Source organism: Phaseolus vulgaris, chromosome 4 (genome assembly GCF_051622355.1).
Source record: "Phaseolus vulgaris cultivar YP4 chromosome 4, ASM5162235v1, whole genome shotgun sequence".
Taxonomy (NCBI): domain Eukaryota; kingdom Viridiplantae; phylum Streptophyta; class Magnoliopsida; order Fabales; family Fabaceae; genus Phaseolus; species Phaseolus vulgaris.
This window is the reverse complement of record NC_143501.1, coordinates 36,994,200-37,066,288: the sequence shown is the minus strand read 5'-3', so window position 1 is coordinate 37,066,288 and position 72,089 is coordinate 36,994,200. Positions and strand designations below refer to the sequence as shown.

Below are 72,089 nucleotides of genomic sequence, written 5' to 3'. Positions count from 1 at the left end.
GGAAATAGTGGCTCATCATCCTCTTTTTTTAGCCATCCCTAGAACTCTTAGAGTAGAATCTCTTGAGTCACTTTTGGAAGACCTTGTGGGGCAAGCTTGGAACTAAGCTTTTATTTTCTACCACTTGCCACCCACAAACTGATGGTCAAACCGAGGTGGTGAATAGAACTTTGGGACAATTATTGAGATGCTTTATTTCGGGGAATCCTAGAGTGTGGGAGAATTTACTACCCCATGTTGAGTTTGCATATAACCGAGTAGTAAATTCTACCACCTCTCATAATCCTTTTGAGGTAGTCTATGGGTTTAATCCCCTAACACCTCTTGATCTTCTTCCTATTCCCCTTCTTGGAGATGTCTTGTGCAAAGATGGGGATGAAAAGGCTTCTTTTGTGAAAACTTTGCATAAAGACATCAAGAAGAGAATTGAGAAGAAGGTTGGCAAGTATGCTGAACTTGCCAATAAAAGGAGAAAAGCATTGTTGTTTGATGAGGGCGATTGGGTTTGGCTTCACTTGAGGAAGGATCGTTTTCCTACTCAAAGGAAGTCCAAACTAATGCCTCGAGGGGATGGACCTTTCCAAGTCCTCAAGAGGATTAATGACAATGCTTATGAGTTAGATATGCCTGATACATTCTTAGGTAGTCATACTTTTAATGTCAGCGATCTAACTCCTTTTTTTGTAGGTCTCCAGAATTCGTGGTCGAATTCTCTCCAACTCGGGGAGTATGATGGAGATCAAGCTCAAGAGGACATGGAGGCCAATCAACAAGATCAAGAAGAGGTAGAGGCACAAATGGAGGACGCCCATGGAGGTCAAAGCCCACCTCAAAGGATTACAAGAAGCATGTTCAAAGCTTTAGGAGCTAGAGGACATTTATTTTCTCTTTTTGTAATTTCTTTAGTTGAAGGTGCTTAGAGGGAAACATTAGAAACCTCTTTTGTTATAGCATCTTTTAGGCTTTAGTTAGGAGCTTTAGGAGGGGGGGTGTATTAGTAGATAGGTGTAGGAGTAGAATAGGAGGTGCCAAAGTGAAGGAAGAGGTCACACCTTCCTCATGCTTTGCAAATAGGCGCCGGTTCTAGAATGTTTTAGGAGGGAATTTTGAAATTGTTTAGCTTGCATTTTCAGCACCTTAGGCTATAAATAGAGGTGCTCTCTTTGTAAAATTCAGATTGGAATTAATCTAAGAAAACTTTACTCAAATTTTGAGTGAACTTTGGAGAGCTTTTGGAGCCTTCTTCTCTAGTCTTATCTTGATGGATCAATGGAGTCCTCAAGTGGCGGCATCACTCTCATCTAGGAGCATTCCACACTTCTAGTGGCGAGATCATCCATCATTCTTCCATCTTCATGAGCACTCTCTTCTCCTTCCTTCCTTCTCTTTCAATTGTTCATGTTGTCTTGTGTTCTTGAGTTGTTTGGTTCGGCTTTTCTGTTTTTCCAGCACCTATGTTCTGTTCTTGCCTTTTAATTTCACTTTTCTTTGGTTCAAATGTTTGCTTATTCAATTCTGTTCGGTTCCTTTTAATTTTACCTCTCTTTGTTGATTCAATTTGACAATATGTGGAGCATCCAAATGAGTTTGGGATTTGGTACTAGTTTTTGGTGGGTTCTTGTCTTAGAACAATGATCCAACTCTAAGAAAAGTGCCTCTATAATGTCCAGCTCAAGGTGATTCCTAAGAATGTCAATAATCATTCTCTATATGGCTAGTGGAATCACATCAGAGGTGGAGGAGGGTTTGGTGTGATTTTTGAACGAGTCATCGTGGAAGCTGCAAGAAGACGAAAAGGTATAAGAGTACGTAAACAAAAAGACTCGACAGAAGAGCAGAAGAGGCAAGAACAAGAGGGGCTCGCAGAGAAAGTTCATAAACCCTAAACGAAGAAAAAAGAAAACATCCACAACGTATGCTCCAGACAGGTAATGGATGATGCAAACCGATCAAAATGTAACAAATATCAGTAGAAGTGATAAAAAAAGTTACCTTTAGATGATCAGAAGAATGTTCAGAAAGGTGGAGGTTGAGGAAATCGGAGCGTTCGCTGGAGCGTTTCGAGAGTTCGAAGAAAGGTAGAAGATAATGAAACAATGAAATGGCGCGAAGTGTTTAAGAGATTCGAAGGGTTTCGAACGTTGAGGGAGGCGCAAACGACAGTGAATAATGGTCGTTGATGAGTCCACGTGGCGAGTGATTGAAGAAGTTGGTGAAATGTCAAGTCAGTGAACAGTATGAGCGCCAACGCACAAAGCCACGTAGGCCGCCGGGTTTAAACCTCTTTAGTCTTCTCGCTGAACAAGTCGCAGCTCGAGACTGGTGGGCTTGTGTACCGGCCAGGTCATCGGGTGTGATGACGTGTCTGGCACGTGACCACGTGAGGCGGGTTTAGCAAAGCACGTGGCTAAAGAAGGGCGAGTGGTTCAGAAGCTAGTGTAGTCGCCGTTTGTGGAAGCGGCGTGCTACAACGTACATGATCGGTTGTCGCCGAGATCGTATAACGTCGACGTGTTGACGATGGGAGATCAGGTGGTCTGACGCTGCCGAGAGAAGCACGTCGCCAGATCTCCCAGTAAGCTTAGTTGAAGCTGATGAAGGCTCATAAGTGTAAGTTCAAGTGTACAATTCCAGTGAGGCGATTGTTGCGCCAGCATAGGGCGTGAAGGGCGTGTGGGTTGAAAGGGACAGCTTGCCTATCAGTGACAGGATTCCCAGAGTGGACATTCGTTGGTGACAAGGTCTCCTCAGCCCAAGAACATTCATAGCGCAGTGATAAGGAGGGTGCCATTAACAACAGGCGATATCACAGAGATGGTGCATTGTGCTGCACCCGATACTCAGCTGGTCAGGTGGTGTTCTAAGGCACATTGCGTGTTAGCTTGCTCCATGAGTAGATGACTTAGCTGCGCGGCTGGTTACTACAGAGAAATAACGTTCAAGTTGCCCCAACCCAAATGACGACACGTGTAGGGTTGGATGCTATCTGTTAATCCAACCCAGAAGATGACACGTGTAGGGTTGGGTGCAATAGAGAAGTGACGCTCGAGTTATCCTAGCTCAGATGATGACACGTGTAGGGCTGGGCGTTACCTGCTATCCCAGCCCAGATGGCGACACGTGCAGGGCTGGATGCAAGCCACGCGCCCAAAAGCATAACAGCCTGGAGAGAGAAGAAGCCTAGCTATAAAGGTAAACTTAACAGAATCTGCAGAGGTACGTTTTTCATTACGGCTCATTCTGCTAGGGTTGTGTGCCTTTAGTACGGTTCTACAAAGCATATTTTCTCTGAGTTTTGGGTGTTCTTGTTACTAACTTGAGCGTAGGAGCGCCACCGGCCGCAGAGGCGCCACCTTGTGTTTTCAGGTTCTCTGAAGAAGCTTTTGTGGTGTGGACTTGAAGGGCACGTGGAGTCAAGCTGGTGAGGAGGTTCGTGACGAGGCAACGCTTTGGCGCTAAGTCAATCGGCAGGATCATGATCCATGGCTACGTCTGAACTTAGATTCTGGATGTTCAAGGTCACCTTGTTGAACCTCTCCATGAACAACCTGAGTGATTCCCCTTTCTCCTGTCGAGTGTTGACAAGGGCTATGGAAGATAAATGGTGCAGTCGGCTCGTGGCGAATTGTGTCCCGAACTTGGACACCAGGGTCTTGAAACAGTCAATGAAATACGAGGGGAGTCTTGTGAACTAGCTTAGTGCTCCTCCCTTCAGCGAGGTTGGGAACACTCGACACAGGATTGCACTGTCTGAGGTATACAAACTCATGTGAGTAGTGTATACGTTCATGTGTTCAATGGGATAGGTAGTCCCCGTCGTAGAGATCTAGGTTCAAGCCCTTCCACATGAGTGGCAGTTCTGCCCCCACACGTAGTTAGTGAATGGGTGTCTCCAAAAGATATCCAGGGTGCCTAAGGTGGGAAATGACTTGTTTAGGTATGACTCATCCTCGGCTTCCTGGGTGTGAGAAGGTTTTGGTTCGAAAGGAGTCATAAAGGATTTCTCTACGACATTGTTCGGGCCATCAGATGAAGCCCTCACTGCCAGCTTCTTCCTCATTTCTTCCTTTTTCTTCCGGAGAGTGAGAATCTTCTCCTCATTCTTGTTATTCATCTTAGCCATCTCCCTCTGCAGAGACATCAATAGCGTCATCTGCTCAGCATCTGGCATCCTCTCGTTCACCATGCTTCTAGTTGGCACCATCTACTTCCATCCTCCTTCAGATTTTCTCAGTCTCATGGTGGGTGCGAATTGTTCTCGAATGAGGTTGGAGCCAAGAGAACAATTGCCTTCCTTCTCGGTCGGTCGGTCTACTCTTCCCTCCCTCTTCTTGAAATGGTCTTCATGCTCTCTTTTAGTTGTTTTACTCCTCATCTCCATGAACTCCAAGCTCAGATGGTACCTGCAAAAGGCACTTCGACATTCAAGTGAGACTTCGGTGTTCGGCACTCGGTGCTATTAGTACTAAATGATGACGTACCTGATTCTTGGAATTCGTGCCTATTTATATGAATATCATGGACCCTTTGTTGTTGGGTCGAATTAAAAATGGTAGCGTGGGTTGAACCTATTAGCTGTCGTTTTGCTGTCAAATTAATATAATTCTAAATTAATATAAAAACTGTTTTTAGAATTTTAACCGATTGAAATTGCGTTTTAATCGGCTGTTTATACCAACAGCTGAAACAGAATTAACACAAACAGTTATAAGGAGTTAGAGATAGAGAGATTTACACAACAGTTTTATACTGGTTCACTCAACAATGAGCTATATCTAGTTCTCAGAATAACCTCTGAGTTCCACTAGTAATCAAATTCATATTACACACACACATCACAAAGAGGTGACCTTGAAAACCACAAGACCCACTCACCCTCTTTGCAACACCACACACCTCAAGTCAGAACACCCTCTGACTTTGCAGGATTTCACTCATTTTACAGTTGTAATGAAAGAACAATTACAAGAACCTTGAAAGGGATAGAAAACACCTGAGATTATATAAAACAGGAATCCCTATGATCAAATCTTGTACCAGTGCAAAGCTTTAACAACAATCTTGCAATTCTTTTGAAAACTTCTTTCAAAAACAAATCTCAATCTCTATTTCAAACTTTGTAAAACTTGTTATTTTGTTTTGAAAGAAAGGCTATATTTATAGCACTTGGAATCTAGTCGTTCAAGGCAACATTAATGAGCTAAAACCGTTTTGATCACATTCAAAACAGTTAAAATAGGTTTTCAAAAAACTGTTATGAAAACATACAATTAACTCGTTGAAACCACGATTTAACTGGTTGAATTGGTTAGGCAGTTCCATAACCAAGTCAAAAACAGTTTCAAAACATTTAAGCCAGCTAAGTGACAAACAACCGAATATATCGATAATTCAACCAGTTGTTTTCCCTTTGCTTGGAAAAACACTTTGTTTCTTTAAAACAAATTGGTTAAGCTTTGTGCAAGGATTAAGAATTGATCTTAACATAGATTCTAAACATCCTAATCTAAACCCAAACAAAAAGCAGCACAACTTCAAGCTTTATCTTGGATTTGAAACATCAAGGTTCCCATGCTCAACACAATTTACCCTCCCTTTTGTTTCAAGTCACTTATTCTAACAATATAATCATATTTGTATGTGTTAAATGTATCTAAAAATACCGCATACTTTGTAATGCATTTGATTGATTTGCAATTATATGGTGCCTACTTGCAGACAATATAGTATTTCCATGTATTAGATGGTCTAAGTTAGATAGTCTAGGCGGTAAAAGCGATAGATGATTAAATATCATTTTCTTTTAAAACCAAACTTTTTTGGCTTCTATATCCTCATCGCAGGATCGGTTTGATGGGTTTGGCGCTTGGGTGTTTGGTTTACTTTTGTTTGCTATTAAAGATTGTAGTTGTTGGATTTTTGTGTCTTATTTTGAGAACGTGATTCTTTGGAGGGTTGATGTATTTGTATATTGATGTGCTCTTGTATCTTCTTATCGTATGTTAATGTGGCTGATGTGTTATAATGTCTGTTGGATTCTCAACTGGTTGGACGATAAGAAGCTTGAGTTGGAATTTTTTGTATAAGGGTTGGAGCATCCCTGAAGTACCTCATTTTATTTTATTTATTTATTGCTGATAAAAAAAAATGACCACAAATCTTGTTGTACATTTGATTTCAATTTCCTTAATAGTTTATTTATATTAATGAATATAGGTTGATTTTATGAATACCATATTATGTTGATTGAATATTTGATTGAAAATTATTTGAGGATGTGATTATTTACATTCTTAAGGGTTTTAGTTTCTCTCATTTTAGAAAGAAAAAATGAGTTGTAATCTTTTCAATGTTACCATTGCTCAGTTACTTATTTTTAACCCTTTCCTATAACCTAATATGGAACATTACTATGATCTACAACAACTTGATGAAAGAGGGTTTGGAATTTAGTGTGGATCTTGAACGTTGTATTCGAGGTTTCCTTCTTGAATCACAAACCATCTATCCAAAATTGGTCAGGATATTCTGGAACCATGTCAGGTTAGTAAAGAAGTGTCCATCAATACAGTTAGTATCTCTAATGCAACCCTGGGAAAGGGTTCCTAAGCTATATGATAACTTCTTAATAAATGGATTGAATTGGATATTTATAAATCAATCATCATTGCATAGAAGTTTAAATTAAATTTTCAATAAATTAAAATACATTAATGATTTTATTTGTATCAAATTCATTAAAATATAAAATAACTTTTACCCATTTTAACTAATGCCATCACATAAGTATGATAGCACAAACATTGAAAAGTATTAGTATATAATGACCCTCAAAATTTAAATGACCATGGAAAAAAAAACTACCGTGATTTAACCAAGAAATAGAACCCTTATAAACTAAAATAATTCAAATCCAATTTAAAAATAGTTAAAATTCAAATTATGCCTTTCCACTTTAATAATTTTGTATGCAAAACAAAGGGTGAATAGAAAATAGAAAATGTCTAAAAAGGATCCAACTCATATATGTTCATATACCATTAAGGTTTATTAATATCACTTTTAAATCATTTTTACAATTTCAAATTTTCATATTTAAAATAGAATAAAGCAATTACGAATTTTTGATGTTTTGAAGAAAAGAAGTTTCCTTTTTCATTGGTCAATATTTATATATATATATATATATATATATATATATTGTACATTTACACTAAAATAATTTACTATAACAAACTCATTTCCGAGTACTTTTAATTTTATTATTTTTCAAATCTTAAGTTAGAATTCTCTCACTATTTTTTAATATTTTTTATATATATTTTGTACATTTACACTAAAATAATTTACTATAACAAACTCATTTTAGAGTACTTTTAATTTTATTATTTTTCAAATCTCAAGTTAGAATTCTCTCACTATTTTTTAATATCTTTCAAATATTAACCTTGAATTCTCTCACTATTTTTTAAGGACAACTTTGATGGTTTATTTTTTTATAAAAAATCGTTTAACCTAAAAGTTCCAAGTTTGTGTTAGTTACCTTTCTTTTCACAAGTCTTGTGATAAGTCCGTTGATTGGAATATAATTATTTCCCTCGATTTATTCCACAACTACCAAATTTTTGTGTTCATACCATAAAACCGACAACATTTCATTTAGCAGCAACTTTTGTGGATGTTATGCAATTTAGTGTTTACACTGTAAAATCAAATTACAAAATAAAAATCAATTTTTATTCAAGTTTTACTACTAATTATTTAGATTCTAAATTTGACAGCAAAAATCTTAGTTGCTAATTAGACACCAATTTAAAAACTATTTACAATAATAGAAACTAATTTAAAAATTAAAATTTGTTTATCTCTAAAATAGTATCTAATTTAGTCATTATAAAAATTAATTATTTTTTATTTCTAAAAATTGGTTTCTATTTCTTGTAGCGTTATTTAATGTATCAGATAAATTAAGTTATATTACTTTATGTAATAAAATATTGTAATTAAAAAAATTAATCTACAAATCTTGCATGCATCATCGAAATGCATAATAATTATAATACGAGCATAAAAAACAATTAAAGAAGTTATCTGTAAAATAATTTTGATGAATTGCATAATACTTATAACAAGAGCATAAAAAACTATTAAAGAAAAACTGTTTTTAAAAATATTAGCTAAGTTTCTATATTAAAACTAATATCTATAAAATTAATTAATACTTCATAACTAAGGTTGTTAGAGAATTAAATTGTTATTTACCCTATTAAAAATGTCAGAGTGTTATAAATTATAATTCTAAATTTAAACTTTTAAATATTATAAACACCTTCTTTGAAATATATAAAAAAAAAATTTCAAAGATTCTAGACTTTTTTAAAGATTAAATTTGTTATTGCAAATAAATAATTATAGTGATTAACATCTTTTTAATCATTTTGGTAATATTTGTATGCTAGACCGATATTTAATTTTGCAGTAATGAATTTGCTAGTAATATGAGATGAGAATACTATGAACAAGAGAAAACTCGTGACATAAGCTTTCACAACTAAAATACATAATATTCTTGTGGAAATTTCCTCAATATTTAGTAATGTGAAAGAAAAATAATTTTTACGAATTTAGAAAAAAAATTCACTGAAATTAGAAAAATTTCCAATAGTATTTATTTTTATATAATATTTCATGTCTAAATAAAAATAAATAACATTATTTTTTTTATTCAAGTACCCAATTAAATTGTATTAATTTGGATTCTTCTATTTCGTTAAGAAAAATTAACCAGATACTCACAAATAAAGATATTGCAAATAGTAAAATTTGTTCAAAAGAATTGCATTGTGAAATGCCTTTTCAGAGCAATTTCTTAATTTTGTATCTTTCCAATATTAACTTTCAATTCTTTCATTATTTGTAAGGAGGAATTTGATGGTTTATTTTTTGATATAATCTTGTCGTTTAAAATGAAAATTGAGAAGTCTTCGAAGTCAATTGATTGAAATAGAATTATTGCCCTAAAAATAGTTTCCCATGATTTATTCCACAACTATCAAATCTGTGTTCTTACTATAAAGGTTTATTGACTATGATGAGGTTATTTTTTTTGCTTTTTACCAAAATGGTGTCCGTTTAAAAAAAATTATAAATTTAGGCAAGTCGTGCCTAATTGGGACGACTTCATATGCATAAGTCGTACCAATTAGGCACGACTTTTGCCATGTCATACTAAAGTCATGCCAACTTGGCACGACTTCTGTCCCGTCATACTGAAGTCGTACCAACTTGGCACGACTTCTGCCCTGTCATAATTTTTTATTTTTTTTTAATTTTATTGTTTATATATTGGGTAGTAAGTTATGTAATTTTAAAAATTAATTTTATATATAATTTTTTAAGAGTGTTAGTTTTAAAGAACAAAAAATTGGATAATTGTGTATGGATTATGTTAAAGAACAAATATTTTTACATATTTTTAAAATATTAAATATTAAATAAAATTAGACACATTTTTTTATTATCATATATAAAATTATATATAATAATGATTGATAGAAATTAAGTAATACGAAAAAATATTTTTACAGATTCTTAAAACATTAACCATATATAAAATTATATATAATAATGATTGATAGAAATTAAGTAATACGAAAAAATATTTTTATAGATTCTTAAAATATTAAATATTAAATAAAATTAGAGACAATTTTTTATTATCATATATAAAATTATATATAATAATGATCGATAGAAATTAAGTAATAAAAAAAATATTTTTATAGATTCTTAAAATATTAAATATTAAATAAAATTAGACACATTTTTTTATTATCATATAAAAAATTATATATAATAATGATTGATAAAAATTAAGTAATACGATTTATAATAATGATTGATAAAAATTAAGTAATACGAAAAAATATTTTTATAGATTCTTAAAATATTAAATATTAAATAAAATTAGACACATTATTTTATTATCATATATAAAATTATATATAATAATGATTGATAGAAATGAAGTAATACGAAAAAATATTTTTACAGATTCTTAAAACATTAAATATTAAATAAAATTAGACACACCTATTTTTATTATCATATATAAAATTATATATAATAATGATTGATAGAAATGAAGTAATACGAAAAAATATTTTTACAGATTCTTAAAACATTAAATATTAAATAAAATTAGACACACCTATTTTTATTATCATATAAAATTATATATAATAATGATTGATAGAAATTAACTAATACGAAAAAATAAATTATATATAATAATGATTGATAGAAATTAAATTATACACTCTGAAGTCTTTTGCCAAACCACCTTGTTGGGAACGAAGCCGGAGAAAGAAATCTTATCACCAACTACATATGAAATCTACTTGTGGACATTGTTTTGAAGAAATTCATCTTCCAGTTTAATATATAGACTTCTACACTGTAGAACCTACTTGTGGACACTGTAGCTGAGTTCGTAGTCTTCATAATATATACGGTAAGTTCCCAACCAGAAAATTATATTTATTTTATAGTTTAATTTATGAAAACTGTTATAAATTTTTTTTTCTACTTTTTACAATAATAATCAATTATTATAGAAATCTTGTTTGAAAGCATAATAATCTGTGAATAGTATATGACATGGCAGAAATCGTGTCAAGTTGGCACAACATCAGTACGACAGGGCAGAAGTCGTGCCAAGTTGGTACGACATCAGTACGACAGGGCAGAGGTCGTGCCAAGTTGGTACGACTTCAGTACGACAAGGCAGAAGTCGTGCCAAGTTGGTACGACTTCAGTATGACGGGGCAGAAGTCGTGCCAAGTTGGCATGACTTCAGTATGACGGGGCAGAAGTCGTGCCAAGTTGGCACGACTTCAGTATGACAGGGCAGAAGTCGTGCCAAGTTGGCACGACTTTAGTATGACATGGCAGAAGTCGTGCCGAATTGGTACGACTTCTGCATATGAAGTCGTCCCAATTAGGCACGAATTGCCTAAATTTATAATTTTTTTTAAACGGACACCATTTTGGTAAAAACCAAAAAAAAATAACCCCATCATGGTCAATAAAGCTACTATAAAAGCAACAACATTTCATTTGGCAGAATTTCATTGTGGATGCTAAGTAATTTATAGTTTATTTTATGCATAAGATTAAGTTATATTATTTTATGTGAATTGAATAAAATACTGATTAAAAAATTTAATCTATTCAAATGTATGTTAAATATAAAATTGAAATGTCATTATTTTTTTTATTATTTGAAGAGATAAAAATAAAATGAATTTCAAAAGTAATCATGTAGTGCACTAATGAGTGCCTTTCATTACCCTATATTTGTTGCCTTTTATTTACTTTATTTACTACTTTATGTTTGTATGAATCATATCGTATCAATCATAGTTGTAATAAGCAGAAAAATGACTCAAATAACAGTAAAAGTGCTAACGACACTAGTGCAAAAATGTAAAACAAATGCGGCTATTTTAAATTTACAAATGCGGTCATAGAACCGCATTTGATCAGCACGCATTCCTAAATCTGGCATTTACAAATGCGGTCATAGGACCGCATTCATAAATCACATTTACAAACGCGGTTACTTAAAATAACTGCATTTGTATATTATTCTGAATGAGGGATGAGGGTTAGGGGTTTAGGATTTATGAATGCGGTCTTGGTAAAAACTGCATTCATAAATCACATTTACAAATGCGGTCATTTACCAAGACCGCATTTGTAAATAGTGTTTTTTTTTAAAGTGCAGTTTGTATTATGCAGAAACCATATAATTTAATAACCTGCATAATGATCAAACCCAGCCAGACAAATACAGAAATATAGTAATCAATTGAAATCATCAAAATGTACATTTACAAGTGATCAAATTACATATAATAAAACCACTATTGTTTACCTATCCTATTGTTTACCTATGCAAAATTAATGAAATATGTGGACCAAGAATCTCTAACATATGAAATGCCTTCCTCATTCATTGTTGTTTCTTCTGTGAATAACTGCATTGCAAAGTTGACATAAATTAGTTTTTAGATATATATATATGTTCAAGAATTATAAAAATGATTTAACATATATAGTACCTCTTTCCAACCAGTTTTAACACCTAGTCTTATAATGGTAATCATCCATTGCATAATGTAATAGCCACACTCATAGCTTCCTCGTTGTTTATTACACTATAATTCAATAAAAAGTAATATGTTAGTATATTGATAAACAATGATAATAGAGAAAGAAAAAAATTACAAACCTTTATTCTTATGTAGTTCAAATTATTTGAACTGGATCGACCTTTTAGGATGTTATATCCACGCCATGAACTGGTTAATACAAAAAACCTCGTTAGTAGATGGTTAATTAGTAACATACAAAGTTAAGTTTATACTATACTTACGCATCAATGATATCCTTAAATTTTGTGGGAATCTTCTTGTGTAGGGAACAGAACCACACAGCAGTCTTATCAACCATTGATAAGACAAGTAACTGCCAATGATGCCTATATCATCAATGAAAAGAGTTAGTAAATATTCAAAACATGAAATAATAATAATTGATGACATATAATTAAACTTACTCATTAATATAAGGGCATAAATAAATTTTGGTCCAACGGGATTAAACTTGTATAAGGGCATAAATCCTTCTTGTGTTAGTGATGTATGCTTGAGTCTCATATGAGTTTGGTCCAACGGGATTAGTATATGTAGGATCTAAGAATCCATACATATTTTCCTTCCCCTCAGTGATACAGACTCTATGCAAAAACCTACAAGTTTTTAGTTAAAGCATAATCAATAATAATTTAACATAAAGTAAATTGAATAATAGGTAAAACTACTTACATCATAAAAAATTGAATTATACTTATATTGAGCTCCTGTTTCCCAGATATAAATTCTGATAAATCTGTGTAGTAAATCATTAGTGGCAGTTCAGTGTTTATTTGAAAAAATGTATTATCCCACGGAACTAGAAAAGGATCATTGCCAATCTGACTAGCAATGAGACGTAGGGAAGCTATAGGATCGTCAACTGGAACCTCACGCTTCTTTTCCGGACTTGGTGGCTGAAAAGCTTTCTACAAGATAAAGAACATTTGTATTAAATTATATGTAATATATAAATATAAATAAAAATAATATAATGAAACGAAATTATTACATGAGGTTCGAGCATAGATCGAATGAGCTCTCTGGGCCAGGCAACGAATGTCTGAAATGCATCGGCCACAGTGGTTACCTCATCTGAAGGTAGTGGAACACGAGCATCAGGAAATCGTACTTTTTCAACTGTTACCTTCGCCACATCAGGGGAGAGAGAAACGTTATGTAAGGTGGTGGTGTTTTTATAGACTTTTCCAAGTGCCACCACCCGAGGAAGTTTGCCGTCCACTACCAGTAGCTCACAATCCTCCGTCTGCGCATTGATATCATCCCCTGATGTTGGAGGAGCCGCACAACTCCCCTTTGTGCTCTTGGGAGTGGGACTAACAAGGGGTTCAATCGGCTCAGCACAAACTTGTTGCGATAGAAACTCTTGTCGCATTCGATCATTCTCCTTTTTCATCTCCAGCCACATCAAATCAATCTCCTTTCTCATCTCCTCCATTATTTCTTCACGTAACTTAGTCTTGAGTTGAGTTTCGTTCTTGGAGGAGGAGGATGGCTGTCGTTCTGAAACTCCAAAATATAGTTTAATTCTGACCCCTTGTCCAGCTGCACGAACACGACCAGAGTGTTCAGGTCGTCCAATTGCTTCAATCAGGATATCGTGACGACCTTCAGCAACAAATTTACCGTTGGATTCCAAGGAATCCTGCAAGAGTACACAAAAATCATATTTTCAATCATTAATATAATTAATGCTTTAAAAAAAATGTAAATAACAAAAATAACTTACAATTTTTTCGATTATAACCCCGGATTGCTCAGAACTTGGTGCACCCGACTTTTTTAATTCGGGCCCTCTTCCATTTTACATGGCAAAAAGGTGGTGATGGAGGAGAAGTGACCCTTGTTTCCACATTCTCAGACAACGTCCCCTGTTGAGATTTCTCCTTTTCCACCATCAGTGTTTGCTCAAGTTTTCGATACCCCGAACGAGACATAACGTGCGGGGTAAGATTCTTCAAAGCTATCTCTTGAGCTTTCTTCTGACGATCCTGTCATAATTGAAATAAACAAACTGAAGTAAATAAGATAAACTTATTAATGTTATATAAACAAAAAAAGTTACTTCACTTACCATCCAAGCCTCATTTTCACGGCTTTCTCTAAAAAGACGCCATGTCTCTTCATCAATATGTTGGTAAACATGGATTTTTGTCTTTAAGGCTGCCAAAAATGTATCTCGAAGTCAATCTTGACTTAAAGGTACAAAATTTGAGTCCGATATTTGATATAATGTTTGATCGAAGCAGTTCCACATCAGGAATTTCAAAGTTTGCCTGCAAAATAACATCAGCAAATTAAAATTAATCAATGAATATTAAAAAGCATTATATCAAAATGTAAAGCTTACCAGAACATCCTCCCAGATCATGTTCCGGTGGACCTCTGACACCTCATCCCATGAATTAATCAGAATGGAGAGCCTCTCACGAGAAACAACTCCAAGATAGCTCATAAACTCATCTGCCTTAGGACCAAAAGTCACTCCAGTGTTGACGTCAATGTCAACACGTGTCTTCTCACCAGCAGCACGTCTCAATGCGAGGCGCTTCAATCTAGTAGGTCCTCTGCTGCCTCGTCCGGATCGAGGTTTGATTGGGGTCTGATCGTCATTCATGTCTCTGTTAAAAAAATTAGGTAACAAACATTAGTTAATCTGCATCGAATTAAAATCTTATAAAAATAATACATAAAAATGTAAATAAAAAATGCTTATTTACAAGTTGCATGGAGGTTGAAAGTTCATATGTAAATTCCTTCATTGTGGTCTTTACGGGTTGCATGTACATCATCAACTACATCGTCATCTTTATTAATTATCTTTGGTGTGAATGAACAGGGGTCACCATTTTCAATATCATCTATGGTCTCCCCTTGTTTTTTTCCGTGTAAAACGACATACCAATGTTCTGACGTAGGATCTTTCACGTAGAAAACTTGAGATGCTTGTTGAACCATTATAAATGGCTCATCTCGATACCCTATCTTTCGAAAGTCCACTAGTGTGAATCCTGAATCATCAATTTTAACCCCACTTTTATTGTCAATCCATTTACACTTGAAAACTGGTACGAAAAACTTAGTGTAGTCAATCTCCCATATCTCTTCTATAAACCCATAGTATGCCATTGATCCAAGTACTGGATTTGTATCTTTCGAAGTCAAAAACTGCATTGACTCGGCTTCAAGAGTAACACCAGAATTTTGAACTGTACTCTTTTCATCCATGGACTTCGTGTAAAATATACAATTATTCACTTCGTACGCTGTACATGAGATGACATCAAACTTCAATCCAACAGCCAACCAGGTCAAGGTCTCTGATGCCGTTGAATCCTTGAACACCTCGTCTTTAAACCAAGGCATGAAAGTTCTATTATGTTCCATCAAGACCCATTTCTCTGCTTGTCTTGGGTTATTTGCCTTCACAATGGCTTTATGAGCTTCTATGTATGGTACAACTTCATCTGTGTTATTCAATATGTACAAATGTGCTTGCAATACTTCTGATCGAGATTTGCTTACGTAAACATTTACTTGTAGAACGCCTGTGGTGCCATGAATTAGCTGGAACACCTATTGGATTTGCTTTTGTCATGTACTCTGAACAAAATTCAATACTTTCTTCAGCTATGTACCTTTCAATCATTGAAGCCTCTGGATGATAATGATTTTTCACATAACCTTTCAAAATATTCATATACCGCTCAACAGGATACATCCATCTTAAGTACACTGGTCCACACAATCTAACCTCTCTTACCAGATGCACAACTAGATGAACCATGATGTCAAAAAAAGACGGAGGAAAATTGTATAAATTCCTCTACTCCCCTTTCGTACTCATCACTTATACGAACAGCATTAATCCAACCTCGATCCATTATATATTCTGGAATAGTTAGGATTTTCTAATAATTAGTATTTTATTCTATCTCACGATAATTCTATTCTAAAAGTAACAATAACTAACATAACATAAAACTTTTATTAAAATGTAATTAACAACTAACTAAATATATATAATATAAATTTAAGAAAATACAAATTATATAATACAAATTTATATACAATAATATATAAATTAATTGTTTCCGTAACTAATTTATTAAATTATATATAAATTATAATAAACAAAAATTCAAAATACACAGAAATATATAAATTATTAGTTATTAGTTATAAATTTCAAGTTGTATTAGTTATTAATTAAATATATATTATAATAAAAAAAATAAAAATTCAAAATATTAAATATAAATTCAAAATATTAAATAAATATTAAATACAAAACCAACCTTTCCATCGTGAAGAAGCTTGATGGTGATCGGAGTGGAAGACAAAGGTGAAGGCGGCGGTGGAAGCTGTGGCGGTGGCGGAGCAGGAAAACAACCGCGAACACCAATGGAATAGTAACCTAAGTGCCACAAACGAAGTAAGGAAACGAAAATGACAATGGCAACGAAGTGAATAATGAATGATGCGAAAACGAAAATGAAAACGAATGAGTGAAACTGAAACTTACAAAACACAGAGAGAAGAAACTGAACTGAGCGCAAAATGTTGAAACGAAGAGCGGAGAAGAGGAAAGTGAAAGTGAAAGTGAAACTAGTGACGCGCTTCAAATTTTTAGGGTAAAATTGTTTTACAAATGCGGTTGTAGGGTAAGACCCCATTTGTAAATCAATTCAAATGATTTACAAATGCGGTCATATTAAAGACCGCATTTGTAAATTATTTGAATTGATTTACAAATGCGGTCTTACCCTACAACCACATTTGTAAAACAATTTAATTTAAAAAATGTCACCGCGTTTTTTACAAATGCGTTTAAACGCAAAACCACACTAAATAAAGGTCGTTGTTTTACATTTCTGCACTAGCGAGTTGGTGTGTATATATATGTGGGTATTGGGAATGCTAAATTCAGAAGCCCTATCAGTATATTTCTAATATTCAGTCTCTCTCTCTCGTGATAATGAGGAATTTGAAAGTGATAATGTTTGTGGTGTTTGTAGTGTTGCAGGTTGTTCATGGAGAACACCAAATGAGATGCCTTCCAAAGGAGAGGGAAGCACTCCTCCAATTCAAGGCTGCCATTGTCGATCCCTACGGCATGCTCTCCTCTTGGTCCACTCCCCAATGTTGTCAGTGGGAGGGGATTCGCTGCAGCAACCTCACTGCCCATATTCTAGGCCTCCACCTTCCTGGACAGTATTATTTCGAATATCATGAAGAAGAAATCTCTGAACGTTATATCACCGGAGAGATCCACGAGTCATTGATGGAGTTGCGACAATTAGAGTATTTGAACCTCAGTTCTAATTCTTTTGAAGGCAGTCACATTTCTGAGTTTCTTGCTTCTCTCACAAAGTTGAAATACCTTGATCTCTCTTCATGTCAATTTATGGGAGAAGTTCCAACTCAGGTTGGCTCTCTTTCTCATTTGAAATACTTAAATCTTGCTTATAAATCTTTGGAGGGTTCAATCCCTCGTGAACTTCTCAATTGCAGTATCTTCATATTAGAGGTAATTCTTTGGAAGGAGATGCACCATCTCAACTTGGTAATATATCCCATTTGCAGCATCTTGATCTCAGATATAATTCTTTGGAAGGAAACATTCCTTCCCAACTAGGAAATCTCTCCCAGTTGCAGGAGCTCTATCTTGGAGGATGTAATGATATTACAAGATGTTATGGTACTCTAAAAATTAACGAAGGAGGTCAGTGGCTCTCAAATCTCATTTCTTTAACTCATCTTTCCTTACAGGACATATCTAGTTTTAACACTTCACCTAGCTACTTTCGAATGATTGCCAAGCTACCAAAACTAAGAGAACTGAGTCTAATTCATTGTGGCCTTTCCAATCATTTTCTCCATTCATTCCAGCCTTCCAACTTCAATTTTTCTACTTCCCTTTCTGTCCTTCATCTTTCTTCTAACTCCTTCACACAATCAATGATATTCCAATGGCTGTCAAACACTACTTCCAACCTTGTTGAGCTTGACCTTAGTGGTAACCTCTTGAAGGGTTCCACATCAAATCGTTTTGGCTTGGCCATGAATTCGCTTCAGCACCTTCACCTCTCCTTTAATATGTTCAAGGGTAAGGATTTGAACTCATTCATGAATATATGCACCCTACGTTCTTTATACATGTATGACAACAACATGACCGAAGACCTTCCGTCAATTCTTCGTAATTTTTCTAATGATTATGTTAGATACTCACTTCAAGAGCTGCAGTTGTCATACAACCAAATCATGGGATCCGTACCTGACCTTTCAATATTCTCATCTTTAAAATTATTGGATCTTTCTGGCAATCAATTGGAACATTTGTCAACTGGATCTAAATCTTTAGAAGACAGTGTTCCAATGTCATTTGAGAGCACATGTAATTTGGAGTCATTGGATTTGTCATATAATAAGTTGAATGAAGATTTGGCTGTCGTATTTAATTATTTGTCCAGATGTTGTAGATATTCATTGCGAGAACTATATCTTGGTCAAAATAAATTCAACGGTGCACTTCCTGATTTCTCAATGTTTTCCAAGTTGGAAATCCTAGATGTATCAGGGAATCAATTAAAGGATGGAGTTCCAAAGTCACTTCACAATGCTTCTATACTAGTTTGAGTGAAAATCTTCCCACAATAATAGTTTGAGTGAAAATCTTCCCACAATAATCCATCACTTATCCCAATATGTTCGATACTCATTGCAACGTTTACATCTGAGATTGAATCAAATTAGCGGCACTCTTCCAATATGGTTTTGGGAAAAATTTGTTTGGGAAAAATTTGAATTGCAATACCTGATCAGTATCAACATTTCATACAACAATCTACAAGGCATGATTCCAAATGTATCATTAGAAAATTATTTTGGTTTCCTTAATCTTGGGTCAAATCAATTTGAAGGTCCTATTCCGTCATTTTTACGAGATTCAATGAATCTTGACCTGTTTAACAATAAATTCACAGATTCTTTTTGGTTTTTATGTTCTGGTGGTGTAGTTGGAAGTTTATATCAATTAGACCTTTCAAATAATAAGTTGTCTGTAGAAATTCCAGATTGTTGGACCCATTTCAAATCATTGGTTTATTTAAACATGAGTCAGAATAAATTTTCTGGAAAAATTCCTACTTCAATGGGATCACTCCTTGAACTTCAAGTATTATTATTGAGAAACAATAATTTAACAGGTGAATTCTCTTCTTTCTTGAGAAATTACACAAAGTTGGTGATGTTGGATATGACAGAAAATAGATTATCAAGATCTATTCCAGATTGGATTGGGAGCAAATTGCTAGAGTTACAATTTTTAAGCTTGGGAAATAATTCATTCAATGAAAGTTTACCTTTGCAAATTTGTTATCTAAAAAGCATTAAACTCTTGGATCTCTCACTAAACAACCTATCTGGACAAATTCCCAAATGCATAAAAAACTTCTCCTCAGTGACTCAAGTGACTTCTTTGAGAGATTATCAAGGTCATTCGTATTGGGCCAACACAAGCTATATCAAAGGTAACATTCCATATAATTTGAATGCAATCTTGATGTGGAAAGGATCAGAGCAAATGTTCACAAATAATGGATTATCACTTTTAAAAAGCATTGATCTCTCAAGCAATCAATTATCGGGAGAAATTCCAAAAGAAATAGAGAATCTTTTTGAATTGATTTCATTGAATTTATCAAGAAATCGTTTGACGAAGAAAATTCCTTCAAATATTGGAAAGTTAACCTCACTTGAATTTTTTAATTTTTCAAGAAACCAACTTGTTGGTTCAATTCCTTTGAGTCTTGCTCAAATTGATCAACTCACGGTATTAGATTTGTCGCATAATTATTTATCTGGAAAAATTTCAACTGGCACACAATTACAGAGTTTCGATACATCAAAATATGAAGGCAATGTTGATTTGTGTTTGGCTCAATCTTAACAATACTTTCTTGGCGCCATGCATATTTCAAGCTCTTAAGTAATTTAGAAGACATTCTTTATATCATGGTAGCAATGAAAGTTTTCAAATGGTGGCAGAGAAGATAATAGGTAATATTCTTTTATTATTGTGTTAGAAACTCGATTTTTCCTTTTTTTATTATTATAAATAATTTTCACAAACCTCAGTTTCTCTTTTTCAAAATTATTGAACATATCTTAGAATATAAATTATTTTTCCTATGATATTAAGATTAATATTGAAGGGAATGTGTCAAAATTGTTTTGTGTCCTTTTCGTACTAAATTGCTTTCTCATTTGTATGTTTAAACATTGTAATCTTTATGCCATTGTGATAGATATAATTATTTTTAGAAATACTCCTTCTGCTTTTAATATTTGAGTTTTCTTTGGATTTATGTTTTTTTTATTATTCTTATTATTTCCATTTTTGGCAGAGGAAATTTGGATAAGAGGTGTGAAGGAGTGTATGTCAGAAAATGAAATTGTTATTGAAGATTGAAAGTGTTGTGAGGGTAAAGGACATCAAAGAACAGAGCAAAGAGCCACTTGGATTTGGAGAAAGAGAATTGAAGAAGGGTTGTTGAACACCTTTGGACTTGAGGGAGCCAATTGTGATTGTGATGTTTTTAATTTTCCTTTTTCTGGGCATTTTGTTCATAGCTTAGCCTTTTGATATGCTTACTCTTTCATCTCCAGTCATACAATGATTTAATGAATCTTCATAATGCTAATTACTTATTAATTTTTTAGTCATGTTCTTTGATTATGTAAAAATAACACTTGATATGTATACTTGTTTCTACCTTAATATCTTGTATGTGATTAAAACAGTTCATATGTCAATCAATTTAATGTGTACTTTAGTAAAATTTTACCTTCACGAGAGTAACGTGGTTTGAATTACAAGAAAGTGAAAGTTAGATTGTAGGTTGAAGAAATTATAAAACCACACGTTGAACTTTTTTATCATTTGTAAAATAATTTATTTGAATTGTTAAATTTCTTGATAATTGATTTGAGTGTTAAAGTTAAATACAGATTTTAAAAAACTGAGTTCACCCTACCTGACTCCTAGCCTGCTTCTTCCATAGGTCCGAGGGTAATTTGTTGGCTTTCTTATCTTTATTGTAGTGGTGGTCATGGATGGATTGGATTTTTCAAAATCCAATTTAGATCCAATTCAAAACAAAATAAATGGATTGGATTTAAAATCCAAATCCATTTTAACTAAATCAAATTTATTTGGATTTTTTAAAGTGGATTCCATCTAGATTAAATCCACTTTCTTAATTAGATTAAATCCATTTTGTCAAATACATTAAATCCATTTTGATATGAACACAAACTAACTTGGCTCGGGACCGGACAATTCAACATCAGTCTGGGCCCGTACGACTCAACATCGGTACAGGCCCGTACGACTTAACATCGGCCCGGGCCTGTCAACTCGACATCGGCCCGGACCCGTACGATTCGACATCTGCCCGGACCAGTAGGACTCGACATCGGTTCAGGCCCGTACGACTCGATATCAGCCCAGGGCCCGTACGACTCGACATCGGCCCGGGACTGTACGACTCGACATCGGCCCGGGCATGTACGACTCGACATCGGTTTGGACCCGTACGACACTAAATCGACCCGAGCCCGTACGACTTGACATCGACCCGACCCCGTACGACTCAACATCGACCCGGGCCCGTACGACTCGATATCGGCCTGGGCCCGTACGACTCGACATCCATCAGGACCCGTACGACTCGACATCGGCCCAGGCCCGTAAGACTCAACTTAGGCCCAGGCCCGTACAACTCGACATCGGTTTGGGCCCGTACGACTCGACATCGACCCTGGCCCGTACGACTCGACATCGGTCTAAGACCGTACGACTCGACATCGGCCCGGGCCCGTACGACTTGACATCGGCCTGGGCCTGTACCACTGGACATCGGCCCGGGCCCGTACGACTGGACATCGGCCCGAGCCCGTACGACTCGACATCGGCTTAAGGCCCGTACGATTCGACATCAGCCCGGGCTCGTACGACTCGACATCGGCCCGGGCCCGTACGACTCGACATCGGCCCGAGCTCGTATGACTCGACATTGGCCCGGGCCCGTACGACTCAACATCGGTCGGGCCCGTACGACTCGACATTGGCTCAGGACCCGCACGACTCAACATCGGCCTCGGCCCGTACGACTCGACATCGGCTCGAGCCCGTACGACTCGACATCGGCTCGGGCCCGTACGACTCGACATCGGCCCGGGCCCGTATGACTCGACATCGACTCGAGCCTTACGACTCGACATCGGCCCGGGCCCATACGACTCGACATCGGTTCGAGACCATACGACTCGATATCGTCTCAAGCCCGTACGACTCGTCAATGTCCCGGGCCCGTCTGACTCGACATCGGTCCGAGCCCGTACGACTCGACATTGGCCGTGGCCTGTTCGGCTCAACATCAGTCTGGGTCCGTGACAACGGCCTGAGCCTGCTAGACTCGAAGACGGCCCAACCCCGCTCGACTTGACATCAGCCTTGGCCCATTCGGCTCAATATCGGCCTTGGCCCGCTCAGCTCGAAATCGACCTCGGCCCGAACGACTCGACAACGACCCAGGCACGAACTACTCGACATTGGTTCGGGCCTGCTCTGCTCAACATCAGTCCGAATTGTCTTGGCTCAACTTGGATCGTGTCAAGTCAAAACCCAACCAAAAATGCAATTTGGATAATCCAATAATGTATCCAATCCATATCTAATCCATATCCAATTAAATGGATTGGATTTAAAATCCAGAAATATGAATTTGGATTTAAGATAAATCCATTTAAATGGATTAAAACTAATATGGATTTGGATCATTATGGATTTTTGGATTTTTTGCCCACCCTTACTTTATTGTTAAAAGCATCTTCAGAGTTTTAGCCTTTAGCTTCTCTTTTTCTTTTCCTAAAATATGATGCAGTTGATATTTAGTTAGATCTTCATCTTCAATTGCATAGAGATATTATTGATATTGCATTAAAATATTATTGTTAGAAGCATCTTCAGAGTTTTTGCCAACGCTAATTGAACTGAAAAGCAAAGAATATTGGTATTGCACAGTGGAAACACAACACTTGATTTTATTCAGGTGGAAGGAATGAAGCAGTACGGGTAGAGAAAAAGGAATAAGGAGATAGGAGAAAAGAATTACGAATTATGAGCAACCTGAGATGGAAAATTCAGAGGACAGCGTAGTAGCCAAGTGCTTAGGTGGAAGAAGGCCACTGTTTTGCTAGGCAAAAGTACCAAACGGGCAGAGGAGGAAGTTAAAACTTGTCCAACATGTTTTATACTCTCTGCAACATTTATTTATAGAGTCTGAATCTTAAATCACTATGCAGGTTTGCTGCATAATCTGGTCATGCAAGGACAGTGGGAACTTTGATAAAAAAAACTTAGGAATTCATAAGCTTTATGTTTAGTTTAACATAGCATGTGATGTTTTTCTGAATTCTTAAGTTAGAAGTTTTTTTTACTTTTATAAGATTAAAATATTTCTGAAATGTCCCGTTTTAATTTATTAGTTATTTACTAATGATAGTGATCCTGCTGGTTGACCTGAGTGCAAGAGTCTTGCCACGTCAAAGGTTTCTCCTTCTGGATCAGCTTCGCACGCCTCAATTCCTCGCAAGAACCTTAAGAAAACAGAGTGGCGCTGCTGCGGCCGATCGCGCTCTGACGCTCAAGTCAGTGACGGAATCACCAAATACTAAGAGAGAATATCTCAACTCAAGGAACCGTGCGCAGTGAATCTCAGTGTACTGGCAAGTATTCTCAAAGCGTACTGAAGTGTTCTAAAAACGTACCTCAAAAGTCTGTTAAGAGTTCCTTATATACCTGAGCACTTTCTCTCTCCTGACGGTTACACCTCTGGACACGTGTCGCCATCTGGAGCCCCCTCCACTTGAGCGTCACTTCTACTCTTCAAGCTATTCGACTAAGTTACCCATACAAGGAGTAACTTAGTGCACAACTTTCCTTGGAGCGCGATCCTTTAAGTGGCGAGTACGGGGTGTCACCATGCACACCTTTTCTGTGGTCTCGCCTGCCGCTATCACGATCTGCTTCACTTGCACATCATGCATGTTCTGGGAAACCGTTCCCTTGCCTCGACCTCTGGCTAGGGAATGATCATCTGATAACCTCGTCTTCCGTACTTGTACCTCTCGAAAGCCTTAAGCAAGTCTTCCTGATCTTTCGGCGATGTGCCCCTTTCGGCGGTCTCTAACCACCTGATCTCCTAGTACTCATGTATGGTGACTATGGCGCAACTCTGGCGACCGCCAGTTACACACACTAGAGATCGGAGAACGCCAACTCAACGATTGACGACTACACAGACTTCCCGATGTACTTCCCTTCTGTCCGCCAGGTGTCCCGTTCAACACGCCTATATTATCGCTTGCTGCCACGTCATCACTTCCGATTACCTGATCGGTACACAAGCCCCCCAGTCTTAAGCTGAGACTTGACCAACGAAAAGACTAAGAAGTCAAATCATCGCCGATCTACGTGGCGCTTGTACGGATCTCCGTACGTTCGTACCCTTTGCCTTTCTGACGCTCCACCAACCCCCTCTTTAATCAAACGACACGTGGCTTCATCAACGGTCGTTTTTAATCGTCGTTTGCGCTTCCTACAACGTTCGAAACCCTTAAACCCTTCGCGCTATTTACTGTTTCATCATCTTTCTTCATCCTCAAGCATTTCAAACACTTTCTCTGCGAACCACAAAACTTCTCGTCTCTCTCAATCTTCAACTTTCTTCAGCGCTCATCCGATCATAAAAAGGTAACCCTTTTACTCCTCCTATTGATATTTACTGCATTTTAATCGGTTTGCATCATCCATTAACTGTCTGAAGCATACGTTGTGGACTGTATCTCTTTTCCTCGTAACCTAAGGTTTCGTCCCTGATAACGTCCATCCCAGCGAACCCTTGTTCGTTCGTTCTATCTTCTTCGTCCCCAATCGAGTCATTCTCTGTTATCCTCATTTCATCCCTTCTCTTTCCTTTGCAGTTCCTGCGATGGCTCACACAAAGTCCACCGCTAATCCTCCTTCTTCATCGCGAAACCCTCCACCCAAAACTCGTAGGGCTGTCCCTGGGACAAATCCTCTATCAACACGCAACCCCTCACGAGCCTCTGGCGCTCCCTCCACACAGGCTGAGAGGCCTGCCTCTTCTCATGCCAACCCTACCCAGGCAACTCCACCACTCGCCGGAGGAGCCTCCCTTCCTTCGCAAGACTATAAGGAGCTCTATCCTTGGGCCACCCCAACTCTGCTGAAAGAGACCTCCTCGATAAATACTGAGTTGGGCGTGCACCGACTGAGGAAAGGAGATCAATCCGACCTTTCCTTTCACAAGGAGGATGATAGCAAAGTGACCGTGCTGCCTTGCCTCTTGGGAGAATCGATCTGCGCAGACGATATGGGGAACAACGGCGAGTTGCTCTGCTTCATCTACGCTACATTGTTCAAGAAAGTGAAGCTTAGGCTTCCTTTTACTCATTTCGAGAGAGAGCTACTGACTGAGCTCAACATCGCCCCTGCCCAGCTTCATCCCAACAGCTGGGCGTTCGTGAGGGCGTTCCAAATTCTTTGTGCACACTTGGGGCTGCCGGCTTCGGTCGATGTCTTCCTCTTTTTATTTGAGGCAAAGAATCCCGACGATCGCCCCTGGGTCGGCTTGAACGGGATTGCTGGGAGGTCGATCCTCTCAATCTTCCAGCAATCTTATAAACACTGGATTGGGAAGTTCGTCAAGGTGTGCCAGAACGACCAAGATCCCTCACTGCTTGACGGCTTCCCCCTGTATTGGGTAAACAAGAGGAACAAAGACTCCAAGGACAGCTTCAGGAGACCAAGAAGTCCTGACAACATGGGGGAGCTAGACAAAGATCTTTGTCTCTTCTGGAAGAGTGTGGCTGCTGCCAACATCACCTTCCCCACTGCCTCAATAATTTCCTTCGAGTTCCTCGAGGACCAACTTGAAGCTCACAAAGGTCAGCCCTTACTTCAACACCAAGATTCTTGCTTCGTGTTAAAACTGACTTAGCATCTTTACCCTTCTGTATAGGCCTTGATCATTAATCCATGTGCTGCTTGTGTTATCCCTGCATAAATATACTTGTATTTTCTGCTTATGTTTTGGTTGCTCACCTATCCTTTACCTTGTGCAGATAATATGTTGGGGAAAGGGAAACTGGCAGAATTGAGGGCGATCACCCGATCTCACAAGCTCGCGGCGGGCTCCCAAACCGTGCCCAACTCGGTGGTGGAGATCGTCGCTGCCCAAGGCAAGACTCCTCCCCGAGGTCCAACTTCTTCTGGGGTACTACCCGCCCCAGAAAGGAAAAAACTAATCTTGAGGAGACCCAAAAGGAAAACTCCTCAGGTGGTGCAAGAGGAAGAAGATGATGACGAGGAAACCGAGGATGGCCTCGTCGCTAAGAGGAAAAAGGTGGCCACCTCTACACCACCTACACTCCCAATACCAACACCGCCCTCACCTCCAACTCCACTACAACCAGTCCAAGCAACGCCCCTGGCCGCCGCACCCCCAGTGGTCGAAAGCAGCGGCCCTAACTACGCAGAGGATCCTCCAAGCGCCTCAACACCGTTCGTATCTGTTGGAGAGTGATGGCATTTTCATGTGTTCTTCTTGAATCAAAGTAGAAAATAAGGTGCGGAAGCAATGGGTGAGATGATCAAGACCCTCCTAGGAGTTGTGTTGGTCTTGTAGGTGCATGATGAGTATGGTGTTTGAGTGGTTCGGCCAGCTCAAGGGAAAAGATGAAAGGATTGAAGTTTAGAGCCTAGATTTCTAGGAGAAGTAAAGCTTGTGCACAAAAATGGCAGCATAACCTTACTCAATTAAACTTGAAAATACAAGGTGTAGGCTCCTCCTTTTATAGGCTAAGGAGGACCATAATGCAACCCTAATGCTAGCCAAATGAAATGTAAATGTGAAGCACATGGGTGCATATGGCACATGGGTGCACAAATGAGCACATGGGGAGGGGTGTGTCTAGTTTTTATGCTCACCCCCCTCCATGGTCTTTCTAGAATGTTCACACAAATATGCTTTCTACACTACTCTAATTACTAAGCACCCTTCATGGGCCTTTATGTAACAATTACAAAGGTCTTCTCTTCCCAAAACCGTAGCTTTGACCCATGTGTATGTGAAGCTAGACGGTCTAGAAGGAATCCTCATCATGGCCTAGACGCTCCTTATGTAGCCGCTCCTCATCATGGCCTAGACGCTCCTCTTCATGGGCTAGACGCTCCTTTTTGAGTCTAGACGCTCCTCATCATAGGCTAGACCGTCTAGTCTTGGAGGCTTGGTTTTCATCGTGTGGTGAGCTTGGGCCCTCCTCCATCATCCCCTTCCTCTTGAAAAGGATTTGTCCTCAAATCCAAAGCTTTTGCTTTTGAGGGGGATTGTTGTGGCTGGATGGTGTCCATCATCTCCTCCTTCGGGAAAAGATCTATCCTCAGATTTGCTAACTTGATCTCGGATAGCAGCCTCTTGCTTCGTCAAGGTGTGTCCTCCCGGATCAAATATCAACCTATGAGAATCTTGAAACAAAGCAAAGGAGTTAGAGTGAGTATTTGGAGAACAATTAATTGTGTGAAGTTGCCATCTTTGTTTTTCTCTTGTTTTGGTCAACTTCTCACAATGCTTCCCTTTTGATGGTTGTAGGTGCCCTCTAATCCTCTTATGTTTTCTAAAATTTCCAAAAGTAGTTACTTTTTCCTTAGGCATAATCCCTTTAGGAAATGGTGACAACTTTAAAAAGGCAAGAGGACTATGTTCACATACAACTTCAAATGGAGAGATATGAGTAATCTTGTGGACTACTCCATTGTATGCATGCATAAAAGGAAAAGGATTCTTATTCCAAGAATTGTGGGTGTCCCTCATGATTTCGTGAAGCATAGAAGGGAGAGCTATGTTTTCAAATTTTGGAGCTCTATCCCTTATTTTTGAAAATAAATCATGGAGGCTTGTCACTTTTCTTAAGAAGAGTTTATCCACTTCCATGAAGATTGAATCACAACCTTTTGTTGTCCTAGGGAGTTTTAATATGAAATTTATATCTTCCCAAGGATCATTTGCAAAAGGTGAAGGAGTATAAAGTTCATGAGACATTGCCTTGGGTGTAGTTTGAAAACAAGAATTGTACTTAAGGTAATGTCTTTGAACTTCTTTTCTCATGGGGGACAAAAGTTTTCCTTTTAAAAGCTCTAGAGTTTTATCAACTCTAATTTGATCCATGAGTTCTCCTTCATGAAGAATTTCTCTTTTACGTGTGAAGGTAGTCTCGTTGATACAACCTTTGTTCATGGAAATTTCAATTCGTTGCAAAGGTTGTCTCCATAAGACATGACAAGTTTCTTTAGGCACTACTTCACATAAAAAATTGTCTTTGTAGATGCCTATAGATGACTTGACCTTCACTTGGTGATATCTTGGCATGTATGTAAAATAATCTACTATATTTTTATCTATGCAAGCCTTTTTTAAGGATTCTTCTTTTTTTTCTAGGCTTGCAAGTGTTCCTTTACAAAAGGTAAGGCTAGGTTGTTCAACAAGAGGTATATTTTCAAATGTATTTTTAACTTTTCCTTCTTGTTGAATGACCTTGTGGGAAGGAACACTCTTCTCCCACGCCTTTTGTTTTCCAAGGGTTTTCTCTTGCTTTTCTATTTTTACATTTTCTTCACTCTCACTAGCTTCTTTTTCTTGGCTACTATTCTCATCTTTGTCCCTTAAGATCATAGATCTTTCATTGAAACATTGAGATGCTAATTGATCATTGCCAAGGTATTCTAAACATGGAATTTCTCTAGCTTGAGTGTGAGAGATATGCTTGGTTAGGTTTTCTTGTCTCTCTTTCCTAGCTCTCGTAGGGAATTGTTGATGATATTCATTTTTCCTAAGACTTTCTTCCCCAAGATAATCATGATGTTTAGAGCTAGATGCATGAGAATGTAATTTTTTTGAAAATTGAGACTTCTCATTCTTTGTTTTAGTCAATTCATTAGTTTTGATCTCATTCTCCAATTGTTTAGATGAAATTGATTGAATATCCTTAGTAAGTTGCTTCAAAAGAGATTTCAAGGATTTCACCTCACTTTTAAGAGATTTAGAGGAGTGAGAAGACATGACTAAAACTTTGTGTGTAGAAGTATTTTACCTTGAGAAAAATTTAGGGAAGTCAAAGAAGGTAGTCTTCCAGGTAAGGGAGGTGAGTCACAGTGGACTACTTAAATACCAAGCCTTTGCCTTAGCCAAAAACTATCCCTCAATGTCTTCACACAAAGCTTTCTCTTAGTAAACCACTTGGAACACAATTAAGTTGAGAAATCAGATTTTAATGCAAGAAAACAATGTAAGCTAACTATGCAACAAAGCTAGTCGGTTTAGCACACAAATTAAACAAAGTTAAACATGCAAAGCGTATCTATGAAAGCAAAAGAAAAACAATTACAAACAAGTAACAACTACTAATCAAGAATGCTATACTATTCGGCCCTAGGTGAGGCTTCTTGGACACTTTGAGCCCTTGAAGACACACTCACCGTCTAAAACGTAATTAACAAGGTAATTAACAATAAACCAAGTTGCAAAGGAAATAAGAGAACTCCCTTTGTTGATCCTCTTTTGATTAGTGCACTTTCTTGTTGTCTTTGATTGTTGATCTTCCAAGTGTTTGTAGTGTTTATTTCAAGAATGTTTGTTTCGGCTTTGACTTTGTCTCCTCCTTAGAATGTTGGCTTTAATTCTCCAATTTCCAGCACCTATTCACAAGGGCTAAACCTTAAACCAAGTCAAATTCCATGCACATAAGCACCAAGGGAGAAAATAAATTCCAGCACCCAAAAAGAGAGGTCAAGGAACAAAAGCAAGAAACAAATTTAATTGAAAGAAAACAGTACCACCAAAAGGATTTATAATATGACAACTTAGAAAGAGATTCAAGAAATTAAAGCAAACAATTAAAGGTACTCAATAAAAATTGGCACACAAAAAGAATTCCTAAAGAAAAGCACTAGATTAGATGACCAAATAAAAAAACAGCACCACTGGAAAATGTTGTGGGCCAGAAAACGTGTTTGTTCCCCGATTTATGCTGATTTGTATTTTTGGAATTTGGCTCTGAAATTTGTTATGCAAGATATTCAGGATCTTATCTAAAATCTGGCTTTGGATTCACTCAAAACGGATGCACCATTTTTTTTAATAAATTTTGCAAAATTGGTGTTCGGTTATGCCAGCTGGAGCGCTTCAGATTTGCACTCTGATCTTAAAAGATTTATCATTTTTTTTCTGTTGCTTCTTTTGACCTAATTCTTTTTTTGTCTTTTCTATAACACTTTAAGCTTGCATTTTTCAGAAAATCAGAATTTTCCTATGGGTGGAAATATTTTTCTGGGTTAAAACAGCCAAAACAGAGAAGGTGTAAACAGGGGAATCCTGGAAAACTGGAAAAAACAGCAAGATAACCAAAATTTAACACAATGGAATTGTAAGAACGGAAATTGTGTAAGAACTAAGACACAATTATGAACTCAAACTAAAAATAAAAAGGCACCAAAGGATCAAAGAACAGCAGATTCAAACAATTTAAAGAGACCCAAAAGCAAGAAACAATCAAGCCAATAATAGGACTACTAAGAATTGTTGACAAATATGGATTCACATGACTTGACACAACATTTATAGATTCAGAAAATAAAGACTCAAAGCATAAAATGAAGCAAAATTAACAAAGCAATAAGGACTCAAATTCCTAAAAGAAAACAGCCACTCAATGGTGTAAGGAATCCTATCACAAGCTGCACAGAATTTGTTCAAGATCAATTGAACAATTGTGCTTCGGTTGGATCTTCCATAAGCACACCAAGAACAATTTAAAAAGTAAAAAACAGCAAGACAAGTATGGAATTTAAATGACAATATGAAGTAAAGAAGAACTGAAAATTTAAAAGACCAAGCTACTCATCTTGAAGAACCAAAAGCTCATGATACCAAATGATGGCATTTTCATGTGTTCTTCTTGAATCAAAGTAGAAAATAAGGTGCGGAAGCAATGGGTGAGATGATCAAGACCCTCCTAGGAGTTGTGTTGGTCTTGTAGGTGCATGATGAGTATGGTGTTTGAGTGGTTCGGCCAGCTCAAGGGAAAAGATGAAAGGATTGAAGTTTAGAGCCTAGATTTCTAGGAGAAGTAAAGCTTGTGCACAAAAATGGCAGCATAACCTTACTCAATTAAACTTGAAAATACAAGGTGTAGGCTCCTCCTTTTATAGGCTAAGGAGGACCATAATGCAACCCTAATGCTAGCCAAATGAAATGTAAATGTGAAGCACATGGGTGCACATGGCACATGGGTGCACAAATGAGCACATGGGGAGGGGTGTGTCTAGTTTTTATGCTCACCCCCTTCCATGGTCTTTCTAGAATGTTCACACAAATATGCTTTCTACACTACTCTAATTACTAAGCACCCCTAATGGGCCTTTATGTAACAATTACAAAGGTCTTCTCTTCCCAAAACTGTAGCTTTGACCCATGTGTATGTGAAGCTAGACGGTCTAGAAGGAATCCTCATCATGGCCTAGACGCTCCTTATGTAGCCGCTCCTCATCATGGCCTAGACGCTCCTCTTCATGGGCTAGACGCTCCTTTTTGAGTCTAGACGCTCCTCATCATAGGCTAGACCGTCTAGTCTTGGAGGCTTGGTTTTCATCGTGTGGTGAGCTTGGGCCCTCCTCCATCAGAGAGGGTCCTCCTTCCACCACATCCATTGTTGGGGCCGCGTTAGGAGAATATGAGGGCGCTCAGGTCCCGCCAATACTGATAACAGAATCCCCAACCTCACCACCACGCCTAGAAGCCCCCCTTGCCCTACAAACTCAAGAGGGTGGTGGTGAAAGCCAACATCAAGCCCCGCCAGTGCCTCCAGCAGCAACCTCAAGCCTCCCAACTTCCTTCGAAGAGACCTTGGGACCCTTCACAGCCCAACTGAAGACTATGGCGGAAGATCTTCCTTTGCTCGTATCAAGAGCTGTGAAGGGCTCACTCAAGAGGAAAACTCCGCGCTCAAGGAGTCAAACCTGATGATAAGGGCTGAGGCTGAGAAGCTCACATGCAACTTGCTGATGACTGAGCTGGAACACTCAAGGCTGGAGGATGTAATGGACGCGGAGCTAAGAAGCACGCGCAAGGAAGCCTTCGATCTGCGCCAGAAACTGCACCTCCAACTTTAAGAGAAGATTGACTTGGAGAGCAAGCTGGTCCCATATAGGCTCAAAGTGGCAGATTTGGAGGCTGCAAAGAAGGCGGAAGCGTCTAGGGTGGAGAACCTCGAGAAGAGATCGCCAGATCGGGAGATTCTCCTTGGGAAGGTCGAGAAGGAAAGGGACAATGCTCTCGCCGACTCGCCGAAGCTCGCGAGGAGGCCAAAAAGATCGCTGCAGAGCTGGCCCAAGCTCGGGACGACGGCAAAAAAGCTGCTGAAGAACTCGCTCGAGCTCGTGAGGAAACGGAAGAGCTGAAGAAACAAACACACGAGCTCGAGCAGAGCGCTGCCCAAGTCCTCACCGCCGGGTTTGACGCCGCTCAGGAACAAGTAGCATGCCAGTACCCGGACCTCGACCTTTCCATGGTGTCGATCAGCAACGAGGTGGTGGATGGGAAGATTGTACCCTCTGAAGACTAGCTGCCTTCCTCCATCACCTCTTCTTTGTAAAAACTTTATCTGTAATTGCACTGCCTATGTATTTGCTTATATATGCATAGAAACTCAAATTGCCGCTTCTTATGCAACTTCTACTACTGAAATGTTGTTTTCTGATATTTCGCCTTAAATGCCTCTTATTCGCTGTGTGGTTAATCAACATAATCGGTGAAACTTGCTTAAACGAATTAACTCAGCGATACTTCGGGCTTAACCACTCACACACTGCTTTGAACTTGAGCAAACTGTTAATCTTATAACAATTTATCGAACTGTTAACTCAAAGTAAAACTTGAGCAAACTATTAACTCTTAAGCGATGACATTTAATATAACTTGTGGACTTAAGGCAACAAACCTTAGCATAAAATCACTCACTAGGCAGCAGGTTTTAACTCAAACTGGTATTAAAATACAGTTTACCTGATTTGCCGAGCGAAACGACCCCTTACTCCTGTCATCGCCTGAAACTCTTCTGATTGCCATACCTGAACTCGTTCAAGACGAGGAGGATTTTGTTTATCTTCACACCGCCTGCAAGCGTGGAAGTTTTATCTGGTCTTACTGGGTCAATATTGATGTTTCACTTAAAGGGGAAAAGGCGTTTTCCTTCCCTTCCCACCGTTTAAGGTCACGAACACCCCTGACCTTTCAGTTCATCTTGCCTGAACTCACTCTGAGGTGAGAAGGACGTTTTCTGGTGCCTCAGCTTGCCCAGGGTGTACATCTCCTCCCCCCTGGACGCGTTGAGGACTTTTAATCTTGCCTCTATCTGCTTGTGCAGAGAGGTCTTTCGATCTGTTCTTGCCTGCACTCGCTCAAAGGCGAGGAGGGCTTCTTCTGTTCTCGCCTGTACTCGCTCAAAGGCGAGGAAGACTTTTCTCTTCTTGCATGCACTCGCTCAAAGGCGAGAAGGACTTTTTCTGTTCTCGCCTTCACTCGCTCAAAGGCGAGGAGGACTTTTTCTGTTCTCGCCTGCACTTGCTCAAAGGCGAGGAGGACTTTTCTCTTCTCGCCTGCACTCGCTCAAAGGCGAGGAGGACTTCTTCTGCTGCCTCAAGACGCATGAGAGCGTTGAGGTCTTTAATAATTACCGGTGCCTCCGATTGCCGAAAGTCGATGAGGTCTTTTAAACTTTCAACTATTGCCGTCGGTCGCCGAAAGACGATGGGGACTTTAAAACTTTCAACTGATGCCGCCAATCGCCGAAAAACGATGGGGACTTTTAAAACTTTTAACTGAAAGCATGCAATATAACTTTGTCGTTGCCTTAGATCACGTACGAGTGATAAGGTCTTTTTTCTAAAAACTTTCAAAACAACAAGCATGCAATCTCAGAAACTTAAGCTTGAAAACTCTTCTTTATTGGGTGGCCTCATTAAAAACCTTCCTTAGGGAAAAAAGAGTGCCCCCTTGAAACTGTTTTAACAGAAAGCATGTAAATTTCTTCATGTTCGTTTTTACTTACAAAAGCTTTAACTGTAATATAATTTGAGATGTGTGGCGTTCCAGGTGCGAGGAATTGCCCCTCCTTCTAACGTCTCTAAGCGGTAGGCGCCGTTCCCGAGCACCTCGGTTATTCTGAACGGTCCCGTCCACTTAGGCGATAACTTGTTCTCCATCTCGTACTGATGGGCCTTCCTCATCACCAGGTCGCCCCCTCTAAACTGCCTTGGCATTACCTTAGAGTTATACCTTTGCTCAATCCTTCTTTTTACTGCCTCGGCCTTTACTCTTGCCTCCTCCCTGACCTCATCCAGTAAATCCAAATTCATTCTTCTTTCTTTCTTCGAGTCTTCCGCCACAAAGTTCTGGAATCTCGGCGAGCTTTCCTGGATTTCAACTGGAATCATCGCATCACATCCATAAACCAAGCTAAACGGGGTCTCGTGGGTTCCTGACTGTTCAGTGGTATGGTACGCCCAAACTCGGCCCATGATCCCTTAGCTTTCTCTAGCCTTCTCTTTAAACCTCTCAGCAACACTCGATTGGCAGACTCCACTTGGCCATTCGTTTGTGGGTGCTCAACGGATGCAAACACCTGTTGTATTCCCACCTCTTCACACAGCTTCTTCAACAGGTGACTTGCAAACTGAGTCCCATTGTCCGACACCAGGCGTTTAGGCACACCAAACCGGCACACGAGATTCTTCCATACAAAGCCTTCGATCTTATGTGCGGTGATCTGGGCTACTGGCTCCGCTTCGATCCACTTGGTGAAGTATTCAATCGCCACTACCAAGTACTTCATCTGCCTGACCGCCAATGGGAAGGGTCCCAGAATGTCAATTCCCCAAGTGTGAAATGGCCAGGGGCTATAAATCGACTTCAGCTCTTCTGGGGGTGCCTTGTGCCAATCAGCGTGCTGCTGACATTGCTTGCAACATTGAGCATACTTCTTGCAATCCTCCCTCATCGTTGGCCAGTAATAACCTGCACGGAGAGCTCTTGCAGCCAGAGCTCGACCCCCGATGTGACTCTCACATATACCTTCATGGAGCTCGGCCATAATTCTTGTACATTTTTCTCCGTGCACACATTCTAGGAGTGGGTGTGTAAACCCAAACCTGTACAGCTCATCGTCGATCAAGGTGAACTTGCTAGAGTTCTTCTTTATCTTCCTAGCCTCCATCGGATCCAGCGGGAGAACGCCATCTGCCAGGCAGCGCTGGTATTGCGTTATCCATGTGTCTGGCTTATGTGTAGCGCAGACCTGCGCCACGTTCACCCTTTCCCCTCGACATGCTCTTATTCTCGGCGATCTCAAGGTCTCCTGGGTCAAGGACCTGTGACTCCTCGCTGCTTTCTCCGTCAACTTACTTATCTGAAGAACCTGGTGGTCTGCCACAAACGCCCTGGGCGTCTTCAGAGTTTCTTGAATAACTGTCCTCTGCCTACCCCCCTTGCCTGAACTGGCAAGCTTGGCTAGCAAGTCAGCTCGGGCATTTTGCTCTCTGGGTACATGCACCACCTCAAACGAGGAAAAGGAACCCTTCAACTCCTGCACATACTCCAAGTAAGTCGCCATTTGTGGATCCTTGGCCTGGAACTCGCCTGTTACTTGTCCCGTGACCAACAATGAGTCACTCTTGGCCATCAACACCCTAGCCCCCATCTCCTTAGCCAACAAGACGCCTGCGATCAACGCCTCATATTCTGCTTGATTGTTGCTAGCTTTAAAGGCAAACCGCAGGGACTCTTCTATCAGCACGCCGTAGGGCCCTTCTAGAATGACTCCAGCACCGCTACCCTGCTGGTTAGACGATCCGTCCACCGAAAGTACCCAACGAAAATCGTCCCCCTCAACTCGTGCTGCCTCCGACGAGAGCTCGACCACAAAATCAGCGAAAATCTGCCCCTTGATCAGTCCTCGGGGTTCGTATTTGATGTCGAATTCTGACAGCTCCACTGCCCACTTCACCATTCTCCCAGCTACATCAGGCTTCTTTAAGACTTTCTGGATAGGCAAGTCGGTCATCACCAGCACCGTAAAGCTATGAAAATAGTGGCGCAACCTTCTCGCCGAGAATACAACCGCCAGTGCAGCTTTCTCCAAGGCTTGATACCTTACTTCTGGGCCTTGTAACACCTTGCTAACGAAGTAGATAGGTTTTTGAGCCTGATCTTGATCTTGGGCGAGCACCGCACTCACCGCCCTCTCAGTTACAGCGAGATACAACCTGAGAGGTGTTCCTACCAAGGGTTTGCACAGAACCGGCGGGCTCGCCAGATACTCCTTAAGCTTTGAGAAAGCTTCTTCACATTCCTTCGTCCAGACAAACCTATTGTTTCGCTTCAAGCATTGGAAATACGGATGACCTTTCTCTCCACTAGATGACATGAAACGAGATATGGCGGCCATCCGACCTGTAAGCTGCTGCACCTCCTTCACGGTAGCCGGGCTCCTCATCGTCAAGATGGCAGCACACTTATCAGGATTTGCCTCGATTCCTCTCTCAGTCAAGAGGAAACCCAGGAACTTCCCCGCCTCCACGCCAAAAATGCACTTCTCGGGGTTTAGCTTTAACTTGTACTTGGCGATTGTGGTAAACAACTCCTCCAGATCTGAGATGTGCTTGCTTTTTTCTAGCGAAGTCACGACCATATCATCTACGTACGCTTGCACGTTCCTTCCCAGCATCGGTGCAAGTACCTTATCCATCAACCTTTGGTACGTGGCCCCCGCATTCTTCAGCCCGAAGGGCATCACCTTGTAGCAGTAGCACGATCTCTCAGTCATGAAGGCAGTCTTCTCTTCATCCATGGGATGCATCTTTATCTGGTTGTACCCTGAGAAGGCGTCCAGAAAGCTCAGCAACTTGCACCCTGCTGCGCTGTCGACCAGGGCATCTATACTTGGCAAAGGGTATGAATCCTTTGGACAAGCCTTGTTTAGGTCCGTGAAATCGACGCACATGCGCCACTTCCCGTTGATCTTCTTTACCAACACGACATTAACTAACCACTCAGGGTACTGGACCTCCCTGATGTGGCCTGCGGCGAGGAGCTTTTGCGTTTCATCCCTAATCGCCTGTCTCCTCTCCTCATTAAACTTTCTTCTTCTCTATCGCACTGGTCTGACCTGTGTGTCCATTGCTAGGTGGTGACACAAGAAATCGGGGTCGATTCCCGGCATGTCTGAAGCAGACCATGCAAAAGCATCCAGATGCCTTTCTATCACCTTGGCGATCTGGTCTTGTATCTCACCTGCCAAAGATCTTCCCAACTTGAAGACCTTGCCCCCGATCTCCCTCTCGAGCCACTCCTCGACGGGTTTGGGCCTGGTTTCACTGGCGATCACCGCCCTGGCGATTCCCGATTCCCTAGCCTCCTCTGGGCGGTTTCTCGCTTCTTCTTCCTGACCGGCGTTCTTACCCTCAACCTCAGCGCCTACAATGATAACATCGCCTCCGGCGGTTACTTCCATCGCCGCATCAACAACTCGCCCCTTTGTTGGCCTGGGCTCCACACCGGGAGGCGGCGTCGTGGTGATGTAGCTCACCGACCTCTTTTTCTTGAGGCTATTTTCGTAGCACTTCTTTGCCTCTTTTAGTCAGATCTTATGGTGATCACCACCCCCTCCATTGATGGCAACTTAACCTTCATGTGCCTGGTTGAGGGCACAGCTCCTATTCTGTTGAGGGTCGGCCTTCCCAATAGAATGTTATACACCGAGGGGGCATTCACGACGAGGTACTTGATCTTCTCCGTCCTCGAGGCCGCCTCGTCTGTGAACGTAGTTCTCAACTCAATGTACCCCCTGACCTCCACCTGGTCGCCAGCGAACCCATATAAGCATCCTCCATAGGGCCTTAACTAGTCAAGGGGTAGTTGCAGCTTGGTGAAAGTCGGCCAGAACATGACATCTGCCGAGCTTCCTTGATCCACTAGTACCCGGTGGACCTTCCTTCACGCCGTGACCAGCGAGACAACTATGGGATCGTTGTCATGAGGTACAACGTCCCTGAGATCCTCCTTCGTGAACGTAATGTCCACATCTGGTGAGTGACCTTCGAACACATCTACTGCCATCACAGACCTTGCATATTTCTTCCTCTGTGATGCAGTACATCCACCACCTGAGAAACCTCCAGCGATGGTGTGGATCTCGCCGTGAGTGGGCATTTCATGCTGTTGGCCCTCACTGTTCGCCGGCTGAGAGCTCGACGCCTGCCCCGTTCTCTTGTCCAACAGGTAGTCATTCAAGAAGCCGCTCTTGACTAAATCGTCGAGCTGGTAACCCAGGGCCAAACACGAATCAAGGGAGTGACCAAAACTTTGGTGGAATTCACACCATGCGTTCGGTTTTGGTCCTAACACCTTGTCTGAGACTTTCTCAGGCGCCTTAAGCCTGGCAGCTATGTTGGGAATGGCGATCAGGTCCGCCAACCCCATGACGAACTTGTACCTGGGTGGGTGATTGAACTCCCTAGGGCGCCCTGGGCCCCTTCCCTTGTTTTTCTTTGGGTCGTAAGGATGGCGAGTCCTTTGATCCTTTTTAGCCGCCGTCGTCTCCAGCACCCTCTGCGGCTGAATTCTAGTTTGGGCCCGTGGCCTAGCAGGAGCCACGCTCCCTCTCTTTTCTGCGACCTCACTCTCGTCGGCGATGTGGGCCACAGCATGTCACCGAACTTCAGCAAATGTGGCGGGGTGGCCCCTAATTAGCGCCTCGCAGAAAGGTCCAGGCAGTACGCCCTTTTTGAAGGCGTATACCAACATCTCCTCGTCTTTGGCAGGCGAGCGGACCATCTGTGCTCCAAAACGATTCAGATAGTCCCTGAGGGACTCTCCCTAATACTGTCTCACGTCGAACAAGTCGTAAGACACCCTAGGTGGCGCCTTGTTCACGATGTACTGGTCGACGAAAACCTTTGAGAACTGCGGGAAATTGGTTAGGTGACCCGTGGGCAAGCTAACGAACCATTCCAACGCTGTTCCCTGGAGTGTGCTCATAAACATCTTGCAATAAACTGCATCTGAGCCTCCTGACAGCATCATCTGCGTGTGGAACGCAGTGAGATGTGCTTCAGGATCCTCCACGCCGGTGAAAGAAGATTTTACAGCCACTACGCTCGCAGGGATCGCCGTGACCGTGATCGCCTGAGCAAACGGCATCGGAAAAACGCCCGATGGCGATGACGGCGCAACCTCTTCAACGGTTGTGCGTCCTCTCTGCTCGTGAAGAGCTTGACGTAATTCCTCAGTGACCTTGCTGAGCTCCTCATTTCTGGCCTGAGAGGCGACCAGGTCTTCGTGCATCTTTGCTTGCTCTACGCGCAATGCCTCCACATTTGCTTGCAACGCGCGCATGATCTACATCATCTGCGCCATGGTCATGGCGCCTTCTCCAGCAGTTGGCACAACGGGACTTGAACGCGTACTTCTCATCTTTCTCATGAAATATCAACAGATCAAGCTTCAGCGACCAAAACCTTCACCAGCGGAACGATCGATCCAGCAATCAATCGGTCAAAACCTCTTAAACTCCAAAGAACTTCCAAGAACGCAACCACAACAGCACGGGATTGATTCGGATGCCAAAACCTCCACAGAAACTCGCAATCTCAACACGAACCTACCGCTTCTCCACTAAAACTCCCGATTCACCGATCGAAGACTCAAACGAACGGCAAAAACTCCGATTTACCGACTGAAAGTCGCACAAATGGTGAGAAACTTCAATTCACCGGTCGAAAGCTCAAACAAACGGTGAAAAACGCCGAATTGCACCAGCACACAACCACACAAGAACTGCAGAAACTTCAAGAAACTCACGCTGTGGATGTGAAACACGTTTTACACGGCCCCACGGTGGGCGCCTGATGATCCTGCCGGTTGACCTGAGTGCAAGAGTCTTGCCACGTCAAAGGTTTCTCCTTCTGGATCAGCTTCGCACCACGTTAGCCTCTGTCCTTCACGCCTCAATTCCTCGCAAGAACCTGAAGAAAACAGAGTGGCGCCGCTGCAGCCGATCGCGCTCTGACGCTCAAGTCAGTGACGGAATCACCAAATACTAAGAGAGAATATCTCAACTCAAGGAACCGTGCGCAGTGAATCTCAGTGTACTAGCAAGTATTCTCAAAGCGTACTGAAGTGTTCTAAAAACGTACCTCAAAAGTCTGTTAAGAGTTCCTTATATACCTGAGCACTTTCTCTCTCCTGACGGTTACACCTCTGGACACGTGGCTCGCATCCTGCTGTACACGTGTCGCCATCTGGAGCCCCCTCCACTTGAGCGTCACTTCTACTCTTCAAGCTATTCGACTAAGTTACCCATACAAGGAGTAACTTAGTGCACAGCTTTCCTTGGAGCGCGATCCTTTAAGTGGCGAGTACGGGGTGTCACCATGCACACCTTCTCTGTGGTCTCGCCTGCCGCTATCACGATCTGCTTCACTTGCACATCATGCATGTTCTGGGAAACCGTTCCCTTGCCTCGACCTCTGGCTAGGGAATGATCATCTGATAACCTCGTCTTCCGTACTTGTACCTCTCGAAAGCCTTAAGCAAGCCTTCCTGATCTTTCGGTGATGTGCCCCTTTCGGCGGTCTCTAACCACCTGATCTCCTAGTACTCATGTATGGCGACTATGGCGCAACTCTGGCGACCGCCGGTTACACACACTAGAGATCGGAGAACGCCAACTCAACGATTGGCGACTACACAGACTTCCTGATGTACTTCCCTTCTGTCCGCCAGGTGTCCCGTTCAACACGCCTATATTATCGCTTGCTGCCACGTCATCACTTCCGATTACCTGATCGGTACAGATAGAAAAAAAAAACACTTGATTTTACTGTATTGTTAAAAGACATATGACAAGCTTAATTTTATTCATTTTCCTTACTTTAGCCTTTAAATTCAAATTTCATGTTTCCTGTAATGTTCTTTGTCATACAATTTGATTAATCTTCATAACGTTTGTTATTACTTATTTGATTTTGAACTTTTTTTTGGCCATGTTCGATTATGTTAAAGTAATACTTATCTTATAAGAAAAATAAACTGTACTTCGCACAGGTAAAATTCTTCGTGTATTAAAAAATTTAAACTTTATATTTATGAATTCAAAATTCATTTATGATATATATTTAGATCGTTTTTTTTGTCCTCTTGCATGTGTTTTACTCTATTTCCTATGATAAAATCAATTCCTGAAAGAGGATATTTATTTCCAAGTCAATTGAAAGTTAGTCATTTTTATATATTTTTCATAAATGTTATCCGGTTTGATTAGGTTTTTCGTTAAAAATATATATAAATCAAATATAAAAGAATATATACGTTTGTTTGGTTCCATCCAGTTTGATTTTAAAGCAAAAAAAATCTAAATTAAATTAGTTTGGATCACTTTTTTAATTTGTAATTTTATTTTTTTATTAAAAATTTACTATTTTTTCTTATTTTAAGTTAAACTATAATAAAAAAATATAAAAAATATGTTACTAAATATGTAATAAGTATATTAAATAATAAATTAATACTTAATATCATTAAAAGATAAAATCATATATTATTGAGTTTAACACCCACAAATACGCAAAAATTAAAATCTTCAAAACATAAAAATACAACAATAAGTCTAGATGAAAAATTTGACTAAGTTCTTTCCGCTGCCAACACTGTTTCATTGGTGAACATCCCCTTTTGTCCTTTTTTTCTCCTTCACTCACTGGTTCTCGCTGCCATTGCCGCTTCTCGCTGCCTTCACCACCATCGCTTCCCTTCACTGCAGGTTGGTGCCTTTAAACTTTTTTTTTAGTATTATTAGTATTTATTATAATTTGTATTTATTAATAATATATATTTGTATTATTAAATTGTTAGATTATAATAGAATTATTAAATGGTTAGATTATAATAGAATTATTAAATTGTTAGATTGTAAATAGATTTATATTATTTAGTACTTATAATTAATTTAATGATTTTTAATTTGTACATTTAATATTTATTATAATTTGTATTTATTAGTAATTTATATTTATATTATGTTAGTTGTTAGGTTAGTGTTGCTCAAAGCTCAGCGCTCGAAGGTTGGACTTCAACATTTGCCATAGGCAGAACAGCTCATGTGTGCTAGGGCACATAGAGGTTAGGTTGCATGTGTTCAAAGGATAGTGTAACATCATGTTGAGGGTGACAACGTAAAACAGATTGGACCCCTGATGCTGGTACATGAGTTGGTACCCTGGTGGTTATTCTGTTATAATTTTATGCACTCCATAGAGGAAAGATTTTGTTCGGTTGCAGCACTAAGAGAGTGTGCCCTTGAACATAATATTTTCCTGTTGAGTATGCCTTTCAATTGAGATTATATTCTCATGAAGGAAAGTTGTTACAAGGGGTAAAATATAAATGGGACTTGAGATCCCAGGTTATTGTGCGCTCTTTCTAAGAATTAAACTGTTTACTTCTTAAATTCTTATATGCCATGTACTGACTTGATCGTCGAAGTGCAATAAATAGGTAGGGCCCCCTCTATTTCAGCGGAGCTATGTTCCAGACCAACAAGAGACAAACGAAGCTAAAGCTTGTGATCAGAGTCAACCGGCGAGAACATTTGGCGTCCACCGTGGAGCCCGATAAAACTAGGCCCCATTTGTAGTTGTGCTTAAGATTTTAGGCATGATGAGGAATACGAGGCAAGGTCGAGTGACAACCCCACCATACAACAACTCATGGAAACCGTAAGTGCTCTCCTAGAGACGGTGGCGACATCCAGGGTTGACTAGGAGAGGCTCATAGCGGAGGTTCGAGCCGAGCAGGTGCTTAGGCAAGACCAATTTCTGGGCAGCACTATATGCGTCAAGAGCAAGCAACGAGGAGTTATGCAAAGTCAATGAGGAATTGCGTAGGGACCTACAGTAGTTGGGAGAGCGCTCCACAGGAGAGCGAGGCTCGACTATGCAAACAAGGGCTCGCCCTAAGCCGTTCTCACAGGCGATTATGGACGTTGTCGTACCAGCCAGTTTCATAACACCTAAGATCATTTTTACTGGTACAGAAGACCCGGAAGCCCATCTCACGACATTTATTGTGCGTCAAAAATGCATTTATTGTGCCTCTGAATCAGATAATAAAGAGATGTATTCTTTGTTTTCCTTGAAATTCAAAGCTTTTTGTGAATGGCAACCACATTGGTGGTCATGGGGTTGATGAATACTTGTAAATGTATCTTTGAAACGTTTGGAAGGTTTGCTCTTAACAGAAGAGACAATATTTCTACCAAATCCACCTCTTGAGCAATCATTTGACCAACTTGAAGATGAACCTTTTGAAGAGCTCTATTGCTGGTACTGCATATGGTGTGCACTCTAGTGAAGATGAACTTGCTGCGGAAAAGCAGATGGCTTCTGATATTAGGGACCAAGATGTAAGCTTTTTACAAAAGAGTTGGCATTGAAGATCATGCTTGTCAAGGCTATTGCTAAGGATCTGGAGCAGTTTTTATCAATGGTTGAATATCAAACTTTATGAGCAAGTGGTTTAAAAATGCTCTAACTTGTGTCTACCATATTAAGCCTAGCTCATAAACTCTGTCTGCCATCATATTCATTAATGAAGTTGACAGCTTTTTGGAACTTGATGAAACAATACTTTGACGTCTTCCTCAAGCATTTGAAATTGATATTTTAGATCAAAGGAAAAGGGCTGAGATATTGAATGTTATCTTTAAACAAAACTGTTGGATGAAGAAAAGATAGGGGGAGAAATTGTGGTCTCCTTGTTGAAATTTATGGGGTCTTTGGTACTTTAATTTTGCTTCTGTCATAGCTTTGATACACCATAGATTTTTGTTGCAATTCTGATATGCTATCACAGGTTTGTTGCTGCAATGGTGTTGCTACACACATTGGTATTCTAGTTTTTCTTATTAAGAAATGAGTTTGATATTCTTAATTCTCAAATTCATTCTTAATTCTGTTTTTACCCTGATGGCATTCTCATGGAGCTCTTCTTGGATGTTTGGTTAAAATGGTACGAAAGCTTATGTATGAAATGGGCAAGGTCCTCCTAGGAGTTGTGGTGACCTTGAAGGTGCATGAAGAGTATGGAAGTAGCGAGGTTCGGCCAACCCTTTGATAGATGGTGAAGGAAGATTAAAACCTAGAAACTAGGTAAGGAGCAAGTATGGCACAAAATGGGCAGCATAACATTACTCAATTTAATCTTGCAAATACAAGTGATAGGCTTCTTCTTTTATAGGCTAAGGAGGCCGTAAATGCTAAGCTAAGAGAAGATGAAATGTAAGCCAAATGAAATGGAAATGTGAGGCACATGGACACATGGAGCACATGGGTTCACATGGCTTCACAAAACCGTCCCTTGATCAGTGAAGGCTTCTAGAAACCTTTAGCTAATCAAGGTTAACTCCTCCTTAATTATAATGTGCAGAAAAATAAACATTTGTCCACATGGCTATGCTATTTACACCCCAATTAAAGCTAAACTACACTTGATGGGCCTTCACGGAATATGTGCTAGTATGCCACTCTCCCATTCATAGCTTTGATCCAAGTCTTCTTGTCCTAGACGCTCCTAGCTTGTCCTAAACGCTCCTAGCTTGGTCTTCTTGTCCTAGACGCTCCTAGCTTGTCCTAGACGCTCATAGCTTGATCTTAGATGCTGTTGACTTGGCTCTTGTCTTTCGTGGAAAGGTTGTGCTTGGCCCTCTTCCATCATCCCCTCCCTCTTGAAAAGGATTTGTCCTCAAATCCAATGCTTTTGCTTCTTAGGGGGATGGTTGTGGCTAGATGGTGTCCATCATCTCCTCCTTCTTGAGAAGATCTATCCTCATATTTTCAGACTTGATCTCGGATAGCAGCTTCTTGCTTCGTCAAGGTGTGTCCTCCCGGATCAAATGTCAATCTATGGGAATCTTGAAACAAAGCAAAGTAGTTAGTGTGAGCATTTGTAGAAAATTTAATTGTGTGAAGTTGCCAGTTTTGTTTTTCTTTTGTTTTTGGCAACTTCTCACAATATTTCCCTTTTGATGGTTGTATGTGTCCTCTAATCCTCTTATGTTTTCTAAAATTTCCAATAGTAGTTACTTTTCCCTTAGGCATAATTCCTTTAAGAGGTGGTAACAACTTTAAAAGGGGAAGAGGACTATGTTCACATACAACTTCAAATGGAGAAATATGAGTAATCTTGTGGACTACTCCATTGTATGCATGCTCAAAAGGAAAAGGATTCTTATCCCAAGAATTGTGGGTGTCCCTCATGATTTCGTGAAGCATAGAAGGAAGAGCTATGTTTTCAAATTTTGGAGCTCTATCCATCACTATTTTTGAAGATAAATCATGGAGGCTTGTCACTTTTCTTAGGAAGAGTTTATCCACATCCATGAAGAAGGAATCAAAACCTTTTGTTGTCCTAGGAAGCTCTAATATGAAATGTGTGTCTTCCCAAGGATCATTTACAAAAGGTGAAGGAGTATAGAGTTCTTGAGACTTTGCCTTAGGTGTAGTTTGAAAACAAGAATTGTACCTAAAGTAATGTCTTTGAACCTCTTTTCTCATGGGTGACAAAAGTTTTCCTTTTAAAAGCTCTAGAGTTTTATCAACTCTAATTTGGCCCATGAGTTCTCCTTCATGTAGACTTTTTCTCTCATGTGTAAAGATAGTCTCGTTGGTACAACCATTGTTTATGAAAATTTGTACATTTTGCAATGGTTGTCTCAATAAGACATGACAAGTTGCTCTAGGCACTACTTCACACAAAACTTTGTTTTTGTAGATGCTTATAGATAACTTGCCATTCTCTTGGGGGTATCCTAGCACATTTGAGAAATAGTCTTTATCTATGCAAGCTTCTTTTAAAGACTCTTCTTTTTTGCTTATGCTTGCAAGTGCTCCTTTACAATGATGGCATTCTCATGGAGCTCTTCTTGGATGTTTGGTTAATATGGTGCGGAAGCTTATGTATGAAATGGGCAAGGTCCTCCTAGGAGTTGTGGTGACCTTGAAGGTGCATGAAGAGTATAGAAGTAGGAAGGTTCGGCCAACCCTTTGATAGATGGTGAAGGAAGATTAAAACCTAGAAACTAGGTAAGGAGCAAGTATGGCACAAAATGGGCAGCATGACATTACTCAATTTAATCTTGCAAATACAAGTGATAGGCTTCTCCTTTTATAGGCTAAGGAGGCCGTAAATGCTAAGCTAAGAGAAGATGAAATGTAAGCCAAATGAAATGGAAATGTGAGGCACATGGGCACATGGAGCACATGGGTGCACATGGCTTCACATGACTTCACAAAACCGTCCCTTGATTAGTGAAGGCTTCTATAAACCTTTAGCTAATCAAGGTTAACTCCTCCTTAATTCTAATGTGCAGAAAAATAAACATTTGTCCACTTGGCCCTCTTCCATCATACCCCTTCTTCTATTCTATTTGTGAAGACAAATAAGGGGTGAATTTTATGGTTTGTATGATGTATATTGCTAAATATCTGCTTTAAAACTGGGTTTATATGATTTAGTTAGCTGCTGGATATCTCTGATTTTGCACCTTGTTTTCACTGGTTTTCACACTGATTTTGCTTGTTTTCCTTGTAGAACACCTAGTGAAAACTGGTTTTGTGATGCTAATGATATTTGGATATGATTACTTTTGGTACATGCACAAAATATGTTTCGAAGGTACTAACAAATTCAAACAGAACATCACTAGCACATCACAAGCAAACCAAGGATTTCTTTTCCTCAAATAGGGGGAGAGTGTTGAACAAGATGCTTTGATGTCTCCAAATCCAAGTGGAAAGCTTGAAGACCTTGTTGTTGTGTGTGTGTTGTCTAGTTGTTTGAAACTTGTTAATTCACTCCTTAAGATGATCCAAGTTCATTTGAATCTTTAACCTTTTGAAAAGATGGGTTTTCTAAAAGGAAGTGAAATTTCAGCAGGTTGAAATTTTGAATCAATAGGTTGTTTGACACTTAGTGGATTTTAAAATGATTTGGAAAAACTTTGCCTTTGCCTTTGCTTTCAAACAAAAATCAATCGATTGTTTCGATAAAACAACCGATTGTTTTTTGAAAATCCTTCACAAAATTCAGTTTAACTAATTTAATCTATTTTTTTTGTTTTAAAACTGATTTAATCTGTTTTGTTTGTTTTAAAACTGATTTGGCTTTTGCATTAAATATTTTTAACAGCTGATTGAAGTATATAAAGTTTGTTTTCCGCTCTTATGCATAATAAAAGAGAGTGAGATAAATCAAAAACAATTTTCAGGTTTTCAAAGAGCTTTTGGATCATCTCAAGTGTAGATTAGGATTGGGTCTTGTATTCTGAACTTTAATCTTGTGATTTACGCAAGTGTATTATATTCCCTTCTTCCTTGATACTTGTATTTTTGTACTTGTGTGGTTTTTGCCAAGGAGTGGTGTGTGTTCTTGAGGGGTTTAAGATCATCACTTTTGGTGTGTGTAGCTTGTAATCTAGGATTGATTACATAGTGAATTCTCAGTGGTCTCTGAGAACTGGATGTATGTCTTGGTGAAGAGTGAACTAGTATAAACATTCTTTTGTAAGACTTTTGACTTTAGAAGGTAGAAAACTAGATTTTGAAAGTCTGACAGAGCATGTAAGTACTCCTTTACAAAGAAGGAGACCTGAAGGTTGTTCAAATAGAAGTATTTTTTAACTTCATTTTTTTTCAAAATTTTGTTCTATCTGAATGACCTTGTGGGAATGAGCACTATTGTCCCACGCCTCAGCATTGTCCCAAACGAATATCCCTTGATTTTCATTTTTTTTCTCACTTTCTCTTTTCATCTTCATTTGTTCTTGGTCATTTACCACTTGTCAAGGTGTTAAAGGATATACTAAAAACTTTTTCTCCCTGTGAGTAAAAGTAATCTAGTTGGTAAGATCATCATGGGTGGTTTTCTTATCAAATTCCCATGGTCTTCCCAATAAGATGTGGCAGGCTTCCATAAGTACATAAAAATTTCTCATTATAGTTCCCCACATAAAGGTTGACTTTTAACTGCTTATCTACAGTTATATCCCCATCTTCATTTAGCCATTGCATTTTATAAGGTTTTGGGTGGGGTAAAACTTGTAGATTAAGCTTCTCAACCAATCTTGTGCTACAAACAATTACAGCAAGAACCACTATCCACAATAAGTAAACAAGTATTTTCTAATATTTTACATATTGTATGAAAGATGTTCTCTCTTTGTGTTTCATATTTCATGCTATGTTGATTGTTGAGGGTTCTTGTAATCATCAATAACTCCCCCTCACGAGGTTATGCCCCCTCACTCTTTTCTTTTTCTTCTTCCCCACTAGACTCATCTTCTTGACTACTATATTCATCTTTGCCCCTTAGGATCATGGTTCTCCTATTTGGACATTGGGATGCTATATGACCTCTACCAAGACATTTGAAGCATTGTATATCTCTAGTGCGAGTAAGTGGAGTAGACACGTCTTTTCCTTTTTCTTGGCTTTTGGAAGTTTCTATCTTGGATTTATGTTTAGAGAAACTATCCTTCCTTTCTTTTTTATACTCCTTATTGGGATAGGAGTTAGAATAAAAACTCTCCTTGCGATTTGGTATTTTCTTAAAATTTGTTGCTTAACTTTTATCTGCTACACAATCTGAATGTTAAATCACTATGCAGGTTTGCTGCATAATCTGGTCATGCAAGGACAGTGGGAACTTTGATAAAAATAGTTTAGGAATTCATGAGCTTTATGTTTGGTTTAACGTAGTATATAATGTTTTAGATGAGGTTTTTTTTATTTGTATAAGGGTATGAAAAAAAAAACTTAATTTTACTCTACCCTTAAAAGAGATATGACAAGCTCAATTTTGTTCATTTTCCTTACTTTTAGCCTTTAAATCTAAATTTCATATTTCCTGTAAAGTTATTAGTCATATAATTTGATTAATCTTCATAACATTCGTTAATATTATTTCTTTGATTTTGAATTTTTTTTGCCATGTTCGATTATGTTAAAGTAATACTTATCTTGTAAAAATAAATAAACTGTACTTCGCACAGGTAAAATTCTTCGTGTATTAAAAAATTTAAACTTTATACTTATGAATTCAAAATTCATTTATGATATATATTTAGATTGTTTATTTTGTCCTCTTGCATGTGTTTTATTTTATATCTATAATAAAATAAATTCCTGAAAGAAGAAATTTATTTCCAAGTCAATCCGAAATTAGTTATTTTTATATATGTTTTTTTATGAATGTCACTAAAAAAAATAATAATCAAATTTAGAGATAAAAATAATTAGTTACTATATTAACTAAAAAATTATTAGCATCTAATGTGATTCATATGATTAATAAAATAATTTCTAAATTGATATATAAATTAGCTAACAAAGTTTTAACTACTGTTTTCACTAACAAACCTGGGTCAAATCTTGGAAGTAGATTTTGGGTCAACCTTTCAAGACTGCCGCTTCGAGATGCTTGAAGATCACAATAAGAGGAGCTTCACCTGTTAATAAAACTCTGACGATCAAGTCAGTGAAAGCATAAAAATATGAGTGTAGTGTAAATTGCATAGAATCATGCTTACCTTTTGTTCGGGGTCTTAAAGCCCTTTTATAACACTCGTATATCCCTCTTCAAGAGTTAGTAACCGCATAATAAGTTGTTAATATATCCCCCTTTATTTTTGGTATTGATATATGGAGTATCGTCTACGTTTGTTGAGATTTGAAGCAACATATTTCAATTGAGTATTAGATATTTAGGTTGTTTTGTTTTTCTTCCTAACGCATTTAATTTATTCACTATCTGCTCAACCTGACCTCTTTTAAGGCCATTGGGTTCGCCTTTATTTCGGTCGATTTCTATCTGTTGGGCCCGAGTTAAGTGAGCCGAAGAGGTATACCTTAAGTGGTCGGGTCATAACCCGATCACGACCGAATAATATACAACTACTAATATTTTTTGATTTTAAATTAGTTTCTAAAAGACTAATTTAGAACATAAGTAACTAATAATTAAAAACTTGGTAGCTATAATAGTTAGATACCAATTTATAAACTATTTTGTAAATGTTTATTAATAATATAAACTACTTTAGATATTAATATTTTTTTAGTTTATAAAATAATTTTTAATTTAGTTAATATAATGACTAATTATTTTGGTTTCTAAAATTAGTATTTATTTAACAATTTTCTTGTAGTGTATTATCAGATTTGATTAGTTTTTTTTTTTTTAAAATATAGATAAGTCAAATATAAAAGAATGAATACGTTTGTTTGGTTCGATCTAGTTTGATTTTAAGGAAAAAAAAATCTAAATTAAATTTTTTTGATCAGTTTTTGTAATTTTTAATTTTATTTTTTTATTAAGAATTTACTCTCTTTTTCATCTTTTAAGTTAAATTATAATAATAAAAAATATAAAAAATATGTTATTAAAAATCTAATAAGTATAGTAAATAATAAACTAATAAAATTAAGACTTAATATCACTAAAGTCATATTTTATTGAGTTTAACACCCACAAATACGCAAAAAATTAAAATCTTCAAACATAAAAATACAAAAATAGGTCTACATAAAAAATTTGACTAAGTCACCAAATATCTATAGTTGTAACTTGTAGAAAATAAAACATTTATCACTTAAACTTAAATTGCAACACTTTTTTTTTAGATAGAGAATATAAAAGTAAATTATATCACTAGTGCAAAAAGCTCATTTACAACACTCAATACACATCGTTTTTACCTTAAAATGTTATCCATCAAAATGCGGTGACATTTTTAAATTAAAACCAGTGTAAAACAGCGATTGTGAGTGAAACCGCAGTTTTAGACTCATTTTTTTTACTCTAATTCGAAGCGCACCATTTACGCATTTAGTTTTCGTTTTCTCTTTTCACAAAACTTACTCCTTGCTTTTTGGTTTTCGTCTTTGTTGCAACTAGTATAAATTTGCTTGTGTGGTTATCTCTTTCCCTTAATTCTTTAATATTTGATTTAAGTTATTTTTATTCAGTGCTGATAAAAACAATCGGTTGAATCGCAATAACAACTGGTTGATTTTCTGTAAATCAACTAAATCAGTTTTGGTTTTTGGTTTCCTTAGTTTCTTTCTTAGTGATTCTTCATTGGCTTTCATTATACCTTCTAAATTTGCGAAAATCTTTCATAAACAATCCCCCCCCCCCCTCCCCCTCCTCCTCTTGTTTAAGGCCATAAATTATAACAATCACAATGACAAAAAATGTTATGTTCCCAGTGTGGAAGAACTAAAGAAGAAATTAAGCAGGATGCATCTCAACACAAACTGGAAAGGACGTTGAAGCTAGTTTGATAAAGATGAAACTTTATTTGTTTTCACAAGGTCTACGAGATAAGTATTTCAAACTTATATGTCTCAGTACTTTGCATTGGATGATCTAGGTTTTGCATATGATTAGACGATCTAAAGTTCCTTTGCATTCATATAAATTAGACGATCTAAAGTTCCTTATCTTGTATGCATTAAACGCTTATGTTTATATATGTTGAAATAAGAAGCTTTGATGATTCCAAATTTGTCTTGAAGACCTACTTTTGCGTGTGTATGTGTGTTTAGTTAGGTAGATTTTGTTATGTAAATTTGCATCTCAGTATGATCCAAGTAAACCTGATTTAAAATCTCCTTTAAATGTTTTGTTTTCCAAATCAATATTTATTTTAATTAGTTGATTCATATATTAATCAATTGAAATTACTTCTATTCAAGTTTGTTGACTATAGTAAGTATTTTAACATATTGATTTATCCTATCAGTCAGTTGAAAACACTTATGGTTTTTAAAGGATTAAAAATTATTTATTTTCTTTTCTATTAAGTGAAATCAACCAGTTATTTTGATAAATGAATTGGTTTTTAATCTGATAATTTCTTTTCTTAAAGAAAATAGTCAGTTATTTTCATAAATCAATTAAATGTTTTTCATTAAATGATCAAACTGTTTTAACAATCTTTCTTAGCTTTTATAAAGATGTTTTCTGATCATTTAACAAAACACTTTTCATAGAGAGAAAAACATAAAGTTTTAAATCATTCACTACAAGAAAAATGCGAATTATATACGGATTAGATTCTGTATGTAAACGTATGTAACTTTTGGCGCCATGGAGCGGGAACAAAAATCCGTATGTAAATTTAACCACTACACCAAACAAATTCTTTAGTATTATTATGTTTTTTATTATACTTATTATTATTAACAATATTAATAATATTAACAATATTAATAATATTAAAAATATTAATAATATTAAAAATATTAATAATATTAAAAATATTAATAATATTAACAATATTAATAATATTAACAATATTAACAATATTAACAATATTAACAATATTAACAATATTCATATTAATAATATGAATATAAATTTTATTATTATTAATAATAATTATATTAATATGTATAAATTATGTTAATAATAATAAGTATAATAAAAATGATAATATGATCAAAAAACTTGTTTGGTTTAGTGGTTAACGCTTCCTTGGTCACTAGAAGGACTTGGGGTCAAGACATGGCTGCTGTAGCTTCTTTGCAATTTTCCATTCCATATATGTCATTGTCTACTCTTTGATTGGTCTTTACTTTGGTATTTTTCTTTATTGTTCCTTGTGTTTAATTTCGCACCATTGCATCATCCACACCATATATTTATGTTTTTCTCTTTGCCCTCTATAAGTGAACCTTCACACTTAACCACTTGGTTAAGTTTGTGAATTTATTGAATTCTCGAAACAACTGATTTATATTTTTTTTAATGCTTGTTGTTCTTTTTATAATCAATTGAACATGTAAATCAGATAGTTAATTTTATTGAGTTTTTCAATCTAACTCCAGTATTTGAGAAAATATTGTGAAAACAATTCACCCTCTCTCTTGTTTCAAATCACAATTTCTAACAATATAATCATATTTGTATATGCTAAATGTATCTAAAAATATTTCATACTTCGTAATGCATTTGATTAATTTGAAATTATATGGTGCTTACTTGCAGATAATATAGTATTTCCAAGTATTAGATGGTTTAAGTTGTTTGTGCATTTAGATAGTCTAGGCAATAAAAGCGACAAATGATTAAATATCATTTTTTGTAAAGCCAAACTTCCTGTATTAGGAATGACCACAAATCTTGAAAGAGATCAAATAAGAGAGGATTTTACTAATGGAGGAAGAGGCCATCCACCCAAACATTTAAAGTTCTTCCTTCTAGTCTTCTCAAAAATTAAAGAAGAATTAAATAAAGAGAGGATCAAGCCTAAAGCCAAAAGAAGACTACAAGCATTCAAGAATAGGCTCCAATTAATATCTCTCTTTATAGTTTCTTTTGTATAAATTTGTAAAATAATATAGAATAACTTTAGGATGTGCTAAAGAGGGAAACCTTAAAGACACCTCTTCTGTATAGCATCTATAGGCGTTAGCTTTAGGAAAAGTCTAGAAGGTGCCCCTTCACTCTCCATTTTAGGCGCTAGAAGTGGAAGAGTTATAGGCTACCTTGGAAAGCTTCTCTTGTAAGCTTCTTTGTAATTGGTGACCGGTCCTTCCCCCTATAAAAGGAGGATTTGAGTATTTGAAATAGAAGAATTGATATTTTGAGTAAAGAACCTCTCCCAAAATTGGTGAGTGAATTGAGAGAGACTTGTGTCTTCTTCTCTTCTAGTCTTATCTTGAGTGCATTCTTGGACTCTCAAGTGGCAGCAACTACACTCATCTTGAAACCTTTCATCCTTCAAGTGGCGTGCACATCTCCAAGAGCTACAACCACATAAGTTTCCTAGTTCTTTTCATCTTTTTCATCCATTTCCATTCCAAAAAAAAACTCTAAAACATGTCTTTGATGTTTCTAGTCATTTCAATCGGTAGAACTTGCTTATTTTGTGTTTTTGTTCGGTAGTTTCTTCTAGCTTGCTGTTCTTCTGATTGTGGTTGAGTTTCCTTGAGTTTTAATCAGTTCATTTGAGTTTCCTTGTGTTTTAATCGGTTCATTTGCATTCTAGCTTGTTTTAATCGGTTCATTTGCCATATTATGGGTTTCTATATGAGTTTGGCTTGGTTACTTGTGATTTGGTAAGTTCTTGAATGTTAAGAACATTGATCCAATTCTTAGAAAGTGTCTAATCATATTCCAACTCTTGTTGAATCCATAACATGTTCATATTATATCCATATCATGTTATTGGAATCATATCAAATCTTGTTGTACATTTGATTTGAATTTCTTGAATAGTTTATTTATATTAATGATATTGGTTGATTTCGTGAATACCATATTATGTTTTGATTGAATATTTGATTGAAAATCGTTTGAGCATGTGATTATTTACATTCTTGAGGGTTTTAGTTTCTCTAATTTTAGAAAGAAAAATATGAGTTGTAATCTTTTCAATATTACAATTGCTCAGTTACTATTTTTAACCCTTTCGTATAACCTAAAAACCTTTTTGTATATGGAACATTACTATGATCTACAACAACTTGATGAAAGAGGTTTTGGAATTTAGTGTGGATCTTGAATGTTGTATTTAAGGTTTCCTTCTTGAATTAAACCATCTACCCAGAATTGATAAGGATATTATGGAACTATGTTAGGTTAGTAAAGAAGTGTTCATCAGACCAATTAGTATCTCTAATGCAATCACTGGGAAAGTGTTCCTAATTGCTTTTATCCCAAGAGGGAAGCGATTTACTATGGAATTGGCACAATTGTATTGAAGCTATATGGTGATAACTTCTTAGAAGAGCCTCTTAGTCAGAAGATTGATTACAAGAAGCTTTATGCAAAAGGAAAAATATGAACAAAAGTGTAACAAATTATTGCTTCAAAAATATGGTTCAAAATACCATATAACAGAGTATGGAAGGTTCATAACATAATTCCATATAACAGAGTATGGAAGGTTGATATCATATAACAAAATACCATATGAACAACACGAATTTAAAGAGAAGAAAATTAGGAGAGAAGACACCTGGCTCTTGAAGAACCAAAGCTCTAGATACCAAATGATAGCATCCTCTCATCCGAATTGAGTTTTTCTTGAAATTTGAAGGAGATTGGTGGAAGCTTAATGGAAGTAGTATGTCAAGGATGACTCTATTAAAGCTATGGATTCCTTGGAGTTGCATAAAGAGTAGGGAGAGTGATTGGTTCGGCTATATCACTTGAAAGAGGTGGAGAGGCTAGACAAGAGAGTGCTTAGGCTTGCAATTTGGCAGCATAATACTCATATTTTATCTATGTTTTCATGAGCCAAACACCTCAATTTATAGGAGAAAGGGCTAAATATTTTGGAGCCAAAATTTAAAAATTCAAAATAAAACTCTCTAATGAGAAGGTGCCATGTGGACTCATGCTTTCCATGTTTAGCTCATACCTTCCATCCTAAATCCTCCTCACTCCTAGGTTGCCATGTGCACACTCATGTACTCCTTGCCAAGCTAATTTTCGTCCTATATTATACCCTATACATTCTAGGATTACATTGGGCTAAAAAAGTTCATTTGTTACCCTAACTAGACCTATTCTACTATTGGTCCAAATGCAAGCCGAAAAATGTATGCTAATTGGCCCAAATATTTGGTTCGATTATTTTATGCTACTAGGCCCAATACATCCATGAAATCCTAAAAAAAATTATACAATTTATTTAAGTTAAAGCTTGACTCAAGAATAATGTTGATTAGTCAGCCGAAACTCAGTTTTCTTGTTCTTCTGACCAAAACTCTAATTTATGTTTTGATGAGTTGGAGGTCTTCTTAGATATGCTTTGTGCATTCCTTCATTCTAGATTTATCTTCTTGATTGGGACTACAAAAATAAACAAAAGCTGTAAATAAGTTCATAAACAGGCTCTAGGTTATCATTTTTATTATGTGGTTGTATGTGATTGGAACCTCAGCTATGCAGAAGTTTTGGAAAAAGAATGTTTAAGGAGAACTTTATTTGTTTTGAAATAACTGTAGACATTCACATGAATATCAAATACAGAGTGTTTATTTGCTTCCAATGCTCTATTATGTGTTTCTATGTGATATTTGTTAATGCTTTTATGTGTTATTAACTTATAGTTTTTGTTATATAACTCGATTTTGTCTTAATTTTTAGATTAATTGTATCTTTTCAATGTTTATTTTATTTTCTATTTTTAGATTAGATTTATTTTCTGTTTTTAGATTAGATTTATTTTCTGCCAGAAATTAGAACTTTTAAAAAATTTAATAAATTTTCAGCTTAAAAAACCTGTATTTTCCTGCACTGAATTCAGCTGATTGTTTGTTTGTTTTTTTTTTTTTTTCTATAGATGTCTCTGATTTTTGTTGGAATTCTAACTCATAATTTCAGTTGGAATATGAGAACATAAATTTTGGAGCTGGGTTGCAGCAAAGAAGTAGTTTTTAGTAGATTTGGTTATAAGGATATTTTTACTAGTTGAGTTAGGTGGGTCAAGTTTTGTGCAGTTGTTAAGGTGCATAATTTTCTTTGTTTCAGCACTTTATAAATACAGTGCATCTGAGCATATGAATGACATAGAATAATTTTAGTTTTACGCTTTTTCAGCTTCTCAGTCAATGTAATACTACTTTTTCTGACTTTTCCCATTCTCCCTTTCTCTTTCTTTCTTGTGCTGTCCAAAACTAATAAATTATCATCTATAGTTTTAGAGTTATTTATCTACTACACAAATCCTACAATTTAGTCTCTAACTAAATACTTAATGAGATAAAACTTTAAATTTTCTTAATTGAGTTCTCGATTTTCTTAAGAGAACAAATCTATATTAAAAAAATATAAATATAAATAAATGAAAATTTACTTGAAAATAAATTATAGTGCACATTTTAGTAAAGCAATTACGAATTTTTGTTGTCTTAAATGTTAATTAATTTATATTTTATTGTCTTAAACAAAAAGTTTCCTTTTTATATTGGTCAATATTTTTTTTTATATATTTTGTACATTTACACTAAAATAATTTACTATAACAAACTCATTTCTTATCTGAAACTTTTTTATTATTAAAATATTTAATATTGTAGGATTTTTTTTTAATATTTTGTAAAACAAAAAAATTTATAAAATAATTTAAAAAAACTTAATTTTATGAACTTTTGTAAAAAATAACACAAAATAAAAATTCTAATAGTATTTATTTTTGTATAACACTATTTTGTTACTCATGTAAACTATTAGGCTGTATTATAATTTGAACTATTTTTATGCGGTTATGAAAAATTAACCATCTTTCTAGAAGAAGCTATTGCAAATATTACAATTTGCTCAAAACAATTGCATTGCTAAATGCATTTTCAAAGTACTTTTAATTTTATTATTTTTCAAATCTTAACTTGGAATTCTCTCACTATTTTTTAATATCTTTCAATTATTAACTTAGAATTCTCTCACTAGTTTTTAGGGACGAATTTGATGGTGTATCTTTTATACAAAATTCTCGTTTAACCTAAAAGTTCCAAGTTTTGTGTTAGTTAATTGTCTTTTCACAAGTCTTCTTATAAGTCTATTGATTGGAATATAATTATTTTCCTATAAGAAAGTTGTCACTATTGATTTATTCCACAACTACCAAATTTGGACTTTTTTACTCAAAACGCTTTAAACTTTTTTACTCAAATAATACGATTGGTTATTCCACAACTACCAATTGGACTTTTTTTTACTTAAATAACACGGTTTCAACTTTTTTTTACTCAAATAATACGGTTGGCTAAGAAAACAACTGCATAGAAAAAGTATATCACAATTGGGAAGATTCATATAAAAAATTGTCTATACTCCTAAATGGAATACAACTTTACGTTACTAGGTTTATTTGGAAAATAAAGACTCAACCTTCTTATGAAGGAAACCAATTGGACGCTGACTAGATCATCTTTAATAGGGTATTTTGGACGTTCAAACCGTACATTGATGGTTTCAAATTTTGCAAGTCGATGGTCCAAGTTGATGGAACTTTCTTGTATGGGAAATACAGAGGAACGTTATTGGTCGTAGTTGCGCAAAATGCCGGAACAACATATTACCAATTTCCTTCGCCATCGTAGAGGGTGAAACTGCTGAGACTTGGTTCTTTTTCTTGCGAAACCTACGAAGATATGTCACTCCGCAAGATGGTCTCTGTCTTATTTTTGACCGCCACGAATCAATAAAGAGTGCATACTCTAGAGATGGTAGTGATTAGAACAACAATAATTTTGTGCATGTGTATTGCATTCGGCACATAACACAGAATTGCATGAGGCGGTTTAGAAATACAACACTAAAGAAAGATGTTGTCAACATGGGTAATTGTCCTCATACATTAAGTTAATCAACTGTTTCAAATTATATATTGTTTTTGTCAATTTTATTTACTAACTACATTTACAACAAATAATTACAACATATGGAATGACAGAGCCATGTTTTTTCTACTACTGCAACATAGTTAGAGAGGAAAATCCCGAGGCAGCTCAATGGCTAGATGATATCTCGAGAGAGAAGTGGACTCTTGCATGGGACAACGGTCAAAGGTGGGGACATATGACAACCAATCTGGCTAAGACGATCAACTCTTTTTTGAAGAAAACAAGAAACCATCCAATATCTTCCATGGTGATGGCAACTATTAAAGGAAAGGAAAGAACAGGGTAAATTCCTTGTGTATATAGAACACATATGGTTATGTTTATATAGGAAAATAAACATATGGGTTAAACCCATTACATAAATAGAAATAGATAACAATATCTATAATATCTCATAACATCTAATTATATCTCATAATATCTAACACTCCCCCTCAAGATGGTGCATATAGATCATATATACCCAGCTTATTACAAATGTAATCAATCTTAGGCCCTCGTAAGGGTTTAGTAAAAATATCTTCTAATTGACTACTTGAATTAACAAACTCAGTCTTGATATCTCCCGATATAATGTTTTCTCGAATGAAATGACAATCAATCTCAATATGTTTGGTCCTTTCATGAAAAACTGGATTTGAGTTAATATGAAGAGTAGCCTGATTATCACATATAAGTGTCATTTGAGTGACCTCTCCAAATTGCAATTCTTTAAGTAATTTTTTAAGCCAAATAAGCTCACAAGTAGCCGAGGCCATAGCTCTATATTATGCTTTTGCACTAGATCTCGCAACAACACTTTGTTTCTTGCTCTTCCAAGATATCAAGTTATCACCAATGGAGACAAAATAACCGGAAGTTGATCTTTTATCAGATAGAGATCCTGCCCAATCAGCATTTGAATAACAAACGACTTTAGTATCGTTATTATGACCATATAACAAACCTTTTCCAGGAGAGCCTTTAATGTACTTCAGTATACGAATGATTGCATTCCAGTGATCTTCACATGGAGAATTAAGAAATTAACTGCAAAGGAAATATCAGGGCAGGTAACAGTGAGATAGTTCAGTTTTCCAACTAATCAACTGTACTTCTCAAGATCTGAAAGAGGCTCCCCTTGATTGGGTAAAAGTTTGACATTGGGATCCATGGGAGTATCCACATATTTCGAATTCATCAACCAAATTTTCTCCAAAATATCTAATGCATATTTTCTTTGAGAGATAACAATACCAGTATTGGATTGTGCTACCTCAATCCCCAGGAAATATATGAGTTTCCCAAGATCTTTGGTCTGAAAGTGTTGACAAAGGTGTTGTTTTACTTGTGAGATGCCATGGTGATCACTGCCTGTAAGAAGAATGTCATCAACATATACTATAAGATAGATACACCCAACACTCGAGTGACGATAAAAAACTGAATGATCTGCTTTAATGCGAGTCATACCAAAATGTTGAACAACATTGCTAAAATTTCCAAACCAGGCCTTAGGAGATTGCTTGAATCCATATAAGGATTTGCGAAGACAACATACCAATCCAGAAGACTCCCCCTGAGCAACAAAACCGGGAGGTTACTCCATATAAATTTCTTCCTTAAAATCCCCATTAAGAAAGCATTATTGACATCAAGTTGATAAAGAGGCCATTGTTGAAGAGTAGTCATGGTTGTGAATAAGCAAATAAAAGCCATCTTTGCCACTGGAGAAAAAGTATCACCATAGTCTAAACCAAAAATTTGGGTATAACCCTTAGCCACAATACGAGCCTTGAGACGATCAATAATGCCATCAGAACCAACTTTGATAGCAAAAATCCACCTGCAACCAACAACAGATTTCCTAGATGGCAAAGGAACAATTTCCCAAGTTCCATTATTCTAAAGTGCATTCATTTCATCAAGCATGGCCTAACGCCAACCAGGATGAGCTAAGACATCACCTACAGATTTTGGAATGGATACAAAAGAAATAGACGAAAGGCAGGTATAAAAGGGTTGACATAGTTTATGGTAACTCAAAACAGTATATGTGGAGAGGGATTATGGGTAGATCAGGTTCAACTATCGGAGGTTCAACTGTCGGAGGTTCAACTGTCGGAGCCAGATGGGGATGAGGTGTTGGCACTAGAAGAGAGTCATCTGATGGATGATGAGACATTTGATGATGACTATACACCTGAAGAGTTGGTGGTGGTGGTGAATATTTAGGTTCACTAGGAACAACAAGAGGAATATTAACTTGATTAGATGAAGACATAAAAGGAGAAGGACAATACTTAGAGTAAAGGGAAAATTCACTGAAGGTGACATCTGTTGAAATAAAATAACGGTTTAGAGAAGGTGAGAAACATTTATATCCTTTTTGTGATCTAGTGAACCATAAAAAGACACATTTGTGTGCCTTAGGAGATAATTTATCAAGACCAGGACTAAAATTATGAACAAAGCATGTGGACCCAAAAACTTTGGGAGGTAAAGAGTGGAGAGGGTCATGTGGAAATAAAATAGAATGAGGGATTTTGTCATCTAAAATCAAAGATGGCATGCGATTAATGAGATAACATGCATTAAGAATAACATCACCCTAAAAACGCTGAGGAACATCACCATGGATTAAAATAGTACGAGTTGTTTCAACAAGATGTTTATTCCTACACTTAGCTACCCCATTTTCTTGAGGTGTATAAGCACATGAAGTTTGATGAAGAATACCATGAGAAGCCATAAAATTTTTAAAAGAATGAGAACGATACTCACGTCCATTATCACTATGCAAAATTTGAATGGAAATTCCAAATTGATTTTTAATTTCATTGTAAGATTTTGAAATATAGAAAACAACTCATAACGGTTTTTCATTAAAAACACCCAAGTGCCTCTTGAATAATCATCAATAAAAGTAACAACATACTGAAATCCTAAATTAGACTTAATACGACTTGGTCCTCAAATGTCAGAGTGAAATAAGGAAAAAGGAGATGAAGCATGTTGTGAGACACTACTAGGAAAAGAACTACGAATGTGCTTCCCTAACTGACACGACTCACACGATAAACTAGATACATTAGACAAACTTTGAACAAGCTTTTACATCTTGGCAAGACTAGGATGACCCAATCGAGATGAATGAGAGATGTAGAATCCATAATTGCACTAACATGTGCAGAGATCTGTAGTTGATAAAGTGCATGTGACTCACATCTGATGCCAATCATCCATCTCGAACTCCGGTCCTGTACAAAAACATAATCTTTTGTAAAAGAAATAACATAATCAAGGGAACGAGTGAGACGACTAATGGATAACAAGTTAAATGGAGACCCAGGGACATAAATAACATTATCAATAGATAGATAAGGAAAAATATTAATAATACCAACACCATGTGATGGTACCCTATATCCATTGGCTATGGTAACCGAAGGTAAATAACCCGTAGTGGATAGGGAAGATAAAAAAGATTGATTACCAGAAATGTGGTTTGTGGCACCTGAACCTAGAACCCAAGGGCCAAGGGAAGTAGAGTGAATGATGCCAACAAAAAATGTACCTATGTTCAACAGAAGTAGTGGAACCAGGATTCTAACGATCCTCATACCATTTAAGAAATTCATTGAAAATAGTAGGCTGGCCTGGGATATCAAATGAAGTTGAAGTATGGTCCACAGTAGAAGGTTGCACATGAGCAGTTTGGCAACCACAACAAATTTAAGAGGACAACCATGTAAGGCATAACATCTGTCAATTTTGTGGCCAAGTTTGCCACAATGGTCACACTTTTGACACCCTTTTCCCGACTTGTAAGAGCGAGTACACTCATTATGTTGAGAGACTAAAGCAGAAGAGTCATCAACATGAGGCGTTATATTAGTGGTGTGTTTACCCCGCACACGCAGAAGGGTAGAACACGTGGAAGTAAAATTAGGCGCGATAGGAGGTCCCAAAATTTGATCATGAACATGAGAATAATCATCAGGAAGGCCATGTAAACCCAATAACATGAAGAACTTGGATCTTTGTTCTAGTTCTTAAGAAGGAGTGGGGTCATGAGGTAATAACTCATTAATATCATGAAAAAAAGCATGAAGTTTACCCAAATATTCCTCCATTGTACCATTAAGACGCTTGGAAGTAACAACTATGGGGAGATTTTGACACACACCATAAAGATGTTGAGTATCATTGTTGTATAATAACATTACTTGTTCCCAAACTTTTGAAAATGTCTCATAGGTACGAAAAATTTGTTTTAAAGATGAGTGAATGGTAGATTTGACAATAATGCATAATTGAGCATCAATTTTCAACTAATGAAAAACCTCATTTTCAGCAACATTGGGACAGGTAAGATGATCAATATAACCTTGACTCTTAAGCCATAACTTAATATCTGAGACCCAAGTGTCATAATTGGTTCCATCCAATTTGTCAATGGAGAGATGAACATTGGTATAATTTGTATAAATACAGAGATCCGACATAATGGCAACGGAAGAAGCCACAGTGGCAGCGAAAGCGGAAGAGGGAATGAAATAAGCCATAGATGATAAGGACAAATTCAGTCACTGGTCAATTGGAGGCAACAACAATGATGAAGGCTCCGACAACGTTTCTGACAACATCTCCGGCGGCGACTCCGATGATATTCTGACGGCGACTCCGGCGAGTCGGCGACGGTGGAAGCTCTAGCAAGGCAATGGGGCGGTGGCTGGAAAATTCCAGTGAATAGTGGGTTCACCAATAAAAATTGAACCCTAACCATATGCTCTAGATACCATATTAAAGAAAAAAAAAAGAATAGGGTAAATCCCTTGTGTACATTGAACACATACGGTTATGTTTACAAAGGAAAAAGAAATATAGGGGCTAAGCCCATTACATAAATAGAAATAGATAACAATATCTATAATATCTCATAATATCTAATTATATCTAATAGCAACATATACCTGTTGCAATAAATTCTTCACAGATAGAGGCAGGTAAGTGGAAGCCATGATGTTGTTGGACATGTATACTCTGAAGTTGCAGCAAAAGCATTGGAAGATGCACAGTCAAAGGAAAACACTCATACAGTGCTTTCTTTTGATAGGAGAAACACCAAATTTTTTGGTAGAAGAAAGAAAAAATCCAAGACAAGTACGACCATCAGGCCGATTTGCAGTTGGCTTTGACGAATTATGGTGTGACGGTGAGAAATTCCAAAAACCACACCTACCATGCTCCCATGTGCATGCTGCATGAAAATATGCTCACCATGATTTTACTAGGTACATCTCACATGTGTACACATTGCAACAGGTCTTTCATTTTTACGAAGGACTATTTGGTGAATGCAGAAATGAAGAGTATTGGCTTGCATACACTAGTAAAATATTATGCCCAATTCCCAACATGAAAAGAACCTCAAAGGGGAGGCCTAAGTCAAGTTGAATAAGGATTGATATGAACATAAGAGAATAACATAGTCGAACCAAAAAATGTTCATATTGTCAAACTCTAGGACACACAAAAAGAATGCATCCCAACATTGTTGGAACGTCCACTTCTCGTCTTTAATTATGTTTCATTTTGCACAAACTATTTAATTGACCATTCAAAAAAATATTAAATGAATAACCATTTCTCATTTATTTTCCTTTTTATGGTCAACATATACTACATTATTTCAATAATTAACAACAATTTACACCTAATAAACATGAAAACATTTAAAACAATTCACAATGTTAATAATGGTACAAAATGTGTGAAAAAACTGATACACATGACAATAATGTGCATTGTCACATCATTCCTCCACAATTATTTCTTCCCAGGTCACACAGAAAATAATAATGTGCATGGTCACATCACTCCTCCATAACTGCGTTTTTCTTAGGTTGTACTACACAATAACATGCATTATCACAACACTCTCCATAGGTTCTTTACTTAAGCCAGACAACACAATAATGAGAATGGTCACATCACTCCTCCATAATTGCTTTTTTTCTTAGGTTGTACAAGACAATAACATGCGTTGTCACATCACTCTCCATGGGTTCTTTCCTCAAGTCAGACAACAGAATAATGAGAATGGTCACATCACTCCTCCATAAATATTTCTCCTCAGGTCACACAACACAATAATGTGCATCGTCACATCAAATCTTCATAATTGTTTTTGCTCAAGTCATAAAACATAATGTGCATCGTGACATCACTCCTCTATAATTGTGTTTTTTTTCCTCAGGTTGTACAACACAATGACACGCATAGTCACATCACTCTCCAAAGATTCTTTCCTTAGGCCAGACAACACAATAATGTGAATTATCACATCACTCCTCCATTATTGCTTTTCCTAAGGCCACACAACAGAATAATGTGAATGGTTATCATCTTTTCTTTTAATATGCGCATGATAATACTTGTAATAAATTTATCATTTAATACACACGGTTCATTGCACACGTCATAAATAACCCTCTTTATTTTTATCTCAATCATTCTCCAGCTATAGATTCAAGTTTTCACCCACACAACACTTTGAAACCATTTAGCTAACACAAAATATATACAAATTCTTCCTTCTTTCCAAAAATTATGCTTTCATCTTCAAATGGACCATTGTTGCTTAACAAACAATGAGAATTCTTACAATTTTGATCTTGTTGTTGTCTTTGCACATGGTCGGGTAATAGAAAATGATGAAAGCGTCCACTTTGAATGTTCGTCTCCTAAATTTTTCCGCATCCCTCATAATTGTACATTCTCCCATTTAAAGGAGAAAGTGTGTGACACTTTGGGACTACAAGATAAAACATTGTTGATTAATTTGTACTACCGTCGGCCTCAACAAACCACATAAGGGCAAACGAGGTACGATGTTGTTCTGATAATAACTGATAAAAATGTTTCAGAATTGTTAACTTGGAAGTCTCAATTTCCATTTCCTACAATGATTGAAGTATATGTCAAGTTAACAAGATATGCAGAGGAAATTTTACGTCTTCTAAACGTACTGACTGCATCCAAATCTACATCAATTCAAGACTCAATCACTTCAACTAAAGCAATAATCTACTATGGAGAACCTATCCAATAGGAAGTCGAAATGACTATGGTCTAACCTACAGATGTGTCAACCCTAAAAGAATGTCAATCCCACATAACTCCTCTTTTAATCAACTATTTCACAACATATCAGAGATACTACAATATGGAGACCAAAAACAGGTTACGTAAATAAACTATTGTCGTCCAACTAGAGTTGTCAATAAAAAACTTGTACACGACACAGTGCTAATACAAAATGTTGTTGTTGTCTAACAAATGATTAATCGTTGGAAAACTACTCAACTTCTTAATCTAGGTGTGCAACGTGAAGATTCAACCACACAAATTGAATTGTTTATCCAAACTAAAAATTTACGCAGTGCAACACCACAAGAATTTGCGCAGGACTGAGGATAGTACCTACAAAAACCATCTTCACAAATCAACATCTACACTTTTATAAATTAGTAATGCTTTCATTGTTGTCATATTTATGTTATTTAAATCTCATGTATTATATTTTCCACCTTTAACTAATATATAAATTGTATTTTAATTCGTTGTTACCACATATTTAATTTATCTTTATAATTTCTTATATTTATTTATAATTAAATATGATTATATAATATTTTTATTATAATTTATGATATATATTTATATATAACACATTATTTACATAATATTTCAATTTAAATGTAATTTATTTTTTATTTTTTTTATTAAACCTAATAATAAACTTATTTACTTAATTTTTTTTATTATTACATACATATCATTAGTGAATAACTTAATTTTTATTTATTATTTTTTAAACCTTTACTGGACCAGACTTCGAACATCGGCATCGACATCGGACATTGGCACCTGTGGAGTAGGTCGACTCGGTGGTCTGGTCGCGATAGTGGGCCACGTAAGTAGGCCCCTAGAGATGTGTGTGTTGAAACGCGTATATATGAAAGGCCTATTTAGTGAGAAGGTGCATGCATGTGGTGTGTATAATACATTCGGGTATAACACAAGCAAATGTCCCTTGAAGACGCCAAGGCCCAAGAGCGTTAGTTTTTTTCAGGGGAAAGCTGCATGCATGATACGTAAAGGACTAGGGCTCCTACAAAACAGATGGGTCCCGTAACGCTGGTACATGAGTTGGTATCCTGGCGGCCATGCTGTTAAGATTGTGCACTCTAAAGAGGAAGATTATGTGCGGTTGTTGTGCTAAGATTATGTAACAATGTAACAGAATGTCCTCCCAGCAAACCTAATTTCATTAGAGATAAGGCTCTGGTGAGAGAGGGGTTGTTACAATGAGGTAACCTAAAAGCAGTCTATAAAAGGGAGTTGAGATCCCTGGTAAAGGTACACCGTTTCTAAGACTGAAACTGCTTACTTTAAGCCCTGAACTGACTTGATCATCGGAGTGCAATCCACAGGTAGGGCCCCATCTGTTCCAACGGAGCTGCTCTCCAACATCCAACAAGTACCTTAAAATCCACCAGAAATAGGAGGAGCCACCGCGTGCCTTTGGAGTCAACCGGCGACCAGGTCAACTGGCAAGAACAAAACCATTCAATTAATATTTTTTTTAATAAAATATCCAAATAATTTTACTTAATTTTTACTTACTTATTTTTATATTTTTTTAACAAACAAAAAATACCAACATTTAAGTTGATACAAACATTATAAAAATATATTTACAAATGTATTATAGTTTATTCTCCACAATTCAAATTTACTATAAAAATACAAAAAAAAAAACAAAATAATGTTACAACTTTACATTTATTTTACCCATAATATTTACTTACATCAAAATACCTATAAAATATTTTATTTCATTATCTTTGTATTGATATTTCTTTATAGTGTCTTTTGTTTTTTAAAAAGTCAAAAATTCATACGAATAACTAAAAAAGTAAACGTATGTCTAAAACCAAAAACAAACTTGGAAAAATCAAGAAAAATGTAAACAAAAATAAATGAAAAAATATGACCTGGTGAATCGTGGATTAGAAGTAATATGAGTATTGTTCTCACCGGTTGACTCGCTTGTCGGTTGACTCGAACGACAGTCTTTGGCTCGCCTGTCTCCGCCTGAGAATCAAACTTCTAGGGCCCACCTTACGTGGCTCTTCCTTACTATCAGAAACCGATGTCTGATGTCTGAGGTTTTCTTTAGAGTCGATGACCGAGGACTGGTCGGTACACAAGCCCCCCAGTCTTGAGTTGTAACTTGTTTCAGCGAAGAGACTAAGTAATCGCCCTAGGCGACCTACGTGGCACTGGGTGATAGGACGTGAACAGTGCACCGAAGTGACATCTCACCATACTTTTTTATCAGTGTACACGTGGCAGGATCAACGGCTAGGGCTCGTTGCCGCTTGCGCTCCTTCGTGTATGTTTAAACTCTTAAACCATTACGCTCCCTTCACTGTTTCATTACTTCACTTAAGCATTTCCCAAACATTTCTCGTTCCCGAAATGCTCTCTCTTCTTCTTCAAAAACCTCTACCTCTGAAACCTAATTTATTCAAAGGTATGATCTTTACTCTACGATCACTCTTGCTTTATGATTTCGATGCTCATAACATGACATAACTGTTTTCGGACTGTTTATGTTTTCTGCATTTTTCGTTTCTCTATTCTTCGTTTCGAGTCTTTGCTTTTCTGGTTTATTGAGTCACACCATCATCTTCTTCTAAACCTTCATTTTTCTTCCTTTCTCCTCTCCCTCTTTAGCTTTCTTATCGGGATGACCAGAACAAAAAACAAACCGATCCCCCCTCCCTCTTCGTTGATTACAGAGCCCTCTATCAATGGGCTCCTGATGACATTCTGGCCGAGACTTCCCAAATGAAAACCTTTAAAGACATAGAGACGTACAAGCAAGGCGAGTCCAACGATAATTTCCATGTCTTCGGGAAGGAACTCGACGTATATCTAAAGGTTCTGCCTTGTATGGGATGCGTTCTCGTGTGCTCTGGCGATCGCGCGGACCCCGAAGAGCCCTTCTTCTTCATGTACATCACCGTCTTCAAGCAAGTCAAGCTCCGCCTTCCCTTTACGGGGTTCGAGCGCGCTCTCCTTACTGAGATCAACGTGGCCCTTGCCCATCTGCACCCTAACAGCTGGGCCTTTGTGCGGGCTTTCGGTATCCTTTGCAACCATCTTGGCTATCCGCCTTCTGTGGACGTCTTCTTCTACTTCTTTGAGGCTAAGAACCCTGGAAAGAAACTGTGGATGAGCTTCAATGGGGTGGCAGGGAGAGTTCTCCTGACTCTCTTTTGGCAATCTTACAAGGTCTTCAAGAAGAAGTTCTTGAAGATATGTTGCAGCATTCATGACCCCACTTTGCTAGATGGTTTTCCGCTTTACTGGATGGAGAAACCGGGAGTCAAGAAACCTAGAAGCCTCGAGGACTTGGACCCTCCTGATCGTGAGGTGTGCCAGCCCCTTTCGAGCTTCGGAGTGGTGTTTGACACTGCTGAACTGATCAAGCTCGAGTTCTGCGCCAAGGCTCTCAAAAGCTACATTGGTACCTTTCCTATTTCTGCTTCATATTTGTTGCGAGTTGCATGCTTTTAGCTTCTAATGCTTTGTTGCCTTCTTGTGCACTTATGCTTTGTCGCCTTCTTGTGCAAATATGATGCTTAATGCAGAGAAAAGGAGGAAACTGGGTGAGTTGGTCACTCGTCGCAAGGCTGTTCTTACCGTCGTGGGTACCTCAACCCCTGCGGGCCCTCCCCCTCCTACTACCTCCGCTCCAATCTCTCCCGAACCAACCCCCATCAATCAGAGGCAAAAAGGGGTGGTGGAGGCCACTGCTTCCGAAGACGAGTATACCTGCACATGCCTCGTCTTCAAGAGGAAGAGGGGGATTGACATCGTGGCTCCATCCCACTCGACTTCAGATGGCCACGCTCCGTCCTTCAGGGACCACCCTCCCAGTGCTTCCTCTCCCCGTGAACTTGTGGTTCTCGAAGGCGGGGGGAGAGCACCCCTGGAGGTGGTCATGGCGTGGCCCCTACTGTTGATCTGCCCTCCTTCCTCCAGGAGGTTTTCCAAGCCTTCCAAGTCGGGGAAGTAGATGGCCAGGATGAAGATCTCCTAGGAGGGCCTACGGCTAGAGGTCTTGGGGCCTTCCTCATCGCATCCAGTCGCGCCTAAACTCAAGCACAAGAACTAAGGGTTGAGGTATTGAAACTGAGGGAGGAATCAACCCTTCCGACCAAGAAGTTCTCCCAGCGCGAAACTGCCTTGCACCAAGAATTGGAAAATCTTCGCCAAATCGAGAAGGATACTAAGAAGCTCCAATTTGAGAAATCTTAGGAGGCCCTTCTCGCTCATTCGAAGATTTTGCCCCTTCAGAACGAGATTATCGAGATGAAGGAGAAAGCTGAAGAGACGCAAACCAAGATGGCCAAGTTGAAGGAAAGGGCCACTCCACAAGAAGTCCACGTTGGCCAACTAGAGGAGGAGTTAGCCCACACGGTCGAACTCTTGAAGCAGACTGAGGAAGAGCTCACCAACGATGTTGATGATGCTTATGGTGCTAGGTTTTGAAGATGCCATAGCCCAGATTGCCTGCGTGCATCCTGGGATGGATCTCTCCCAATTTGATGTCACAAAGTGGGTCGTTGATGGGCAGCTTGTTGCCAAGGAGTAATCCCCTCTTTTCGTATCTTAACCACTCGATGAGCACTTTCGCTAATTTGTATATATTTATCAATGAAATCTGTTTTTCTCTGATTTGCTTTCTTGTCTTGGTTGTTATCTGTGGTGACTTGCACTAATTTTGCAAACAATGCCTTCAATGCCCTAAGTAGCACGCTTTCTCCCACCTGCTTTACCTTCTTGCGACCTTTATTGTCTTAAGGTATTGGTGATGTGCGCACAAACTCTTAACTGGCCTTACCTTCGTTGTACGAGGATAAGGAAAACCCTCACCTGTTGTTTCTGACCTTCGTCTTGCAGGGTAAGGGAAAGGTCTTCCTGTTGATCTCACCCTTGCCTTTCTAGGTCAAGGGGATGTCTTACTGATGACACTGGTGAACCATGCTGTTCTTAACCTTGACTTACAAACAAGGGAGAGGTTTTCTTTCTAACCTCGACCTTGCTCCATGAGAGCAAGAGAGGATTTAACTGTCGAACCATGCTATTCGGCCTTGGGGTTCTCTCCCAACAGGGAGGCGTTCTCCGCGAACCATCCTATCCCGATCTTGAGACTAATCCAAGTGAACGATTCGGAACTGACCTCGTCCTCACCCTTTAGGGCATGGGAGGATTTAACTGGCAAACCATACTGTTCAACCTTGGTGTTCTCACTCAAGGGGGAGGTGTTCTCTACGAACCATTGATAAGTGTCTAATTTCAGTAATATTTCATATTAAAATCCATACACTTATAAGGATTTATTGCTAATTTACATATAAAATAATCCCTAATTTATGAATTTTGACCTTTTTACATTTTTTATAATCTTTATTTGAATAAGAGTATTTTATTCCCAAATTTGGTGTTAATTGCAGATTTCTAGGGAGGATTGAAGATTTAAAGTAATGAAGAATAATTTGAGCCTAAAAGAGAAAGCTGGAAGGTCCCAAAATGGAAAAAGATGCAAAGAAAGATCAGGCCTTTTTTATGTTTTATTTTTTAGCCCATTAGCTCGACATAGGAAGCAACATAACCCTAGAAAACTAGGATAAATAGAGGGCTAGAGGCTCAACCCTAGTGTGCCAGATTGAGAGGAAAACACCATAAAGTGAATTGTAACCCAATTGGAAGAATGGAATGTGCTAGAAGTATGCGTGGCTAATTCTACCATTTGGGATTGGGAGTAATCTACTCAAACTCTTATGTATTGAGGTGATATCTTATATATTAATATTTAGTTCTTGATTGATTATTGGTATTGTTGTTTTACTTTTAACTTTCCGTGTCAAATTGAGAATCTTAAATCTGACCGAGAGGTATTTTTAGGGTTCAGACCTAAACATCAATACTTAACATATTTGAGTGCTAAAGATAGACTTGAAATGTTAATTGCCATTAACGTCTGATTGTGATTTCTAAGTTGTTTTTATAAGTATGCGAGAGATCGGTATTTAGGAAACATTCTTAAGAATTTTATATGCGAGAGATCGATA

The 72,089-nt window shown here is 37.7% G+C and overlaps 2 pseudogenes; both read left to right on the top strand.

Moving 5' to 3' along the window:
- The first annotated feature begins 17,196 nt into the window (after nucleotides 1–17,196).
- On the top strand, nucleotides 17,197–20,279 carry LOC137838686 (receptor-like protein EIX2; annotated as a pseudogene).
- Nucleotides 20,280–58,781: 38,502 nt separating this feature from the next.
- Nucleotides 58,782–64,458, top strand: LOC150028039 (uncharacterized; annotated as a pseudogene).
- Nucleotides 64,459–72,089: the final 7,631 nt, after the last annotated feature.